The following is a 72,089-nucleotide window of genomic DNA, read 5'->3' on the forward strand; positions in this document are numbered from 1 at the left end:
ATATTAGTTTCTTATGTACAACCCAGTAATTAGATATTATATAATTTATTAAGGTATCCTGATAAGGATGACAGATCTGACACCATATGTGATTATTAGAATAATATTGAATATATTCCTTATGCTGCACTTTACACTTATCCTCATGATTATTCTGTAATAATTAATATGTATTTCTTAATCCCTTCATCTTTATCACCCATTCCTTTAACTCCTCTTCCATTTAGCAGTGATCAAAATGTTCTCTGTATCTATGACTGTGTTTCCATTCTGCTTGTTTGTTTTGTTTTTTAGATTCAATTGTAGGTAGATGTGTATTTATTGCCATTTTATAGTACAGTTTTTTCTTTTTTAAAATTTTATTTAGAAAATTAACTTTAACACAGTGACATTGATCAATAAGAATATATAGGTTTCAGGAGAGCATTACTATAGCATTTGATCTGTTAATTATATTGTATACCCATCACACAAAGTCAAATCATTTTCTGTCACCTAATATCTGTCCCTCTTTACACCCTTCCTCCCACCCCCTCACCCTTCCCAATTTATTCAAGTCTCCTTCCCCCTCCCCTATGTTTCCTTCCCCCTAGTAACCACTTCTCTTTCATCTCTGTCTATAAGTCTCACTTTTATATCCCTATTCTTATCTTTATTTTCTCTTCTTCTTCTTAAAGAAGACTTTTAAAATTTTATATAATACTGTTTTGGTAGTGATTAACTCCTTAATTTTTTTTTCTGGGATGCTCTTTATCTGCCCTTCAATTCTAAATAATAGCTTTGCTGAGTAGAGTGAGAGTAGTAGGTCTTTTCTTTTCATCATTGAGTGTTTTGTGCCAATCTCTTCTAGCCTAAAAAGTTTCTTTTGAGAAATCAGCTGACAGTTTTATCAAAGCTCCCTTTTAGGTAACTCATGGGTTTTCCCTTGCTGCTTTTAAGATTTTTCTTTGTCTTTAACCTTTGCATTTTAATTATAATGTGTCTTAGTGTGGGCCTCTTTGGGTTCACCTTGTTTGGGATTCTATGCTTTCTGGACTTGTGTGTCTATTTCTTTCATCAGATTAGGGAAGTTTTCTGTCATTATTTTTTCAAATAGGTTTTCAATTTCTTGCTCTCTCTTCTCCTTGGACCCCCATGATGCAAAAGTTGGTATACCTGAAGATGTCCCAGAGGTTTTTTATACTATCCTCATATTTTGATTCCCTTTTTTTGTTGTTGTTCAGACTGGTTGTTTTTTGCCTCCTTATATTCCAAATCACTGATTTCATCCTCAGTTAGACGCAATCTATTGATGAGTCCCTGTAAATTATTCTTCATTTCAGTTAGGGTATCTATTCTTTCTGACTGGTTTCTGTGTTCTTTTCTATTTTTATTATTTCTTTGTCAAAGTGCTCACTTAGTTTCTTAAGCATCCTTGTAATGACTGTTTTGAACTGTGAATCTAGTAGTTTGCTTGCATCCATTTTGTTTAGTTATTTTTGTGGAGATTTTTTCTGTTCTTTCAATTGGAACATGTTTCTGTGTCACCATTTTTTTTTCTGATTCCCTGTGTTTATTTCTATGTATTAGGTAGAGCTATTATATCTCCCAGACTTGGAAGGTTTGCCTTGTATAGTAGGTGTCCTCTAGGACCCAGTGGCACAGTCTCCCAGTCACCCGAGTGGGGTGCTCCAGGTGCTCTACTGTGTGGGCTGTGTGCATTGTGCTATTGTAGATGAGCCTTGATTGCTGTTGGCAGCATTGAGAGGGATTGGCCTCCAAAATAATCAGCTGTGAAGACCAGCTGAAGTTACAGTAAAGAAGCTCTTATGGACGAGTCAACCATATGGAGCAGGACTTGCTTCAGTGAGGCTTTGGTGCTCACAGAGTCTACCCCTAGAATGTGTTGTTTGTGTAGATGATAGGGTTGTACTCCAGCATGGTCTAAAGCTCCCCACCAGGTGCACTGGCTCTGAGACCTCCTGGAAGGTGGAAGGTTAGCCACTCCTTGTGTACTGCCTAAGGCCACCCTGCATAATCTACAGAGTAATGTGCAGATGATTGCTAAATGTGCCCAGAAGAGGCAAAATCTGTGAACTTATATCAGGAACTGATAGTGTCAGGCCTGGGGTCACTTAACAAGAGGTATGGGGTACACAAGGGTCAGGTGCTGCTTGCTTTAGATATTTTAGAGAAATTCAAACCACGAGCCAAGACAGACTATTTGTATGAAAAAAACACTGAAAATGGCTTGTGTGGGCCCTTTAATGGAAGTTTCCTGAGACTCCATCATTTCTCCATCTCACTCAGCCACAAACACCATTATGTTTATCAGAAGTTATGGGGAATTTTTTTTCTGGCACTGGAAGTCAAGGCTGGGAGGCCTGAGTGAAGCTGGAATTACTCATTCCTTAGGGAGAATGTCCACAGCAGAGATACACATGAATGTGGGACCAACCCGGTCCACATCTCCACCCTTCTTATCAGTCTCACCATGGCTTCTTCTTTAATTCCCTAGTTATAGGACTTCCATTCAGCCAGATTTCCAGTGATTCTGCATGATGGTTCTTCTGTAGTTTAGTTGTAGTTTTGATGGGGTTGTGGTAGCACACAAGAACTGCATATACCTATATGCCACCATCTTGACCAGAAGTTACCCTGTTATCTTGAAATCAATTTTGTCAGGTATAAATGAGGCTAAGCCTACTTTCCTGTAGATGCCATTTGCTTGTAGAATCATTTTCCAACTTTTCACTGTGAATCTATATTTGGTTTTGCAGCTTAGATGTGTCTCTTGAAGGCAGTTCATGGTTGTATTTTGAGTGTGTTAATCCAATCTGCTACTCTGTGCCTTTTTATTGGTGAATTAAGCTCATTTACATGTAGAGTAATTATTGATAGGTGATCCATTTTATCTTTTTTTTTTCTGGTAGCTCTGAGCTTCTAGTGTTTTTTTATGTTATTGTTGTTCTTTTTTGTTTCTGAATGTTGGTTTTGATGGTATTCCATACTTTTTTCCACTATTTACTCTTCTTTTAAATTTATGAGTGTCAGTTTTGGTATTTTGTATGTGGTTCCCATTAGGTTTATGTAAATAAACTTTTACATACACAGCAGTCTTTCTTTTTTCCCTTCTAATGCATTAAATCTGTATTCTTTTTTGAAAACTTTGAAAATTCAGACCTTTACCTCCTTTTTTTAATGTTTTTGTTGTAAAAAATTGTTCCTGTTTATGCTGTGAGTTTTTTGGTAATCTTACATTGTTTTGTGACCTTTTGTTCTTTGTTGGTTGAATAACCATCTTGACTACTTTCTACAATGAAGGTCTCCTTGTGATAAATGTCTTCAGTATGTCCAGAAAAGTCTTTATTTTTTCTTCATATATAAAGGATAACTTTGCTAGATATACTATAGTGTTCTTAAGGAGTAATTTTTCTCTGTCAGTAGTTAGAGTATTTAATTCCACTCTTTTCTATCATGTAAAGTTTCTGCTGAGAAGTCTAATGATAAACAAATGGGCTTTCCTTTATTGGTTACTTTCTTCTTTTTCCTGGCTGTGCTGAACATTTTTCTCTTTTTTTAAATTTTTGATAGTTTTAATACAATGTGCTTGGAGAAGGCTTTTTTACATTGAGGTAATTAAGTTTTTGGTTTACTTCTGGATTAAAGCAGCTATTTTCAACTAGTGTGTCACAAGAGGCACACTGGTGTGGTGCAGGAATTTTAAAAATATGAGATATCTGACTAGTCAGGATTACTGGTCTCTTTTCTTTGAGTTTGTTAATAAAAAATAACAACAACCCACACAATAACCATCCAGTGTGAATGATGAAAATTATACTTATTTTTTTCAGATTAGCAAAATATTATATAATTTTTGCTTTGCAAGAATTTTAGTAATTACTTTATGTGTGCCATGAGATAAAAATTTTGAAAATCACTAGATTAGAGGGTGTAGCTCTTTCCATATGTGGGGGAAGTTCTTGTCAATCATTTCTTTAAATAAATTCTCCATTCTTTTCTCTCGCTCTTTTTCTTTTGGTATGCCTATTATTTTTTAAAATGCTTTCTGGTTAAATCGGATTGTTCCTACAAAGTTCTTTCACTTTAAAAAAAAACTCAAGTCTATCTCTTGTTCCCTCTGCATCATTTATAGATTTCTATCTTCAATACTACTAATTATTTCCTTCATCCTGTCAGCTCTAATTTCTCTGCTTGTTAGTTTGCTCTTTTTTCTGTTTTATTGAATTCTTTATCTCCAGAATTTTTATTTGGTCTTTTAGAGTTTCAATATCCTTGTTAAAGTTCTCATATTTTTAAGTAATTTTTCTCCTGAATGGGTTAAACTGACTGAGTTTTCTTGCATCTTGTTGAGTTATGTCAGAACTTCAAACTTTAATTCCCTGGCATTTAAATCACAAATATCCATGTCTTTAAGTTTATTATACAGAGATCTTTAATTTTCTACCTAAGCTATTTGTTACCTTGGTTATTCATGGTAGTTGATGGATTCTGACTCTGTCTGGGCATTTATTATGAATGACACTTTTCTGGTACATTGATAGTTCTTCTATTGTTTTCAGTAGTTGGCATTGTTCACAAGATTTATAGCTTTCTTACATGCTCCAACCTTTGAAATCTCTTAGGGGTGATGGAAAATTAGATGTGTTCCCAGTAAATATGTGTGTCTTCTCTATGTCTTTTTACTTCAGACTCAAAAGACAGCCCTAGGGGAGAATGTGGTGGCACTACGTTTTCAAATTTATGAAATTCCAGTGCTTTTCCCTGCAACCAGACACTGTTAGAAGTGCAGCTGTGATAATTGAGGGTGGGGTGAACTGGAAAATCTGGCTGCTTTTTTTATTTTGCTCTGTTCTTCCAACAATGTTGGTTGCATACCTCTGAGGCACCTTCTGTGTGTCTTCACCCAACACTGGCATTAGCTGTAGAGTGCACCCGTTGCTCAGGGAAAATGTGTTTAAAGAGTACTAGTTCTTTCCTTTACAGACAAGGTTCTCTGCAACCTAACACTCACTGCTAAAGCCTCTTCCTGGGCTTCCTTAGGAAAATTGAGGGAAAACAACCAGGCTCCATGGCTTTGTTTCTCTGTCTGGAAATCCATTTGCCAGACAGTTGTGGCTGCACCACTGTGCTTCATTTCTGACCAGGTCTTGGGACTCAGCTGTAGCTCGTACTGTCACTCCTGCAAGAATGCTCTCTGAATATTGTTTCTTCTCCTGGCTAGAGGGACTGTCATAGGAACCCTGATTCTCTTCTCTATGGGCTGAACCCTACAGTGAGCTTGGCATTGTGAACTCCCAGCTTCAGGCTAGTCTCAGCTCTTCTCTCTTCCCACATATCCAGTTCATATTCACTTGCCCATCTTCAGATGTTTCAATGTGCATATTTCTCAAACATGTTTGTGCATTGATCAGGGAATGCTTTGTTGAATTATGGACGTTCAAATTGTTAAAACTTCTAGAGGAGAATTAAGTGGATCTCTCATGCTGTCATTCTTCTAATGTCACAAAATAATCTGGATTAGGGGTTTCCAACCTTGGCTTACTCAGAACTGCTTGATAAGCACTTAGAACTTAGTGATCTGGTGTTGGCCAGTTTGTGGATATCCTGGGTTTTATTCCTGGTCAGAGCACACAAGAGAAACAACCATCTGCTTCTCCACCCTTCCCCATCCACTTCTCTCTCTCTCTCTCTCTCTTCCCCTCTCACAGCCACTCGATTCCAGTGAATAAGCCTCATGCACTGAAGACGGCTCCTCAGCCTTCACTTCAGGTGCTAAAAAAATGACTCTATACTGAGCAACTGAGCAATGGCCCCCAATGGGCAGAATAATGCCCCCTAGTGGGCTTGCCCGGTGGTCCCAGTCTGAGCATATGCAGGAGTCTGTCTGTCTGCCTACGCTCCTCTCACTAAAATTAAAAAAAAAACAGTAAAAAAAAAACAAAAGAACATAGTAATCTGTAAGTTTTACTACAGAGCACATGAGTAAGAATCTCTGTTAGCTGTGGGTCTCAGCTTTATATTAAAGGGTTGACATAAATAAAGACAGAGTAATTATCTTCGTTGTAGAGACATTTGTCTCACATGATTGGTACAAAAACAGACTAAGAAGTAGAAATCCCAGGAGGCTCACCCAGTTAAACTGCACAGAAACTTCATTTATTTAATATAATGTTTTCTTTTTTTTTGATCCAAATTGACCTCATCCAACAACCTGACACCTATCTCCTTCTCCCTTACACATCCACTCAATCATCAAATTCTCAAGGTGATGAGATTCTGGTAAGCATGAAGTAATTTTAAGTACAAAGCTCTGGGTCTGTTGACCATAGGGACAATGTTTCAGTCAACTAAAGATACAATCTAAGCCTCAGTTGTGTTTTAGATAAAAAGTGAACTATTCCACCAACCACATCCTTATACAACCAGAAAGAGCAACTATGTGGCTGATTGATGTCAGGACCAGATGTAAGAATCAACTAATTCATACCCTAGTGCCCACCAATTAATAGACACTACAATCTTAATTCTACTATCATTAATGATTTTCTCCCTTTTTAACCTATACTTTAGAAGCCATCTGGGAGACATGTCTTTGAGCATGAGCATGGTGTCCGTGACTCCTGACATGGTGCTATTTCTTTTATTAATAACATTTATTTGCCTTCAAATTGTTCTTTGCATTTGATTGGGCTTTGATTCATGCATGTGAATGAACCCCTTTAGTTCAGTAACACCAGAGTGATGTCAGAGAAATGGTGCCGTAAGGAGTGATACCGATAAATCTCCCCCAATATTCAACAAGATCTTCAAACAGAGACAGAAAAATCTATCCTTGGAGCCTCCAGAAGTTCCACACTAAACACGAAGGTATAATTGAGCAAAAAATTGACTAAATATATAAGCAACCCCGAAGGAAATAAGGAGGAAGAAATACTCTGCCTTCCTCACTGACCTAAATAAAGGCTGCTTTCACTAGGAACTAAGAGTATAGGAACTAAGTCGGGCATCGGGTGTGAATAGAACCAGACTGCAGCACAAACGTCTGAACCAGGCTGTGGCACAGACATCTAAGCCCAGGAAAAACTGTGCTGTGGCAACCCAGTCAACACCAGCTAATGCTCGCCAAATACAGACAAAGAAAGGCACTTGGGACAGCCATCTGCCCTGATCTCCTGGTCGGCGCATGCAGATAGTGGGCAAGAGATTCCTCCTAGAGCCCCGGGAGTGGGCGTCTGTGTTACTGGACAGAGGGGCAGGGTCAGAGGCCTTTGTGTGGGCCAAAACCGGAATCTCGGGGTCACCCCTGTGCCCCAAAAAGCAGCACGTGGGGAGGGAGTGGGATCGAAATTCCATATGCTCAAACTTTTCTGTGTGGGTGGGGTGCCTCACCTCAAGTGAGAGGCAGCCAGCTTGATATCCTGGTCAGCGAGTGCAGAGAGTGGGCGAGAGATTCCCCCAGGAGTGGGCGCCCATGTTCCCGGACAGAGGGGCAGAGTCAGAGGTCTTTGTGTGGGCTGAAGCCCCACCTGATTATGCTAGGGGCTCTGAAAATTGAGCCTTACCCAGAGCCCTGCGCTGAGTGGGAATAGAGTGGGGATTTGCCAGCTCTTTGAGCCTCTTACTCTCCAGGCAGAGGCAGCAGCAACCCCATAGCTGGATCATCAGGCTTCTAATTCAGTAAGGAAAGACTAGGAGAGAGGCTCCGGGAACATGGACTCTCTCATTGGTGGAGTCTGCAAATGCTAACTATCCTTGACTGCCAACGAGACTGAAGCCCAATATATGACATCGCCATAGAGACTTATCAACTGCAAACCTCTACCTAAGCATGCCATAGGGGCAGAACCCGGGGTACAGAGTCACCACCAGGAAGAGGGAGAGAAAAGAAAAAGCAAGAAGATAATCTCTCAAAATCAAGAATAATCCACAGACTTTATAACCTATCCCATTTTATTATATTTGTTCATTTGTTTCTCTTATCTTCTTGTCTTGATTATTTTCTTCCTCTTTCAATTTGGTTGTTTAATTTTCTGCTGGTCTTACTCTCTCCTTTCCTTGAACTATACTTCCCATAAGTGTTACATCTCCCATTATATTTTCTTTCTTCTTCCTTTCTCTCTATGAGGGTTACACTCCAAAACCCTTAACTCTCTCTCTCGCTCTCTCCTTTAATTCTTTTTTACTCTTTTTGTGTTTTCCTCTTTCTTTTTCTTTTTCTCTCCCTTTATATTAGTTTCTTTTTTTCTCCTTTACTTTTCCTCTCATTCAATCCTCAATCATGAACAAATTATTTTATCTGGGACTCAAATTTTTCTTTGTGGTGCTTTGGGGTTTTTTTACTTCGCTTTTTTATTTGGTTGTATTCCATACATCTTTCCTCTGTTGCTATCTTTTTTATTTCATGTGCTTCTGTGGTGGTTTTTTCAATAGTGGTTACCTTTAAGTAATGAAAAGGGTTCCTACCCTGTTCATTGTAGCAAACTATTTTGTGAGTACTTTTGCACTCCATCGTCCTTTGCTACTGTTAATCTACATCTTATCCCCCCCTTTCTTTTTGTTGTTGTCACAGTTTAAATTTGGTTTTATTGTGTTCTTCTTGGAGCTTTTACTTATGGCTCTGTTTTTTTTGTTCTTTGTATCTGATTGGAGAACTCCCTTTAGTAATTCCTGGAGTGGGGGTTTTCTGATGATAAATTCCCTCATCTTTTCTGTATCTGTGAATGTTTTTATTTCTCCTTCATATTTGAAGGATAGCTTTGATGGGTATAGTATTCGTGGCTGAAAGTTCCTCTCTTTCAGGACTTTAAATATTGGGGTCCACTCTCTTCTAGCTTGTAGAGTTTCTGCTGAGAAATCTGATGATAATCTAATGGGCCTTCCTTTATATGTTCTATTCTTCTTTTCCCTGGCTGCCTTGAGAAATTTTTCTTTGCTGTTGGTTTGTGCCAATTTCATTATGATATGCCTTGGAGTAGGTTTGTTGGGGTTAAGAAAACTCGGAGATCTGTTTGCTTCTTGAACTTAAGGCTTTAGTTCTTTCCACAGGCTTGGGAAGTTCTCATCTATTATTTGTTTGAGTATGTTCTCCATTCCATTTTCTCTCTCTTCTCCCTCTGATATACCTATTATTCCTATGTTATTCTTTTTGATGGAGTCAGATAATTCTTGTAGGGCTATCTCATTTTTTTTTTAAATTTTTGAGTCTCTTTCTTCTTCTCTCTGTTGTGCCTCAAGTTGCTTGTCTTCTATTTCACTAATCCTCTCTTCTATCTGACCTGTTCTATTAGCTAAGCTTGTTACTTCGTTTTTCAGCTCGTGAATTGAGTTTTTAATCTCTGTTTGATTTGTTTTTATAGTTTCAATTTCCTTGGACATATATTCTTTGTGTTCATTGAGTTGTTTTCTGAGCTCCCTAAATTGCCTTTCTGTGTTTTCTTGTATATTTCGGAGGATTTTTAGGATTTCTATCTTGAATTCTCTGTCATTTAGCTCCAAGGTTTCCAATATATTTAATTTTTTCTCCATAGATTTTTCCTCATCTAGCTGTATTACCTCTCTTTCTTTTGTATCCATGATATTCGATTTTCTCTTCTTTAATGGCATCTGAGGATGGTTTTGTTGATAGTATTAATGAGATTTAATAAAGAATAAAAAGTTAAAAAAATAAAAAATCGAAAAGAGTTGTTTTTTTTTAAAAAAAAATTAATAATGAAATAAAGAAAAATAAAATAAAATAAAAATTTAAAAAAAAAGGAAATTATTCCCCCCCTCCTTTTTTCCTCTCCTCTCCTCTCCCTTCTTTCTTGAGAAAATTTTGTGGTGAAATGTGAATTATAACAAACAATGCCTGTAATGGAGGGCCTGAATTGGGGAAAAGTAATAAAGGGGCAAGAAAAAAAATAAATAAATAAAAAAAGGGGTGGGGGTATGGACCCACAAAAAGCAAATAATGAAAAAATTTGGATCAAGAATAAAATGATTTGTGTTTAGGTGTTGGTTGACTAAGAGTTATGATGAGAGGAGTAAGAGGGAAACAGGAAAATAGGGGGACAAATTAAAAAATTACTATTGTATTTAGTGGAACAAGAGCTTGATAAAATGGAGAGCCAGGGATGGGAGCACTGCTAGTGAGTTAAAAAGGTGAAGTAAAAACCCCCCAAAATACCACAAACATAAGTTTGAGTCCCAGATAAAATAATTTGTTTGTTATTGAGGTTTGAATGAGAGGAGATGTAAAGGAAAAAGGAAGAAACTAATATAGAGGGAGAAAAGAAGAGAGAGAGAGAAAAAAAAGAGGGAACCACTAAAAGAAGAAAAAAGAAAAAAGAGGAGAGAGAGAGAGAGAGTTAAGGGTTTTGGAGTGCAACCCTCATAGAGAGAAAGGAAGTGGAAAGAAAAGATAATGGGAGATGTAACACTTATGGGTAGAGGAGATAGTAAGACTGGCAGAGAGTTAATCAGCCAAATTGGAGGAGGAAAAAAAATATCAAGAATGGAGATAAGAGAAACAAACGAACAAATATAATAAAATGGGATAGGTTATAAAGTCTGCAGATTATTCTTGATTTTGAGAGGTTATCTTCTTGCTTTTTCTTTTCTCTCCTTCTTCCTGGTCAGTGACTCTGTACCCCGGGTTCTGCCCCTTTGGCACACTCAGGTAGAGGTTTGCAGTTGATAAGTCTCTATGGCGATGTCATGTATTGTGCTTTAGTCTCGTTGGCAGTCGAGGCTCATTAGCATTTATAGGCTCCGACAGTGAGAGAGTCCGAGTTCTTCAAGCCTTTCTCCTAGTCTTTCCTTCCTCAATTAGTAGCCTGATAATCCAGCTATGGGGTTGCTGCTGCCTCTGCCTGGATAGTAAGAGGCTCAAAGAGCTGGCAGCTCCCCACTCTATTTCCACTCAGCACAGGGCTCTGGGTAAGGCTCAGTCAGTCAGAGCTGCTAGCATAATCAGGCGGGGTTTCCGCCCACTCAAAGACCTCTGGCTCTGCCACTCTGTCCGGTAACACAGGTGGGCGCCCACTTCCGGGGCGCTTGGAGGAAACTCTCACTCACTATCTGTGCGCGCAGACTAGGATATCCGGCTGGCAGCCTCACGCTCTGAATGAAACCCCCAGCCGCATGGAAAAGTTTCAGCGTTGGAATTGGCTCTCGCTCCGTCCCCATGCGCGGCTTTTGCAAGGCGCTGGGGCAGCCCGAGATTCCGTTTGGCCCACACAAAGACCCCTGACTCTGCCCCTCTGTGCCATAACACAGGCACGCACTGCTGAGGCACTCGGAGGAATCTCTCGCTATCTGCGCGTGCAGACCAGGATATCAGACTGGCCGTGTTTCCCTCTGAGTGAAACCCCCACCAGCACGGAAAATTTCCACCATTGGAATTAGTTTTTGCTCCCTCCCATCCGTGGCTTTCCCAAGGCGCTGGGGCTGCCAGAGATTCTGCTTTCAGCCCACTCAAAGGCCTCTGACTCTGCCTCTCTATGGGGTAACACGGGCACCCACTCTTCGGGGCGTTGGAAGAAATCTCTCGCCCACTATCTGCACGCGCCGACCAGGAGATCAGGTAAAATGGCTGCCCCGCTTGTCTTTCTTTGTCTGGGTTTGGTGCGAGTGTTAGCTTGTATGGCCCGGGTTGCCACAGGAACAGTTTTTCCTCGGCTTGGATCTCCGTGCCACAGCCTGGTTCGGCCATTTGTGCCGCAGCCTGGATCTATTCACCCACACTGCCCACCTCAGTTTCTATATTCACAAATCCCAGAGAAAGCCGCTCTGTTTAGGTTAGTGAGGAAGGTGGAGCATTTCTTACTCCCTAATTCCTTCAGGGTTTGGTTATATATTTAGCCAATTTTTCGCTCGACCATACCTTCGGGTGTATTGTGAAACATCTGGAGGCTCCAAGGATAGGTTTTTCTGTTTCTGGTTGAAGATCTTGTTGAGTTTTGGGGGAGATTTATCGGTATCGCTTCCTACCCCACCATTACTCTGATGTCATCTCCTCTACTTCGCTTTTTTAACTCACTAGCAGTGCACCCAACACTGGCTCTCCATTTTATCTAGTTCTTGCTCCACTAAATACAATAGTAATTTTTAAATTTTTCCTTTTTTTCTGTTTCCCTCTTATTCCTCTCATCATATCTCTTAGTCAACCATCACCTGAAAGCAAATAATTTTATTCTTGACCCAAATTTTTTCCTTTTTTGCATTTTGTGGGTCCATACCCCCTTTTTGCCCCTTTATCACTTCTCCCCAACTCACACCCTCCATTATAGGTAATTTTTGTTCTATTTAGCATAACATAATTCACAGTTCACCACATGATTTTCTCAAGAAGGAGGGAAGAGGAGAGGAGAGGAAAAAAAAGGGGGGGAATAATAATTATTTTATTCTTTTTTCTTTTTTAACTTTTTATTCTTTATTAATTCTCATTAATACTATCAACAAAACCACCCTTAGATGCCATTAAGGAAAAGGAAATAGAATATCATGGATACAAAAGACAGAGAGGTAGCACAGATAGATGAGGGAAAATCTATGGAGAAAAAATTTAATATATTGGAAACCTTGGAGCTAAATGACAGAGAATTCCAGATAGAAATTCTAAAAATACTCAGAGATATACAAGAAAACACAGGCAATTTAGGTAGCTCAAAAAACAACTCAATGAACACAAAGAACATATTACCAAGGAAATTAAAACTATAAAAACAAATCAAACAGAGATGAAAAACCCAATTCACAAGCTCGAAAAAGAGGTAACAAGCTTAGCTAATAGAACAGGCCAGATAGAAGAGAGAATTAGTGAAATAGAAGACAAGCAACTTGAGGCACAACAGAGAGAAGAAAGAGACTCAAAAATTAGTTCAGTAACACCAATAGCAAATCTGTTTATTTTTTATTATTTTTTATATATATTTTTTATTTTTCTGAAGTTGGAAACGGGGAGGCAGTCAGACAGACTCCCGCATGTGCTCGACCAGGATCCACCCAGCATGCCCATCAGGGGGCAATGCTCTGCCCATCTGGGGTGTCACTCTGTTGCAACCAGAGCCACTCTAGTGCCTGAGGCAAAGGCCATGGAGCCATCCTCAGTGCCCTGGCCAACCTTGCTCCAATGGAGCCTTGGCTGGGAGGGCAAGAGAGAGACAGAGAGGAAGGAGAGGGGGAGGGGTGGAGAAGTAGATGGGTGCCTCTCCTGTGTGCCCTGGCCGGGAATCAAACCTGGGACTCCTGCATGCCAGGCCAACGCTCTACCACTGAGCCAACCAGCCAGGGCTAATAGCAAATCTGTTTAAAGGAGAAATATTGAGAGTATATTTTTTTATTTATTACTTAACCTAATCTAAACAAATAAACTCCTTGGGAACTAATAGGAAAAAAAAGGAGAGTCTCGCTGACTTCAATTGTTTTTTTCTTAATGTATTGATTTGAGAGAGAGAAGTAAGTAGAGAGAGAGAAATATCCATTTGTTGTTCTAGTTATTCTATGCATTCATTGGTTTATTTCTACATGTGTACTTATTGGGGATTGAACCTGCAGCCGGGTGTATTGGGAAAATGCTCTAACCAACTGAGCTAGCCTAATCAGGGAAGACTGCATCATTTTCTTCACATCACTGTCAAGGATCATGAAGGACATAAGATTTTGACCTGACTCACAAGCTAATAAATGAGCATGCATGAATTCATGGGTGCTGGTAGAAGGCAGTTTATGACTCACAAAAATACCTGTAGCAAAGTAATAGCATTTTTTTTTCCAGCTCCGTTGAGATATACGGCAGTTGACATATAACACTTTGTGAGTTTAGAGTTCATGTGATGGTTTGATGTATGCATACTGTGAAATTATTTCCCACAATAAGGTTAGTTGGGCTACTTCCTTGAGCCCCCATTTTTACAAGGGTGAAATGAAAGAGCTCAGAAGATTACTGAAGAGGCAGTGGGTTGAGTTATAGGAGAAAAATCTGGATCCATGAGAGTGAGCATTAAGCATACTACCCTTTTTCTGGGAGGCAGTATTTTCTTCATATTATTGAATAGTGCCTTCCTTTCTCTGAAGAGAGCCATTTGGTTTCTAACCCAAGGCTATACAAACTTCTTGAAAAAAAAGCAGTGTCTCTGCTTATCAAGTGTACAAAACCCTGAGAGCCTATTCAGACTTATCTCCAATGGGCACTCCCCAGTTCAAACAGCCGAACACCTTTTGTCTCCTTTATAGTCTTCTTCCTTCACTGGACTCTAAACTCAAAACATTTCTTATTCGAATTTAATTCTTTCTATTTTACTTATTGATAAAACAATGTCTGGCACATAAAGAACTTTCATTGAAGATATGTTGAATGATAAATAAACAAATGGCAAAATGGGCAAGATAATCACAGTGACAAAATGTAGGCAGATGATTCTTAAAGTGAATATATTAATAAGATGCACTGCTTTACAACACTAAAATATAATACTGAAATTTTTTAACAATAGTTGATTGTTTGGAAAAATATTTATGCTAAGTATTAAAAATGTATAGAACCTATAATTTGAAATTATTTAATTTTGTATATAAAGACACACAAATACAACTTGTATAGAAAAATTATAAAGGAGTATGAACCCAAAATTTCAAAATGTTTAAATAGGCTAAGTATAGGTTATATTTATTCTCTTTCCTTTATATTTTATTGTCCAAATTTTCTGTAATTTGTATGTATTTTATATTTTAATTATCAGGAAAACAACCATCTTTATTTGGAAGTATTTATTATAACATTTAAAAAATATTTCAATAGAAAAATGGCATGGTGCCTGGAACTACAGAACTGCTTTTAATCACTTCCACCAAGTGCAGGAATCCTCTCCACACCCTTAGAAGCAAGAGATGCTGGTGGGACTCATGGTGGATAGCTGACGGTCAATATTCTTCAGAAAATGGGTAATAAGGGTGATCAGCAGCACTGAAAGAGAAAGAGAGATATTCATTTGCTAACTCGGTCCTAGGATGTCAAAGGGAGGTTTCTGTGGATGCAGTCAGGATGGGCCAAAAACTCTTCAGGTTACAACCACAGCCGTCCTTCCACCTCAACATGCACACATGCAGCTCCTGGTATATGTGCCCGATTCCCACACTCGTGTGCAGTAGATCACGGTTAGCCACAGGATGTATATGCTACAGCTAAAAGGTGTTGGTTATTTTGGCCCATGTGTCACTTTTGTCCCTGGATTATCAGAATGCTAATAGTAAAGAGTCTGCTGCTCTTTTCAACAAATTTATTTAATAATTCAGGCTCCCTCCATTAAAGAACTTCTACTCTCTTGAGGAGATGAGATGTGTGCCTACATGAACATACCTGCCAATGTAATTACTGCTTTCAGAAATTAAGTTGGTATATGCTCCTGGAGCACTAGGGTCAATTAATTTCAAGATCCATTTATACTTCAGTTTGGTCAAATTACATAACTGAGAAAGTGGAGTTTCTGATAAGGATGAAAGGCCAGTGGAGAGATACATTTGGAAGACAGGGACGGAGAAGTGGGAAAGGAATGTGCAGTTAAGGAAATATGCCACTGGCCTCTCCAGGAGGAGGTGGAAGTGGGTGCACATTATGACTTTCCCACACTTACCTTCATGGGCCCCTCCTCCATAAAAAATATTAATGTTACATTTTACAATTGTGTTAAGACACAAATAAATAGAGTTCAGGCTGGATTCATTATTACATAGTGATTAACAATATAACCATGTTTTTTTCCTGACTTTAAAGAGAATTTGAGATGAAACATTTTCATAGACTGCTATTAAAATAATATATATGGAGCCACCTTAAAATGAGCCTTGAATGTCTAAGCCTCAAAGTTCTGGAATGGTAAAAAGGGCAAAATGTCCTTGGGTCTAGTCCTAAGCAACATTGGATCCCCACAAACTGTTTTCAAGGACAAGAACAAAGTAGTTACTATGAGTAGTGGGCTGATGACTACTAGACTGAAAATTAAAACCATTGTTTAGAATTAACATCAATTCCTTCCTTCTCTGGATGTAATTATTGTTCCCCTTCCTCATAAACACCCATTGCCTTTGTCTCTCATTCCGAATGTTATTTGGGCTTTTGCCTATATTAATGATTCCCAAATAGCTACTCTTAATGATCTCAATAAATGATGGTTGCTTCTTACTCTGAATGGGCTTTTATTTTTAGATTAGCACACCAGAAAGTATTGTGGTCCCTAGGTACTGTGAATTCTGTGTCAAATGGGTAAGTTACAGCTGGGTGAAGGCATATCAGGCACAGAATTGAAGGCATAAAAGTCAGGAATTCACATGGTACAAACTTTTGCCATTTACTATGGTCTGTCCTGGGCCCCACTCATATTTCTGTTGGGTCAGAAACTAATCCTAGAATAAACTTCTGGTCTCCTGTATCCAGAAAGTTCTTGTTTTTCTACAGCAGAAATCAGGCCTGTCTCCCTGATTTAAAGAAGCTGAGTATCCCTGCTAATCTGCCTGCTACAGAAAACAACCTGGGAAAACAACCTACAAATCACTTACAATGTAAGTTTAATATATCGGTAATTTTTGTTGAGGCCGTCAATGGCTTTCATGTCCTCTGGAGTCAATTCAAAGTCAAAAACCTAAAATGAAAGAAAGAGTCACATTAAACTCTCCCCAAGGCAGCTAGCCTCCACCTGGGAACTGAGGACTTTCTGGCTGGACAGAGACAGGAGAGCACGGGGGAGCATCCCTGTCATCACCTCTGGGTATATCGGCCTGAGAACTCTCTCCTGGATTCTCCACTCCTCCTTTCCCATTCCCTCTCCTTCTTGCCTCCACTTCACAAAAGAAAGACTTTTGTAACACATCGGTCTGAAATCTTTCTAGGAGAATTGCTTGAAACAGAAACAGAAAAAGGAACCTTTTTATTTTTCTAAACACATAGTTAGACAATCTGGACAAAATACCTGCTGACTGGACCAAACTTGAGTCTGGTTTCCGCCTCCCTCACATATCCCCTAAAATTTGATGTGGCCTAGAACTTAAGCAAGTTTCGAAGGAAGAGCAACCCCTGTGAAGGCCTCTCCAAGAAATGTTGACATTTTGAAAAGTATTCGCTGATCAACTATTCAACCATATACCTGCTCATTCCCTCCCCTATCATGTTTACTCCCCTATGAAAAAATCTTTCTGATTCATCTACGAGATACTTATAGATTCAACATTCAGGGAGTTCTCCCTTTTGAATAAAGTCTCTCTTACTTAAATCCAGTTTTTTTTTTTTTTTTTTTTTTATAGAAACAGAGAGAGAGTCAGAGAGAGGGACAGACAGGGACAGACAGACAGGAACAGAGAGATGAGAAGCATCAATCATTAGTTTTTTGTTGCGCATTGCAACACCTTAATTGTTCATTGATTGCCTTCTCATATGTGCCTTGACCGCGGGTCTTCAGCAGACCGAGTAACCCCTTGCTTGAGTCAACGACCTTGGGCTCAAGCTGGTGAGCTTTTGCTCAAACCAGATGAGCGCTTGCTCATACTAGCGACCTTGGGGTCTCGAACCTGGGTCTTCTGCATCCCAGTCCGATGCTCTATCCACTGTGCCACTGCCCGGTCAGGCTAAATCCAGTTTTATTTTTATTTGAAGATACAAATTTACTCTCCTCTAATGGAAAGTCAATAATAGCAAAGCAGACTGATCTTTGATAAAAAAAAAAAATATTAAAGCAGGAAGCACATTACTTCATCCAGGGAACAATTTCATAGAAAACTCAATGCTCTATCTATCTATATCTATCTAATTATCTATCTATCATTTGTTGCTCCATTTTTTATTCATCTTAAAAATATACTCCAGAAGTAACTTGGTTGTCATGGAGATATATATTAATGTGTTGAGTTGAACTAAAAAAAATAATAATAAAATAATATAAAAAGGGATATTTTTTGTTTAGTTTAACAATGAGATTTAGATTTGACTATTAGATATTTCCATAAGTTGAATGAACAAAACCTACAGCTTCAAGATTTTCAAGTATACACATGATAAATAATATGCTTTAAATGTTATCTCTTGCAAATATTATACTTATGATAAAATTGATAACTCTTATTTCAAAATGGGATAAAGTTCACATAGTTTCTCATGAGGTCCACAACAAAATAAGTGAAGATCACTGATTGATCTAAGGGACTAGAAGATACATGAGGGAGAATTTAGGGGAAATTTTTATTCATTGATCAGTTTATAAACTTATATGTAGCTTCCTACCTGTCAGGAGTTTGCTAGGATAAAGATGGTAAAAGATGACCCAGAGGGAGTCAAGGCATTTAGGATCTCACTGTCTAGAGAACACACTGACATAGAAACAAGTTTAGTTTAATAAGGAGAAAACTCCCTAACACAGCCATGCCAAGTACAATGGTGAACCACAACTCTGCTGGTTCACAGGGATTCAGCAAAGCAGCTAATCTTATTCAGGTTTGATACTGAAATACAAATAGGGATTCATTTTGTAAAGAAGAAGAAAGAAAAAAACCAGGGTTTTAAAAATTCTTTTCTGCATGTTAAGACACCTAAAATTGGTGAAAAAACAAAGATAAAATATACTCAGAGTCACACACCAGGATGCCACAAAGCCAGGCTTAGGGGCCATAAAATCTAGGACTGTGAGGCCAGTGCTCTCTCTACCACTCTTCCAAGCTGCCCCGACAGCACAGGGGGAAATGCATGGGAATAAATGAACATGGGTACATGCTGGAAGGTGAGAGACATGGCCCCCAGTACAGCACCCATTCCTCAATCTGGGGAGACGGTATCTAGTCTGTACCTGGAAGTTCTCTTTGATTCTCTTCTCATTGAAGCTCTTGGCCAGAACCACCACTCCCCGCTGCACTTGGTAGCGCAGGGCCACCTGACCTGCACTTCTGTTGTGTTTCTTGGCAATGGCATTCAAGGTTGGGTCCTCCAAGAGAACAGGGCTAGCCTTGTCCACCCTGTGAACAAGATCAGAAAATGGAGATTTGAAGGATGTAGACCTAGAAATGGAGAGTACGCTGTCCCTGTGTTCCCAATTTCCCAGACAATTGAAGAGAAACATTTGTTATGCAATATATCCATTTGTCAACATGTACAACTAAGATTTATGCATGACAAGCTGTATAAATTCTATCATAAAATCACTTTTAAAAATATTTTTGGGGTGGAATTTGAAGTTGATGGATGCATGTGTGAAACAAGAATGAAAGAACATGGATGACTGGAAGTTCAGTGAGGGCACTTGCTACACTATTGTGTTTGCTTTATTTGTTTGATGTTCTCTATAATAAAATGTTAAAAAGTGCCTGACTGGTGGTGGAACAATGGATGGAGCATAGACTTGGGACACTGAGGTCCCAGGTTGGAAACTCCCAGGTCACCAGCTTGAAAATAGGCTCACAGGCTTGAGCATGAGATCACAGATACAATCCCATGGTCTCTGGACTGAGCTTAAAGGTTGGTGGCTTGAGCCCAAGGTCATTGGCATGAGTAAGAGGTCACTGGTTTAGTTAGAGACACTCCGGCAACCCCACCCCGCTGAAGGCATACATGAGAAGCAATCAATGAACAACTACGAGATGATGCTTCTCATCTCTTTTCCTTCCTGTTTGTGTCTCTGTCTCTCTCTCAAGCACACACTTAAAAAATGTTAAAACCTAATTTTATAAAAACTGTTTCATCACCAATAGAGATGCTGACATAGGTTAACTCTGATATTCTCATTACCACTTTGGGTCTCTTTGGGTCCCCAGGGCACTGTAGGCAACAAGAACAATGTCCTTCGACTTGCAGAATTCCAGGAGTTTGCTCTGGTTGAGGTATGGGTGACATTCCACCTGTGAATTGCCGAGACAAGGGGGTATCAGAATACGTGAGTTCCATGTGAATTTGAAAAGCCTTTGAAGGAATAGCCAACATATGCACCATATTTTCCAGATTGGTCATTTTTTCATGCACCCTTTGAAATACCTTCAAATGCTATTGGTTTTCAGAAGTGATAACACAATATTCTTGTTAAATTTTTAGTGTTTATAATAATTAAAGACTGTTATACCCACATTCTGACCTATACATGTGCTTTTCTACATAAAAATACAAGATTCCTTAGAAAAATGCCTGATTTCAGTACTGGGCAAAAGGCTGCAAATTGAGCTGAAACATTTTACATTTTAGAAAACTCAGAAGACAGGAAGGAGGACACTGAGGGATGTGATCTGGAGAGGCATCTTCTGATTATAATGGTGATAATTCGATCATCAAAAGAAAGTAACTTCATTTGTTGAAATTGATGAATTCACAATTACATATATGTGATCCCCAAGTCTTTATTTTTAATTTCAGTTTACAGTAATTAAACAAGACAGTAATGTGTTCAATTGTATCCCAGGGATCCATCAGTGAAGCCAATTGTGAGGAAAAGTTTAAAAGAAAAAAATGTCTAGTTTCTCTCCCAAATGAATTGAGAGAAGGAGAGAGAGAGGAGAAAGGAGTGAGGAATATATTTGAACATATTATGAGTTATTTTATACAAATAGATTCCTAAAAGTAAATTACTAAGAGATGAAGAGTGTAAATATCTGAATGATTTCTTGCATAATTTTCAGAGTTTTACAAAAGGGATATATAACTGTACAACATCATTGTGCTTGAACATTGACAGCATTGTTATTTAAAAATACATATTTTGGCCCTGGCCGGTTGGCTTAGTGGTAGAGCGTCGGCCTGGCGTGCGGAAGTCTCGGGTTCGATTCCCGGCCAGGGCACACAGGAGAGGTGCCCATCCGCTTCTCCACCCCTCCCCCTCTCCTTCCTCTCTGTCTCTTCCCCTCCCGCAGCCAAGGCTCCATTGGAGCAAAAGATGGCCGGGGCGCTGGGGATGGCTCCTTGGCCTCTGTCCCAGGCGCTAGAGTGGCTCTGGTCGCAACAGAGTGACGCCCTGGATGGGCAGAGCATCGCCCCCTGGTGGGCGTGCCGGGTGGATCCCGGTCTGGCGCTTGCGGGAGTCTGTCTTACTGCCTCCCTGTTTCCTGCTTCAGGAAAAAAAAAATACAAAAAAAAAATAAAATAAAAAATAAAAATACATATTTCTTTAAATTATGATTTATCCACTTCCTCACTTTGCACTGCTTTGCTTTTACCCAGCCTTCCTCCTTACCATTCTGAACCTGCTCCTGAGAGGTTTCCCAGGAACTCCACGTCATAAAATCCCACACCCTTTTTATCCCTAGGTCGATTGGCTACTCAGAGCAGGATTCACCCATGACTCTCACACACCTTTTCCATGATCTTCTTTGGCTTTCCTAACACTACATTCTCCTCGTTTTCTTCCTCTCTGTCTGCCAACTTCTACTCAATCCCCTAACCAGAGCCTTAAATGTTGACTTTCCAACCCTTCCCGTTCATTCTATGAACTTCCCTAGGAAAGTGAATACATTTCAATTTTAATTGAAAATTTAATTTTTTTTTATAGAGACAGAGAGATAGAGGGATATATAGGGACAGACAGACAGGAACAGAGAAAGATGAGAAGCATCAATCATTAGCTTTTCATTGCAAAACCTTAGTTGTTCATTGATTGTCCTCTCATATGTGCCTTGACCACAGGGCTATAGCAGACCTAGTAACCCCTTGCTCAAGCCCGCAAGCTTGGGTCCAAGCTGATGAGCTCCGCTCAAACCAGATGAGCTCGCGCTCAAGCTGGCGCCCTCGGGACCCTGAACCTGGGTCCTCTGCATCCCAGTTCAATGCTTTATCCACTGCACCACCACCTGGTCAGTCGAAAACAATTTTTAATTGAGTTTAATTGCCACCCATAAAACAAGGACTCCCAAACATTTACCTCTAGCACTGAATGCCTGTCAGAGCTTCAGAGCAACATTACTACCTGCCAACTTAGCCTCTCTACCTCAATATCTCCTGGGAAGCTCAAACCAGGAGATACTGAATGATGGAAGGCAGGATCTTCCCACTCCACTCAACCTGTTCCTTCTCTGAAATTTCCTACGCAATAAAGGAACATTCATCTATGCAGCTGACATCAAGAAAAAGGATGTAATGAGCAGAAAGCAAAGAAGTTTCCATGGGCACAGGCTCACTTGGTTGCAGACGGGCTTGTACTTGAGCCCTGGCTTGTTCAGGATCATCTCCAGCAGCTTTCGATTGAAATTGGACACCCCGATGGACTTGGTTAAACCTGCATCCTTACACTTCTCCAGGGCCTGGGGAGAAAGGACATGTGTGGCAAACCTTTAGTGAAGTTTAACTTTTCCATTTGACAGTGAACTTTTCAAAAACTGGAAATCTGTCTTAACATACATAACAATTTGGTTGAGCCAAATAGTTTTATCACTTGAATATATTATTTCCTACGGTTCTTTATTGCTATGTACATATAGCTATGTCTTTGAATCTGTGACATACACACCCAGGGCAATAAATAGACATTAAGATAATTTAAAATTCCACTCAGCTGCCTGCCCTCATCCATGGTGCATATTTTGCTGTTAGGCACATAATAGTTCCAGAATAAATGGTGTCATAGGTAAGGGCAAAGAGAAACACTTAGGTTTTCTACTGGTCAGAGGTTTTTCTGCTTCGTCTTTCTTAGAATGGTGAAACAAGTGAATAGCATAGGGTGTAGAAGGGCAGGCTTCAGTCTCCTCCTGCTAAGGGGACAGCAGCTTCCCCTTCTCTGGAGTGTTTATCTGTCTTGGAATAGAGCTCTAATTAATTCCTCTAGAATTTGCTTCTGATAATGCCCTTTTAGGGCTTATAGCAGGGGTCTCAAACTCAACTCAGCATGTGGGCTGCAGAACAAGATCACAGCCATTGGGCGGGCCGCACTAGGTCTACAAAAGGCAACTGTTATGCAACACTTTTCTCACTGCAGTTGAAAACAAAAAAAAATCAGTACAACAAGCACAATCGTACATGCAGTTTACTCAGTGTCACAAAACAACCAGAAACTGTAGTTCGCATCACAACTGCTGTTAACTAAGCTGATATCTAGCTAGGATGCTAGAGAAATGAGAAATACAAGTAGGCCCCTAGGCTTACTTAATTTTATCCAAAATATTTTGAACTTCGTGGATTAGTCTGCGGGCCGCACAAAATTGTTCGGCGGGCCACATGCGGCCCGCAGGCCGCGAGTTTGAGACCCCTGGCTTATAGACTCAACCTGATCCATGGGGCAAGGAAACCCCTTCTTAGAGCCACAGAAGTTTACATTAAAAATAGACCTTAGCTCTTACCCCATTCCACTCCCTGGTTTACAGAAGAGAGAACAGGTACAAAGGCATTCACTGACTTGTCTGAGGGAAGACAGCAGATAGGGCCACAACCCATATTTCTGACTTGGTGCAATGATGTTCACCTTGACACAGTGCTATTCAGTGGCAGTAGAACTTACCTCCCATGTGTCACGCAGGTCCACAGTCTCTAAAATAAAGTTCCCACTGGCATCCATTGGAAAGAGCTCCTCTCCAGGCTATAATACAAAACGGAGAGAGAATGAAGAAGAAGGATATTTTGAAAGAATGGTTTTCCTGGTGCCTAAGTAGCTTGGACCAAACTTCAAGAGGCTGTTATTACTAAGCAGAGAGAGAATGAGAGAGATGTGTAAGAAAAGACAGTGGGAGAAAGGAAGATCAGAATCACCTGAAAGATTATAGCAAAGTACCTTGTCCCCAACCACATCCACCCTTTTACCCACCCCCCACAAAAAATAACAAAAACTTCACTAAGAATGAGTTCTCCTAGAGTCAGAATTGATTTTGTTTCACAAGGACAGGCTGGTTTGCAGGATGGGACTTTCCACTACTAGTAAGAATGCGTTTTAGTTCCAGTTAATGATAACCCAATCCAGACAGTGAGAACACCAGATGTGCTCAGCAAATATCCACTGTAATGGGAGGCTGGACCAGCAATGTCCAGAGGAGCCCAGTTGTGCAATATGGTTCACCAAAAAGTGCTTCCCTTTTGACTGAACGGAAGTATCATATACAAGAGACCCTCTCCTTAAAGACATGTGGAATGCCCATTGTGTCTCTACTATCTTTTGTAACTCAAGTTTCTTGAGGACCATCATCACAAAAGGCCTACAGACAGAAGCACATGACCTAGACATAAGGGCAGTGTTCTCAATGCTTTGAGTAGAGGCAGTAAGACAATGAATTTCCATCTTTCTGTAGACTATAGGATAAGAATAAAATGTCTTGATAGTGAGGTGACACAACTGTCAAGGAGAGTTGTAAATCTTTTAGCAGTTCTATCCAACACACTCACATCTACCTCTCTCAGGAAGATCCCCTCAAAACTAGGTGGAGTGAGATAATAAAAGTGCAACAGCAGTGATGAATATTCTTGAGCATAACAAGGAAATCAAAAACTGACTTTCAGTCAGAGCAGGTGGTCACGCAGTGGATAAAGTCTAGGACTGGGATGCGGAGAACTCCTGTTCGAGACCTCAAGGTCACCAGCGGAGCACGGGCTCGTATTGTTTGAGCAAACCTCACCAGCTTGGACCCAAGTTTACTGGCTTGAGCAAAGGGTTACTCGGTTTGTTGTAGCTCACAGTCAAGGCACATATGAGAAAGCAATCAATGAACAACTAAGGTGTCCCAAAGAATAGCTAATGATTGATGCTTCTCATCTCTGTCCATTCCTGTCTGTCTGTTCCTCTGTTCCTATCTATTCCTCTCTCTGACTCTCTCTCTGTCTCTGAAAAAAAAAAAGGAAAATAAAAAAAGCTGACCTTCATAGCTATTGGCAGATGAATTATGAAGAGATCTACATAGTCCAGTTGAAGTTTCTTCAGTGATCTTTCCAGGGCCTGTCGAACCAATTCTGGTCGAAAGAAAGTAGTCCAAAGCTGCAGTAACCAAAAGAAACAAACAAACAAAATGGCTTATGATTCACACAATTGGAAAACAAATTAACATCATAGTTAAGAGACAGTGGCAATCTAAAAATAAGTTCTGGGGCTAACTTTATGTTACTTAGTATAAATGAGGTTCTTATTATAAATGAGAACACTGAGATTTATTTGAGTGATTGTAAGAATACTGTGAAGGAAACTTCACTGGGCCGGGAAAAGCAACCTAATTGTTTCAAGGATTAGAAAACTCATGTCCGAAAGGAGAGTCAAGGAATGTCAGGCAAGGGGAAGTAGAATCTACTGCCCTACATAATAAATGCCTGGAAACAGGGCTGCTGAAAGGTCCACATCCTGGAAATGAGTCATCAGTGACATAGACACACACAGGACCATTCAACAATCTCTATGTTGGAAGCAGGGTTTTCCACAGAGGAAATTGTTACAAACTTTGGTAAATCAGTGCTGCTTTGGGAGCAGTATTTCTTAGGCCAAAGTTTGTCTTTTTTTTTTCCAAAATAACACATCTGGTTTGACAGTGACTTCTCATCACTCGCCCACAGCACCTTGGTTGTGTAGAATATGTCCTCTCTCTTCACTGTGCCATCCGCAATCTTCTCTCGGATAGCCTTGCCGACCTCCTCTTCATTTTCATAGACGTATGCTGCGTCGATGTGACGGAAACCTACATCAATTGCCACTTTGGTGGCCTCAGTAACCTTGCTCTTAGGAACCTGTAACATATGAATAAGGAGGGTTGGCAGTTGGCCTGATTCAAAGAGAAGCAATTTATTTCCTTAAAAGCATGTTCACCTACTGTTTCTACATGTATCTTGTTCCTTGTTTGATGGGGCAAGACTTGGTAACAAACCTATACTCTGGGGCATGGATTAAACTCCAGTATAACCTCTAATTTAAAATGAATTATTGAAAATGGTTTCTCCATGCAACCTGGACAACCAAACCATTCAATACAGAATTGTTCAACAGGCCCAGAAATGGAATAACACCCAGCACACCCTCTCATCCTCACTCTCAGTTTGCCACTTGGGGGATTTATGTTGCCTATTTGCTCAATTTTAGGATCTTCCAGCTTTAGAGATCTGGTTCCAGTGGGGAAAATTTTCTTAGATGACACAGAAAAGATTCTGCGTAAAGCAATGCCATGGCTTCTCCCCAGTCCTTCAGAGTTCATGTGCCAGGAGACCCTGAGTTTGAAAGGGAATGACTATATGAACAGTGGTCATTGATCCTGCTTTTCAGAAGAAGAGTGGCCCCTATAAAATGGTGGTAGGGAGGAGCATGTCTAGAGTTCAGGAAAGTCACTAGGGAAGCTCTTGGTGCTTCCATGACTGGCAATAACCATAAAAGAATAATGTTAACATTTAACACCAGGCGTGGTAACCAGGTGCTCAGACCTGGTAGTGATTATCCCATTAGACAAGCAGTTTAGGCCAACAGAGCATGACTGGGATCTAGAATGGCTGGCACAGGGGGCAAGGAAACTTGTAATGGCCTTGGACCCAACTGGAGGAAGTCTTGGTTTTGTTGTTGTTATTGTATACATACACAGATAAATTATTTAATGACAAGATCATGAATATTTTTAATATTATCCAACCTTTTAAATTAATTTCCCATTTTCCACAGCAAAACATTAGAACTCCTCTGCCTGAAGTTCATATTATTTACATCGGGCAATGTTTTGTCCTCTGTCTTCAGTCCTCTGTGCCTTCTGTTTCACTATGGGCGGTGGTCAGGGGCGAAACAGGCTACGTGAGGCCGCCCCTTGATCAGCATCAGACCTTTTCTGAGCACACTGAAGTAGAAGCATGCCTCTTCTACTTGAATGAAGCCAATCCCAGCGTTCATTAGAATGCCTGTGTCTGACATCAGCTTTGCTTAAGCTCAGCTCACCTCCTCCTTGAGGCCTCCCCAGATAACCCCAAGTCACATCACCCTTCCCCATTCTAAATATCTCCACTTCCCCTGGCATTTAGAGATGTAATATCGAGCATTGTTAGGTAGCTTTTCACTTTGCATCAAGTGTCTTTATCTAGTTGTCAAAATGCCAGAGAAGCAGAAATAACTTCGGGGCCAACTCCCTTCCTGCTAGGATAGATTTTCATATCAAGTAGAAGTTTACTCTTGACTGTGAAATTGGTTAATAATTGATTTAGTAATTAATAATTACATATTCTACCTGGATTGTATTGACAGTCATACACATGAAATTCAAAATATTGTTCTTGTCAGACCACCAAGCCAAACACTGGTTTATTAACTTTAATATTTATTTTAGCCTCTAACATCACTAAAATCAACATGTTTTTGCACATTCGGGGTTACATGAGGTTGTCCTCTGGTTAGCATGGGATGTTCTGTGAAAAGACTGAGAAGATAGGACACCTGAGCCAAATCCAGGAAAACCTAAAGCAAGAGCGGGTAGACATGGAAGGAGATGCCCAGAGAACTGGCTGCTGCTTCTCACCTCAACACAAAGGCACTGCCGGTGGGCAGCGTCAGCCAGACATTTACACAGCCTGCCTCAATTTCTAATGGTAGATGCCTAACTGACTAAATCTGAGACACTGAGTTTGCACGTTTCCCAGAAAACACACCTGACAAAACAAAAGAAGACACATGCAGGATCCCTAGACCATGCTTCCTGTTCCTGCCAACACTCACAGTAAATAGTTGATGAGTCGGGAGAGTAGCAATTAGATAAAAATCTGATGAGAGTGTGAAAGAAGCTTCTTTTTTACCTTTATACCTTTGTACTGTACTAAATAGATGTACATGTTACTTTTATTCTTCTGAGGGGGTTATGAGATGTTTTATTCTATTCTCTGTCTTTAACAACAGTGGTAAAAGTTGACTGTAACAATTATAAGACATAACTTGTGCTTAAGTTATAACAGTGGATACATGGACAATTATGTCATTGAAAATCAACTAGCCCTGTCTGACAGCCCTAACTATTGATATTTTATGTCATAGCTCTACCAAGACGGAATGGAATGGTCTCTGTCACTTATGGAATAATCTCACTTATGCAACCCCAAATCTGCCTCTCCCCAACCTTGACCAGAGTGTGACACTTTAAGTGTGTTGCAATTAACCATGGGGATGCATGAATAATAAATCTGATGAGAAGCACGATTTCGTCTACATTGTAACTAATGCCTCCTCTGGTTTCCTTTCTAAACGCCTAACACTTCAGGGCCTGGGCAGCTTGCTCTGTGGGTAAAGCATAGACCCTTTATAGCAGAGGCTGCAGGTACAACCTTTGGTCGAAATACATGCAAGAAGCAATCAATGAGTACACAACTAAATTTAACAACCATGAGAAATAAGTTTAATCTTTTCTCTCTCTCTCACCCTTCTCCCTCTTTTTCTCAAATCAATAGAAAAATTAAACAAGTCAGTAAATAAGTAAATAAATGTCTAACTCTTGGAATAATAGTGGCTTCTTATACAATAGAGATTTTAATGACAAATACTCTGGCAAATACTTCCAGCCCCACAATCCCACTAGTAATCATTCTATGTACATTAAGTAACCAAAAAGTAACAGTAATATTGGTAATAATAGAGATAATCCATCTGCAGAAATACCATGTCTGACTCCTCAGAGTCAACAGCTCATCATTCCATTTATTTTATTTTTTTTTACAGAGACAGAGAGAGAGAGAGAGAGAGACAGACAGGGACAGACAAGCAGAAACAGAGAGAGAGATGAGAAGCATCAATTCTTTGTTGCAGCTCCTTAGGTGGCTACAGCAGAGCGAGTGATCCCTTGCTCTAGCCAGTGACCTTTGAGCTCAAGCCAGCAACCATGAGGCTATAATTCAACGCTCAAGAAAGTGACCCCCCACTCAAACCGGAGGATCCTGTGCTCAAGCCAGAAACCTCAGGGTTTTGAAACTAGGTCCTCTATGTCCCAGTACAGTGCTCTATCCACTGCGCCACTGCCTGGTCAGGCTCATCATTTCATTTAGAACAAAATCAGAGGTAGTAAAATAGAAGCCACACGAGTCCTTCCAAATCACACACTGTGTACTAGGCCCTTGTAGGGCTGTTTGCATTAAACCCTCTGTTCCCCTGCGTTTGACTTACACCTTCAGAAGCAATAGTGCCAAGTCCAAGGACTGGCATGAAGTGCCCGTCATGCAGTTTCACAAAACGGCTACGTTTGGGGTCCATCACTGTTTACAGTCCCGGTGAAGCTGACTCTGTCTTTCCTTCCTTTTCTGGACTGCAACCGAAACAGAAGACAAGGCTTTAGTAATTTTATTCATACCAATCACAAGCAAGGCGGGGCTGGGATGGCAGCTGGCCAGGGTTACATAATGAAAGGAACAGATACACTGACTTCCTTGTTCTTCTAGCTCCCTGCAGGCACAGCACGCACAGCTCCCAGAAACAGTGTACAGAAATATAATACATATTTCAGGAGCTAACATGTTCTCTCTAGCATCGCTCTCCCTGGATTCCTAAGTTAAAAAAGAAGTTCTGGCCAGAGCAATCAGACAAGACAAAGAAATAAAAGGCATCCATATTGGAAAAGAAGAAGTAAAGGTATCACTTTTTGCTGATGATATGATCCTATACATCGAAAACCCGAAGGACTCCACAAAAAGATTATTAGAAACAATAAACCAATACAGTAAGGTCGCAGGATACAAAATTAACATACAGAAGTCCATAGCCTTTCTCTATGCCAACAATGAAATATTAGAAAACGAACTCAAAAAAATAATCCCCTTCACGATTGCAACAAAAAAAATAAAATACCTAGGAATAAACATAACAAAGAATGTAAAGGACCTATATAATGAAAATTACAAAGCATTGTTAAGGGAAATCGAAAAAGATACAATGAGATGGAAAAATATTCCTTGCTCTTGGATAGGAAGAATAAATATAATCAAAATGGCCATATTACCCAAAGCAATATACAAATTTAATGCAATTCCCATCAAAATCCCTATGAGATTTTTTAAAGAAATGGAACAAAAAATCATCAGATTTATATGGAACTATAAAAAACCCCGAATAGCCAAAACAATCCTAAGGAAAAAGAATGAAGCTGGGGGCATTACAATACCTGACTTTAAACTATATTATAGGGCCACAATAATCAAAACAGCATGGTATTGGCAGAAAAATAGACACTCAGACCAATGGAACAGAATAGAAAGCCCAGAAATAAAACCACATATATATGGTCAAATAATCTTTGATAAAGGGGCCAACAACACACAATGGAGAAAAGAAAGCCTCTTCAACAAATGGTGTTGGGAAAACTGGAAAGCCACATGCAAAAGAATGAAACTCGACTACAGCCTGTCCCCGTGTACTAAAATTAATTCAAAATGGATCAAAGACCTAAATATAAGACCTGAAACAATAAAGTACATAGAAGAAGACATAGGTACTAAACTCATGGACCTAGGTTTTAAAGAACATTTTATGAACTTGACTCCAATGGCAAGAGAAGTGAAGGCAAAGATAAATGAATGGGACTACATCAGAATAAAAAGTTTTTGCTCAGCAAGAGAAACTGATATAAAAATAAACAGACAGCCAACTAAATGGGAAATGATATTTTCAAACAACAGCTCAGATAAGGGCCTAATTTCCAAGATTTACAAAGAACTCATAAAACTCAACAACAAACAAACAAACAATCCAATAAAAAAATGGGAAGAAGACATGAATAGACACTTCTCCCAGGAAGAGATACAAATGGCCAACAGATATATGAAAAAATGCTCAGCTTCATTAGTTATTAGGGAAATGCAAATCAAAACTACAATGAGATACCACCTCACCCCTGTTAGATTAGCTATGATCAACAAGACGGGTAATAGCAAATGTTGGAGAGGCTGTGGAGAAAAAGGAACCCTCATTCACTGTTGGTGGGACTGTAAGGTAGTACAACCATTATGGAGGAAAGTATGGTGGTTCCTCAAAAAACTGCAAATAGAACTACCTTATGACCCAGCAATCCCTCTACTGGTTATATACCCCCAAAACTCAGAAACATTGATACGTGAAGACACATGTAGCCCCATGTTCATTGCAGCACTGTTCACAGTGGCCAAGACATGGAAACAACCAAAAAGCCCTTCAATAGAAGACTGGATAAAGAAGATGTGGCACATATACACTATGGAATACTACTCAGCCATAAGAAACGATGACATCAGATCATTTACAGCAAAATGGTGGGATCTTGATAACATTATAAGGAGTGAAATAAGTAAATCGGAAAAAAAAAAACAAGAACTACATGATTCCATACATTGGTGGAACATAAAAATGAGACTAAGAGACATGGACAAGAGTGTGGTGGTTACCAGGGGTGGGGGGAGGGAGGACAGGGGGAGAGTTAGGGGGAGGGGGAGGGGCACAGAGAACTAGATAGAGGGTGGCGAAGGACAATCTGACTTTGGGCGAGGGGTATGCAACATAATTTAATGACAAAATAACCTAGACATGTTTTCTTTGAATATATGTACCCTGATTTATTAATGTCATCCCATTACCATTAATAAAAATTTATTTAAAAAAAAAAAAAAAAAAAAAAAAAAAGAAATAAGTAAATAACCATGTCAATTTGTCTGTGATAATCACAGCAGACTTACTCCACAAGATGCAAAATAGTCATTAGGTTAGTCATTTTTATTTTTATTTCTTTTATTGATTTTAAATTGTGTTTACATAGATTCTAGTGTACCCCCCAAGTACATCTCCCCTCCCCCGTGTTCCCCTCAACATCCCCCTTGTCCCCTCCTTCAGTGCCCTTCTCCCTTCTTCCAGATTGCTTTTCTGCTCTCTGTAATGCTGTGTTATGTGTAACACCAATCTCTTTTCCTTCTCTAATTCCATCCTCTCATCCTCTTTCCCTCTGTATGCTTTCCCTCTGGTTCCATGGATCCTGCCTCTGCCTCTATTACATTCCTCACTTCACATTGTTCATTGGATTCCTCAAATGAGTGAGGTCATATGATATTTTTCTTTCTCTGCCTGGCTTATTTCACTTAGCATGATAGTTTCAAGGTCAATCCATGTTGTCGCAAAAGGTAATATATCCTTTTTCATGGTCCTATAGCATTCCATTGTGTATATAGTGGTAGTCAACCTGGTCCCTACTGCCCACTAGTGGGCTTTCCAGCTTTCATGGTGGGTGGTAGTGGAGCAACCAAAGTATAAATAAAAAGATTTAACTATAGTAAGTTATTTTATAAAGACTTATTCTGCTATACTTAGTGAAAATCTGACATAAAGTACTTGGTAAATAATTATTATTATATGCTTTAACTTGCTGTAACTCTGCTATATAAATTTTATACTTCCCTACTTTATAAATCACCATTACTGTGGAACCTGTGGGTGGTTAGAAAATTTTATTACTAACAGAGATACAAAAGTGGGCAGTAGGTATAAAAAAATTGACTTTCCCTGGTGTATATGTACCACAGCTTTTTACTCCACTTGTCCACTGATGGACATTTGAGCTGTTTCCAGATCTTGAAACTCGAGTTGTTTCTCATCCTTCATTTGGTCAAAAATACCATTAAAAAAAATTATTCAGAATTTCCTGAACAGACCTCCATGCCTGGTCCCAAGCACACACGTAAGAAAATTTCCTAGCAACACCCAACACTTAGTTCCATTATCTTTTTCCACTGTATCAAGACCTCCTTCCACCCTCTGATTCTGTATCTTGTTTCTTTGAATCATTTTGACAAGAAAAAATAGCCTGAGATCCAGGATGAATTTTTGTAGTTCTGCTTTCTTTCATCTACACCTCCTCCTAAAACAGCCTACTCATGTCATCCCTCCTTCTCATCAGCCTTGTGAATTCTGACTCACCCTAAAAGTTCGTGCTCCTGCCTACATCTTATATGATCTCACTCTAGGGGAAATCACTCTTGTGTGTGCTCACATGGTGACAGCATCAATTAATGTAGTTCAAAAAGACATATTAGAGAAATTATAGTCTCAACCTATCAGGAACTTCTTCTAGATAAAACCCCTAAATGATTCTTTGATTAATGGTAGCTTTAGGCCGTGTTTCCCCATCCTGTATTCATTTGTGCAGTTGGTGTGTTGCAGTCAACCACAAGATATAACATTTCAATTCATCTTATTTTTAACCCATGCCTCTGGCTCGTCAAGATCAGAATTCTGATTCCATTATTCCATGTATTTAGTATTTATCACAACTATAAATGTAATGAGTATCCTTCTTATATTTTCTTTGTAAAATTAGGGCTAAGTCTTGTGTCAGATCATAAGAAAATTCTCACAATTGATGTTAATAGCCATCAGTACATCATTCCACAGGTTACAAATTTGTCTAATACCACCTTCAATAATCACCATATTTTGCCTTGTTTAAGTGCAGAGACAGTATTTTTTTTTCTTACTTCCTGATTCAGTAGCCCAAGAACTTTGTTAGTAAAATGTAATGGGTCTATTTCTTCCTTAGTCAAGTCATACCAGGCTACCAGGCTCTTTGCTTCTCTTACTAAAAGACTCATTAAACTTACATTTAAACATTATCCTAAGACATTCCTAGAGGTTGATATCATGCCTGACAGCATATTGTTTTCAGAATCCATCTTCTCTTTGCAGCTGGAAAGATACTGTGTCTACTTCCAATATTTCTCCTCTTTTCTAAGGGTTCTCAGAGTTTACTAATGAGAGAGGACTCTCTCTTCGAGCTCATGGTCCATTAGGGGAGCTGTGGGCACTTCCAGATGGCCTCAGTGGTTCCTGCCTCCCTGTATTCATGCCTTGCTGTAATACTCCATCCTTGAGTGTGGATAGTACTTGTGACCTGCTTCTAACCAATAAAATAGTATAAAAGCAAGAATATTATTTCTATTATTAGGTTACACAATACTGTGATGTCTACCTTACAAAGGTGGATGAGGGTCTAGAGGGACTCTCAATGCAGGCAGTGTTGCCTGAGAGGTGTGCATGCTCAGCCCCAAGCCTAGAGCCCCAGCCTAGAGCCCCAGAGCCTAGAAGAGGTGCCTACACAGAATGTGGGGATGAAAAGAGCCAAGTTTCTGTCTGTGAGAAAGAGAAGGAGCTCTCGGAGATGCAGATGCTGTTTTAAATTGGCCATGCAGATAATGTTGTTCACAGCCACTTTCCTGAGGCTCCGGTGGAGGGAGAACTGAGAGGAATACAGGTGCATGAAGAGAGTGTAAAGTTGGAGGCCCAGGGAGAGACACGGTGAGGGATGGCCACTGAAACCCCCGAGCCAAGTCATTCGGCAATCACCAACTTTCTTGGGAGGAGCAGCCCCCTCTCAGCAGCATCATTCTGGGAAAAAGCAAATGCTCTGCCCTCAGGAGTCTCTCCTGCCTCATCCTGTAGTGACTGGATAGTTTGGAGAGGCCCGGAAGCAGGGAGCATGTCAGTTACTCAATTTTCTGTGTTGAGACCAAAGCTTTACCCCACATGCCCTTGAGACTAAGACTGATAATTCCACCTCATGGGAAACTCAGTAGAAACTTTCTAGACTGTGGGAAGACCTCATCGCTGTGTCTCAGAGAACACACCCTACTGATATCTGCAAAAAAAGTCTGGACAGACTGCACCTGGGGCTGAGGGGAGGAAACACACCCACCACTCTTCCTATTCCACGTATTGCTGCAGGCTCTAGACTCTACCAGAGGTTTTTTTCAGTTGAGAGCCCAACAAGCCAGCAGATAGAGGCAGTAAGAGGCAAGACTCAAGGCAACTTGGCCTTTTAAGCGGACCTTCCCTCACACCTAGAGTGAGTAAAAGCCAGCCTAGGTGTGCGGCTGATATTTCCATGTGCACCTGGGCCCAGCAGAGGCAGTTACAAAGTCTGGATTGCTTATAGCTCAAAGAAGGTTGCTGAGGGACAGTCACAGGAAGTGTCTTTCAATGGTCTGTGCTGGGTTCCTTCCAGGGAGGCCTTGGGCTGGACACACCCAGTGGCCAGCTGCAGAGAGCATCAGTTCAGGATTTACCAATCCTTGCTATAATGATATCTTAAGGAAGGGATACTCACATCTGGCTCATCTGAGGCAAGTTTCACCCTCGTGATCAGCACCAGCACAGCAGCTCTTGTGCATTAGATAGGATGGAGTTTCACAGTCTGTCTGACTGGGTGCTAGATATGCTCTCCTGTGGGGCTAAATTCTACAGGGGAAAGATAGAGAGGCTTGGAGCATGGACATTTAATATGTGGGTCACTGTGAGCCTACTGTTGGATATGGGTGAGGGGCTTAGTGACTTTCTGGGGGCAGGTCACAGCCACAGGAGAGGACCCTCTCAGTCTTCTTCCCGTGAGCATGGTCTCACAAGCTATAAAGAATTTGGCAGAAGGGATTGTCTGCCATATCTAATCTGAATCTGCTGCTCACCTTGTTGGGGAGAAATAAAATTAGAGTATCCAGCAGTGGCTGAGGGATTATGACCTGGAGTAAGGGCCATGTTCCCCATACTGAACACATGACCAAGACTCCCCTGAAGTAGAGGGTCCCACTAAAGTTGTATTCCCAACCTCAGCTGCCCTAACACACCAAGTGTGCAACCTGTAGAGGGGTTCATGTGTGGGCCAGTGTGAGCCCTCACTACAGTCTTTCTACAGAAGACTCTGTTGGAAGACCAGTCAGCTTCAAGGGAAGAACAAGCAGCTGAAAAGTGGAGAAAAATCTTACAGAGGTTGGGTCTTTTACAAAGATGCAGTCATCTCTAAGCAGGAGGAAGCTGACTCTTTTACAAAGTTGGCACCTCCCACACAACTGAGGCACAGAAAACTCAGACAGAAACAGTAAAAGGAGGATTAGCTTCAGACAGGTAGCTCACAGGATGTTACAAACAAGAGCTGATACCAACCCAAGAAGACCTAGAGCCAACACAACTGGTAGGGGGTGGCAGATAGCACAAACCCTAAACTCAGCTAGCTACACAAGCAGCAAACCCAAAGGAAGAATCTAGCAAGCAACATACACTGTGGAGAATAAATACACCCAACAGGACAGACAATACACATAATGTAATACACATGATCAAGGCTGAACCTTAGAGCTAGCCAGCTGAAAGGATAACTGTACCCACGAAAGGACCAACTGCATTAAATATTCACATACAACAAGGGGAAAACAGTACCCACAAAAAGCATTCGTTGAACAAGGAGAACAGGTGGCCTGGAGATTATTACCAACATGCCCATCTTTTTCAAAAAGACACCAGGAAAACTTCACAGTCAAACAGCACTACATAATACACAGACAAAATGAGCAGATGGAGAAATGTAACCCCAATGTATCAACAAAAGAAGTCTCCAGAAAAGAACTAAATGAAATGGAAGTAACCAAACTACAAGATGCAGAGTTTAAAATAATAATTTTTAGTATGGTCAAAAACCTTAGAGTAAAAATGCACGGAAATAATGAGCAGCAAAACATAGAGCTAGCAAGCATCAAAATGGACATTGAAAGTATAAACAAGAACCAGTCAGAAATGACAAATACTTTAAAAAAAAGAAATGGCCGGGAGTTAGTCTGTTTTCCTGAGATAGGTCTTTGGTGTGGACTTTGGAATGCCAAGTCCTATAGGGGCAGAACGCTGCTCCTGCAAGCACTGATAAAATTATTTAAAGGAAATAGCTGATCCCTATGGCCTTTGTCTACATACCTCAAAGGTATCAGTTAATTACCCTTCTCTGAACCTGAAAGCAGGCTCTGTTAATTTGCTTGATGAGAAAAGAGACCAATAAATACAATGAGGCTTCAGAAATCTGGGCTCTCGGCCCTGGCTGGTTGGCTCAGCGGTAGAGCGTACGCCTGGCGTGTGGGGGACCCGGGTTTGATTCCGGGCCAGGGCACATAGGAGAAGCGCCCATTTGCTTCTCCACCCCCCCCTTCCTCTCTGTCTCTCTCTTCCCCTCCCACAGCCAAGGCTCCATTGGAGCAAAGATGGCCCGGGCGCTGGGGGATGGCTCCTTGGCCTCTGCCCCAGGCGGCAGAGCGACGCCCCGGAGGGGCAGAGCATCTTCCCCTGGTGGGCGTGCCGGATGGATCCCAGGCGGGCGCATGCGGGAGACTGTCTGATTGTCTCTCCCCATTTCCAGCTTCAGAAAAATTAAAAAAAAAAAAAAAAAGAAATCTGGGCTCTCAGTCCTAGAGGCTGGGAGTTCCTGCACCCATCTTTTCTGTATGTTGTGCCTTGTGTGTTTTTCTTAAGTCCTGCAGCACATTCCTTTCATGCACACCCATTGCTGAGCTGGACATGGCAAGTATAGTAATAGAAATGAAGACTGCACTAGTAGAAACCAATAGCAGGCTGAATGAAGCAGAGGATCAAATCAGCGATTTAGAGGACAAGACAAACAAAAGCACTGAAGCAGGACAGCAAAAAGAAAAGAGGCTCAAATAGACTGTGGAAACTCTAAGAGACCTGTGTGACAACAAGAAGAGAAACAGCATCCACATCTTAGGGGTTCCTGAAAGAGAAGAGAACAAACAAGCAATATAGAACCTGTTTGAGGAAATCATAGCTGGACTCATCCAGTGCTGGAGGTGGCCATAGCTGGGGGAGGGGTTGATCCTTCCACACAATATAAGACTAAATTGTTTCCAGGTTACCCATTTCCAGACATCTCTCCAGCTCCAATCAGCCCAACAAGACACAGCTGAAAACAAGAAGTGGGGAGGAGGGGCAGTAACTCTGGTCTCCATGGAGATCTGAGATACACCTCCCCCTTCTGAAGCTGAGAAAATACCCCACCCCCAGAGAGAGTAACTGGCAGATCAGGCCTTCAGAGTCTCAGGTTACACCGGCCACATTTCTGTATACAGTTTCAAATAAGCCCCCTGCTGAGATCAGTAAACAAGACTGCCACCTTGTTAAAAAAAACTGAGAAAAAAACAAACAAATCAACACTTCAAAGCCTCTCTACTAGAAAAGCCAAATCCAACAGTAAATTACAAATAAAATTAATTCTCAGAAATCAGAGGCATTTTTATACACTAAAAATGAACTGTCAGAAAGTAAAATTAAGAAAGCAATCCCCTTCACCATTGCAACCAAAAAAACAAAGTAACTAGGAATACATTTAACCAGGGAGATTAAAGACTTATACTCAGAAAATTATAAAACACTGATAAAAGAAATGAAGGAAGACACAAACAAGTGGAAGCATATACCATGCTCATGGTTAGGAAGAATAAACATCATTAAAATGTATATATTACCCAAAGCAATTTATAAATTCAATGCAATACCAATTAAAATACCAATGAATTACTTCAAAGATATAGAACACATATTCCAAAAATTTATATGGAACCAAAAGAAAAAACGAATAGCCTCAGCAATCTTGAAAAGGAAAAATAATTGAGTGGTATTACACTTCCAGATATGAAGTTATACTACAAGGCCTTTGTACTCAAAACAGCCTGGTACAGGCATAAGAACAGGTTTATAGATCAATGGAACAGAACAGATAACCCAGAAATAAACCCACACCTTTATGGACAACTAATATTTGCCGAAGGAGGTAAGAGCATACAATGGAGTAAAGACAGCCTCTTCAACAAATGGTGTTGGGAAAACTGGACAGCTACCTATAAAAAAATGAAACTATACCACCAGCTTACACCATTCACAAAAATAAACTCAAAATGGATAAAAGACTTAAATGTAAGCCATAAAACTATAAGCATCTTAGAAGAAAACATAGGCAGTATGCTCTCTGACATCTCTCGCAACAATATATTTGCCGATTTATCTCCACAGCAAGTGAAATAGAAGACAGGATAAACAAATGGGACCATATCAAACTAAAAGCTTTTACACAGCTCAAGACAATAAGAACAGAATACAAAGGCAAACTACACAATGGGAGAACATATTTGACAAAACGTCTGACAAGAGGTTAATAACCAAAATTTATAAAAATCTTGTAAAACTCAATACCAGAAAGACAAACAATTCAATCAAAAAATGGGAGAAAGAAATAAATAGACACTTCTCCAAAGAAGACATACAGATGGCCAATAGGCATATGATAAAATGCTCAACATCACTAATCAGAGAAATGCAAATTAATACCACAATGAGATATCACCTCACACCAGTCAGAATGGTGCTCATCAACAAAACAACACAGAATAAGTGCTGGCGAGGATGTGGAGAGAGGGGAACCCTCCTGCACTGCTGGTGGGAATACAGACTGGTGCAACCACTGTGGAAAACAGTATGGAGATTCCTCAAAACATTAAAAATCAAACTGCCTTTTGTCCCAGCTATCCCACTTTTAGGAATATACCCCAAGAACACCATAGCACTGTTTCAAAAGAAATGCACCCCTATGTTTACGGCAGCATTGTTCACAATAGTGAAGATCTGGAAAAAGCTCAAGTGTCCATCAGTGGACGAAGGGATTAAAAAGCTTTGGTACATATATACTATGGAATTCTACTCAGCTATAAGAAATGATGACATCGAATCATTTACAACAACATGGATGGGCCTTGATAACATTATACTGAATGAAATAAGTAAATCAGAAAAAACTATGAACTATATGATTCCATACATAGGTGAGACATAAAAATGAGAGTCAGACATGGGCAAGAGTGTGGTGGTTATGGGGTGGGGGGGAAGACAGGGAGGGAGTTGGGGGAGGGGATGGGCACAAAGGAAACCAGTTAGAAGGTGACAGAAGACAACTGGACTTTGGGTAATGGAAATGCAGTATAATCAAATGTCAAAATGTACCCTGATTTAGCAATGTCACCCCATTAAAATTATTTTCAAAAAGATTTTAAAAAGGGTGGAAAAGGGTTAGTCCTAAAACCAAGCCCCAGGCTGGCCCACAAGCATCCTGCCTGCCCACAGCCCACCCCCAACACACATTAATATCACCTGGGTGAAGGGCTTCCACGTGGGCAGAGCCATCTTTAACAAAGTGAGCATAATATATTTTATCGGCCCAACAATCCACCCCTATGCTCACTTTACTACCCACAATCTACATCACTGGCATCCCTGTGTAAGTTAGTTAGGCACATTACACAAATTACAACAACATGACAAATCATACAATTTCAACAATTACAAAGGTATACTTCACCAGACTCTGAGCACTTTGCCAAAGGCGCAAAATGTCCTCAGCCTTTTTCCTAGCCATGGGCAAAGCTTCCTGGGTCAGGGGAATGGCCTCTATCAAAGCCGCCCCCCACCCCCATCAGGGTATTTGACATTGTACAAAATCTGTAAGTCCATCCAACAAAGGAGGCAGTGCCCACTCTGGTCGTAGTCCAGGAAATCAGCCCACGCACATGGGGCGTCAGCCAGCCCCCTTATTTCTGCCATCTGGCAGGTCTCACATTGTCCCAGGGAGGAGCACATGGCAATGGCAGGCAGCATTTCCATCTCTGCTCCAGAGAGCATGATGGCAACCACCCCTATGTCCCAAAATTGCAGACCTACCAGGGCCATAGTAAGAACTTCTTGCTGCTGGGCTCTCATCTTCTGGAGACTGCAGATTGCAATTCCAGGGGATTCTCCTCATCATCCAAAGAAAAACTGAAAACACCATCTACTGCCCGTGGGCTCGAGCCCCAGGCCGCCAACGCTATCTTTTCCATACCTTGCAGCTTCAGCTCCTGCCTCAGCCACGGCCTCCCACCGCTGCTGGCTCTTCACAATGTCCAGGAAAATCTGCAGCTCATGAACCCATTATTCCTCTTCCAGCAATTGCTGTATTTCCAACCAAATCTCACAAACCTGTCAACCTCCTTCTCTGGTACTTGCTCCATCCAGCTCCAGGGTCAGCATCTCTTTCTCCCGCATTTGCTCCCGCTCCTTCCACTGCTCAGTTTGCAGGTCCCAGGCAGCCTCTTCCCTGAGCTCTTGGTTTCCTCATGTATGGCTGTAAAAGTCAGCCAGCCTATGGTCCCCAAAAAGACAGCCATTGGGAACCATAACAGCAGCCAGTCCTCTACTTCACTGCTCAAAGGTGGTGGTGGCTCCATGCCGATCTGTAGTGAATCCTGCCACAGACCACGCTAAATGTGAAGCCAGTATCCACGGCCACCATCACAGGTTCTCATTAGATTCGGACAGATGGTAATGAAACAGTGGAGTCAAGAACTGGTGGGCCATTAGCTTTAATCCTAGTTTGCATGCGGCAGGCAAGTAAAAACACACACTGGGCTCTAAAATCCACTCATTTAGTGCTCACAAAGCTACTGATTTATCTGAGTTTCCTAGAATCAAAGGTTTCTAACCTCACCAATCTCATTCACCTCTGTTCCCCATCTCCTTCTCTCTGCACAAACTGGCTTCTCCCTCAGCACTCCGCCATCTTGACTGCCTCTCCTATCATTCATGTGGCCTTTCTCTGCTCTCCAACTTGCTCTCTGATCTAATGATAATTGCAGGAACCAAGAGAGCAAGCTCCCGGTCTGCCCCACTTTATGGTACAGAAATAAAAAACTTTAATCCAATATACAAAATAGGGAAGTCTCTAATACAAAGTCATTTATCTGAGGCATGATGGGATTGTACCACCCCACATCAAAAAGGGTGGGAATGGCTTAGTCATAAAAACCAAGCCCTAGGTTACAAGGATCCTGCCTACCCACAGCCTGCCCCCAACACACATTAATATCACCTGGGCAACAGGCTTCCACGTGGGCAGCGCCAGCTTTAACAAAGTGAGCATAATATATTTTATCTGCCCAACAACCAGTCAAGCTGGAGTTTTGAACTGGCGACCTCAGCATTTCAGTCAATGCTCTATGCACTATGCTATCACAGGTCAAGCAAGACAGCGTTCTTCACTTGGCAGTCCATGTACAGGTCCACTAGAAATTCTGTGTGGGTCGAAGAAAGAGTTAACGCCTGTGATGTTGTATGAAGATTATAGACCCAATGATCTTAGTCAAAATCACTTATGTTATTTCTGCAGGTAGTCCCCAACATAATTCTCCTATTTTCATCTGTCCCCAAGTATAAACAGTTTATAAATCACTTGCTTAAAAAAACAAAGGAAAACCTGATTTGTGGTGGCGTAGTAGATAAAGTGTCAACCTGGAAAACTGAGTTCTCTGGTTCAAAATCCTGAACTTGCCTGGTGTAAAACCAGTATCCAGAGCCACCATTACAGCTGCCCGGCCCATGCAGGTTCGCATTGGATTTGGACAGTCGGTAAAGAAACAACAGAGCCAGAAACTGGTGGGCCATCATCTTTAATCCTAGCTTGCACCTGGAAGGCAAGTAAAAACACACAATGGGCTCCAAAACCCACTCATTCAGTGCTCACAAAGCTACTGACTTATCCGAGTTTCCTAGAATCAAAGGTTTCTAGCTCACCAGACTTATTCACCTGTTTCCCATCTCCTTCCTTCTCCCTGCACAAACTCTGCACAAACTGGCTTCTCCTTTAACAATCCTCCATTTTGGCTGCTTCTCCTGGGCTCCTCCACGTGGCCTTTCTCTGCTTTTCTATCTAATGCTAATCTCAGGAACCGAGAGAGCAAGCTCTCAGTCTGCCTCCATTTTATAGTATAGAAATCAAAACCTTAAATCCAATATACAAATAAGGAAGTCTCTGATACAAAGTCACTTATCTGAGGCATAAATGGGATTCCTCATGAGAGTGCACCACCCTACATCAAAAAGGGTGGGAAAGGCTTAGTCCTAAAACCAAGCCACAGGCTACAAGGATCCTGCCTGCCCACAGCCCGCCCCAACACACATTAATATAATCATGCCCATCCCAAGCAACCACCTGGGCATGGGCTTCCATGTGGGCAGCGCCATCTTTAACAAAGTGAGCATAATATATTTTATCTGCCCAAAACCTGGTGAAGGCCCATATGGGAGTTGATGGTTTCTGCTTCTCTCCCCTTCTCTCTCTCATTTTCTGTCTCTTTTATACAAAAAAAAAAGTTAGAAAAAATAAAGAGAAAGAATAGTTACAAAGCCTAGAGCTAGTGGAGGTCCCCTGACAGGGGATGCAGGCACACTGCACTCACTGGGGAGGAGCCAGAACAACTCACCAGATGGAAGCTGCTGTTGCATTCCTCTAAAAGGAAGAGTAAACACCACCCCCTTTCCATTTGCAGTCTCTCCTCAGTGCCTCCCAATACTGAAACCCAGCTGGAAACCAGCAGACAGGGAAGCCAGGACACAGCCAGCAGTGGGCAGCCCTCCCAGCTACTGCTGCAAGGAGGGGTTACAAATGGGCTGAGGGCGCAGTGTCCTAAATTGACTATCGATAAAATACAGCCTTCTTTTGTACTCTATGCAGATTGGGCAGAACCCTGGGTTTCATAAGTGTAAGGTTGTGAACTGTGTGGAGTAACTGAATATGTTAAAACTTGCTCCTGGGGAACTGCTGTGATTCTTTAACATTCACAAGAGTGAGGTCACTTTTTCTGAAGTTGGGATTAGCATAGGTGGGGCTCTATAACCTCATGTCTTAACTGATTCAGTTCAGCAAAATTTACTGAATTTCTCTTGCACGTAGAACACTGTTCCCAGTTTTATTTTAATGTCATGCACTAGGAACAACTCTGAGTTCTAAAATTTGCTTTAGCAGGGCTGTATCCCTAAATCTTTCCCTGATACTAAAATGGCAGCAACTTTCTTTGAAACAAGGATATAAGTGCTGGACCTTAAAACACCTAGCCCCAGGGGTGAACTTTTTCTCAAACCCAGCCTAGGAGTCCAAGGATTATGCTCTCGCTTACTCCGCAGCAAACATCAGAGATATGAGTGCCAATGATTCTGCATCTGTGGGTTATAACACATATGGCCAGGGGAGCCCAACAGAAGGAATATCTGGCTTCTCTAAAGTCCAAGGAGGGGAAACCAAGCAGAGCATGACAGTCTTGTTGAGTTAAACAGATTGAAATCTAGCACAAGAAGGCTGCAGCGACTAGATATAAGGCTCAGTTTTGCACCAGCTCCTCCAGGAAGCCCACCTGACTTCCCCTTGTTTATGTTTCCTCCATAGCCCTTGTTACTCTTTTGTCATTATTTTCTTTTCAGTCTCTCCTACTTGTCAGAGCTATATGACTTGTGAGGACTGCATCTAAATCATGACTCTCGGCCCAGCCCCGTAGCTCAGTACCTGGGACATATTAGTGACCTAGGAAAGGCTGATATTATTTGACTGTTATTATCTGGGTGTTTCCCATGTGAAATGGGCACATGTGTGTGAACTTGATAGCAGTCAGGGCGTTCCTGAAGGCTGGGTCATACTCATAGCTGAGCGTGGGGTGGAAGAGCCCAGTGAGAGAGTGGTGGGGGAGCCTTGTGAGAGGAGGAGGAGGCTGGTGGCCTGGACCCAGGCCATGTGGAGTGGGCTCTGTTTGGTCCCTTCATAGACACTGAGAGCTGTTTCTATCCCAGTGTTTGAAACACAGTAACTGCTTAGTAAATATTTGCTGGGGGGGAAAAAGTAGCTCCCCAAAGTGCTTCAGGCCTGGCCACTGCTGGACAGATGTTGAGGGTCAGACCCACAGGTAGTCTTCATAGTCTCTGCATAAAGCTCTCCATAAATGGCCCCAGGTACAAGTTCTTTGGCCTTTGAAGTGAACTTTCTGAGATTACAACAAACAATTGTCTATTCAAGCTGTCATAGGCACTACTCTACATTCTACAAGAAGAGGTCAGAAGTCCAAGGGGCACACCATGGCCAGGAGCCCTTGCCTTAGACACTCTGATGTTGCTGCCTGGGTCTCCAGACAAACACCAAATACAAGTGAAAGCCATGTGTCCAGCCTTCTGCTCCGAAATGTCAGGCATGCTTATTTCTAGATGATGGATTTGTGATAAACTTTTCTGCACCATTTAGATTTCCCACACTGAGCAAGTAACATGATCAGACAAAAGTAAATCTAGAGTTTCCATTTTGGAGAAAGTTTTGGGTTTTTTTTAAAGAAGGAAGTGCACATACTTGGTCTCACGTACCCTGTGCTATTTATCCTCTCCAGCGAGGATGAGGACCTGTGATCCAGACCATCCCACTGAAGCACAGAAGTCCTCAGCTCAGGTAGGTGTGGCACCCACTGGGCTGGGAGGCACCTCTCTGCTCACTTCTGGAGCCACGGGGTGGTCAGGGGTTGGGGAGCACTCCCTGTGGCCCAGCTGGTGACTCACTAGAACTGTCCAGTGTTCACCAGGTGCTTGGGGCCACCATGGCCCCGTAAACTCAGGCCCCACGGGCAATTCTCTGTTTCCCAAGATCCCAGGCCACCTCCCTCAGCCCCCGAGCTCAGTGGACCACAAAAGGAGTTTGTTATTCTCTTCCTGGCTCTAATGTCCAGCAGTTCGGGGACTGGACATGTTAATGAATTCTCGTTAAGGTATCAGCAGGTCCTCTGAGCTCCTCTCGCCAGCTGCTGTCCTTCAGACATGCTGGAGGGACAGTGCTGAAGTGCATTTGGTTCCTGAGGACTCTGGAAGGGAATGTCTGTGGTGGTAGTGCCTGCTGCCCCTGACTGTGGACTTGACTGCACAGTGAAAAACGAACCGTCCGGGAAGCGGCTGGTCTCTGACTCCACGTGTTCGCCTTTGTCTCATATGAGACTTTTTTCCCGGTAGGATTTGATCTGGTTTCAGATCCAGAGGAATGTGATCGTCATCCCCAACGCGGATTTTCGAGAATTTCCAGGAAGGTGTTTTCCTTCTCTGACGGCAGTGGGTTTGGGGTCATGTGTGTGCCAGACAGCTATGCACCGCGACAAACAAGCTCAGCCTGTGCGGTTCTGACACAGCAGAGGGCAGAGAAGCTAATCCACACCCACCCCGGGAGCTGCAGACAGGAATAAACTGGGGGAGGAGACATAATGAGGGGCCAGGGAGCCGTAGGGGCCACCCGCCACCCAGACGCCTGCTCTGTGCTCAGCACCACTCATTAACGCTGCCCCTGGTACTGCCCACTCTAACAGGAGGGATGCTTCCAGGCTGCCAGCTTCTCCCTTCAATGCCAACCGCCCAAGCACAGCTCCTACTCCAGGCAGAACTGCTGACTAGGCGTCACGTGGATGACCCTGTGGGTAGATTCTGGCTACGGCCTGTCCACTCCTGGACAAAGATGAACTCATGCCCTGCACCCTCCTGCCCGCTACTCAGCGGGGGGTTAGGGTTGACTCTCCCATGTGAAGAGCTGTGATTGTAGGAAGAGCTCACAGTCCTTGGGCATGTTAGAGACCAAGTAAGGAATAGCTTAGAATGTCTTAGAAGAAACAGATAGTGAGTACTCATAAATTACAATATATGACAGCTATTGTTAGAGTTAATGGTCCTGAGGCAATAACTGCCGGAATGTGTAGAAGAAATGTGTAAGTTCTTTTGGGTTTGGGTTTTTTGTTTTTTTGTTTGTGTTTTTGAACAGTGGGAAAAATACTTTACTACACCCTGTGACAATTCTGTATTGTCCTCACTCCTATGGGACCAACACAGTACACACCTCATCTTTCCCAGGGCCCCTGCTTAGCCAAGGCCAGGCAGATGGCCACATCTCCGTGGGTCTGGGAACTGAGGCTGAGGGTCAGGGAGCAGGCCAGGTGTCACATGACCAGTTTCCTTTACATCTCTGTGTCCCCACACAACCAGCCCAGTGCTCTGCTGGTAGCATGTGCTGCTTAAGTGTTCACTGGACTTAGTTCCCATGAACATTTTCTTCTGGTTCCAGGTGTTTGGTTTTGAATTAACAGAACAAAATGTGAGTGATCTCCTCCCCCTGGACAGGAACTGCGGAATGACCACATTCTCGTGGGAGTACAGCCCTCTCAGTGTTTTCAAAATGGAGGAAGCAATACTCAGATTGACGGGTTGGTTCCTGGATGGTATTTGTCATATACATCCTAGGTTAATGAAATCTCAGAACTCTTTCCTGTTTGAGAATGGGCCAGTGAGTGAACCCACAGATGAATTTCATACATTAGGGAGTATAAAAATATGTGATTGTCATTTATAATGTTTTTTTTTTTTTAAAAATACTAATCCCTTTTTGTTCCTGTTTTTGACTTTTTCTTTGGTTTCCAGAACTGAAAATCACAGGGACTATCTTTTCAACATAGAGTACTGGGCTAACTCCCACCCCTCCTCCCGCGCGGCCCAGACAGATCCAGGGCTCTAAAGAGCTCACTGCCCGGCACTGGGCATGACCTGTCCACAGATGGGAGGGACAGAGGCGAGCTCCGCCAGACTTCTTCTAAATCAGTGTGGTCTGTGACTAGAGCACGTGTCCCGAGCACATGCTTGCCCCGCAGACACCCACACAGGCGTACAAATCCCACAGGCACAGTGTGGTGGGATTCTCACAAGTACTGAGAGTCCAGCGTGAAGAAGCTCTGCAGCCACAGCTCAGCCTCAGCAGTGAGTCCCCGCTGGCCTCTCTGCTCCCCACTGGGTGCAGACCCCCAGTGATTTCCGGAGAATCACTTACCTTCACACCTGGAAACAGGCTGGGTGAAAGTGGTGAGCTGTCTTAGCTCAACACAGAGGCATTTTTTCTTACTCAAAATCTAAATTTTAATTTTAAAATGATATTGTTAAAGAAAGTGTTCCAGGAAATCAGATTATACCTGTGAAAACACCAAATCGGAGATGCGAATGCTCATTCCCCATTTTGCACTCATCGTTCAGTCCAAGACAGGGACCAGCATCCTGTCCTCTGAGGGGAAAACAGGCTGGGTGTGCACGCAGGTTTGTTCAGGACAATGTGTGATTCCTGCCTCCCTGCACATCACCTCCCGCTCAGCCCAGCTGGCCCAGTCCCCTGGGAGCTGCTGTGGGCTCCCAGCACCTCCTGCCAAGCTAAACACTGCAGCTCACACACACATCTCCAAGGATGAGAACTGCCCTTGGGTCATGTCCATGGCCTGCCTCAAGGACGGTGTTCCTGTCCACAGGGGTTAGTCGCTCCTGGCTGTCACTCTCCTGGCCCAGCACTGGGCTTCATCACCCAGTGGAGAAGGGGTGTGGAGGCCGGCCTGGCACAGTCCTGACCTGTCTTCCTCCTGTTCCTCACCAGGTGCTCCCATCTGCCTTCATTCATGAGGCTGTCCTTCCTGCTACCTTTGGTGCTTTCACCTCAGTGCACCCTTGCGTCATACTCAAGCTTTGGTGCCCTGCCAGGGAGGTGACATGTGGGAGCTCCCGAACCCCCAGGTTGTTAACAGGAGCAGCAGAATGAAATGCTTTTCTGTGTCTGCTCCTGAAGCTGACAGCCAGCGAGGATCCCGGGCTGGAGTCAAGTCTCTCCCACCCATATAGCCTGGGTGTGCTGAGCATGGCGAGGTGAAGACCACACTTCCTACCACAGTCAGAGGGGTGGTCTAATAGCAGTGGTTTTCAGCCTTTTTACCCTTGGGGACTGGGGAAAGTAGAATTATTTCAGGGACAGCTAAAACATCATCCTGAGCATAAGTGAATTTGAATAAGATCATTGGATCTATAAATTTCATACAACAGCAGGGTGGTTGTCTCTTTCACGGACAGGCATGAAATTTTTTTGGCGGAGTGGTCTGTAAACTGACACTTGAAAAACACCAGATGGTCTTCACATGGAACTGGCTCATTACCATTGTTTCAATAGCTACCCTTTTATAATCACTTTATATTTTATGGAAAGGTTTTTACTAAAAAAAAAAATTTTTTTTGTATTTTTCTGAAGTGAAAAGCCAGGAGGCAGAAAAACATACTCCCGCATTCGCCCGACCAGGATGCACCTGGCATGCCCAATAGGGGACGATGCTCTGTCCATATGGGCTGTTGCTCCTTTGCAACTGGAGCCATTCTAGTGCCTGAGGCAGAGGCTATGAAGCCATTGTCAGTGCCTGGGCCAACTTTGCTTTAATGGAGCTGTGGCTTTGAGAGGGGAAGAGAGAGATCGAAAGGAGAGGAGGAAGGGTGGGGAAGCAGATGGGCGCTTCTCCTGTGTGTCCTGGCCGGGAATCAAACCTGGGACTTCCACATGCCCAGCCATTGCTCTACCACTGAGCCAACCAGCAAAGACTTTTACAAATTAAAAAAAAACTCTATTTACGAGGGCCATTTTAAATAGCAAAATCACCAAAAAGAGTCATACAGATGAGAATCCCTTGGCACTAATTAGACCGTATAAGGGACACGAGTACGCAGTGAGAGTTGCAAGAAGGCACAACAGTGCCCTCTTCCCCCTTAGTAGAAACCAGCCCGGGTGGCCCCAATTGTTGTTGCTCTCTGCAAGTCTGAGAATAAGCAGGAAAGTCCGGACAGTGTTAAATTTTGTATTACAAGTAAATTTAAGACTAGAAGCAAATACTCAAACATGGGATCCTGAATGATGAATGTTTAGCCTATTTTTGCATTTATCCTTCATTCCCGAGCCTTCATCAGAGCTGTTAACCAAATATGCCACTAGGTGGCGAAAGAGACTAACTAACTCAAGCTCATTGAGTGCTAGCTGAAGGCACCTTTATGTCTGTGTGCTTTTAAGGGTTTTTGTTTTTAGTTTTAAACACTGTTGGACCATTGTGAGAATAGAAACAACAGGTAGCAAAAACAAACACTATAGAATTATAAAGCTTAGGATGTGGTGAATTCATAGAACAAAAGAGTGAAAATAAAACAAGAACTACTGCCACGTGATAAAGTAGAATTTGAAAATTTGAAAGTGCGGTCAATGGTTAGCCTTTCTTGAGAGCACATGTTCGCCATGATCACTTCCTGGGAGGTCAGAATTTTCATCTCGGTGAGGCAGGGAAAGAAGCAAACAAGCCAAAGAGGCAGCAGGTTGTTTGAACTGTATCATTATTTATTTGGGGGGAAAGACTAGGCTTAGAGATTTTTATTTCCTGATCCAGGCATTCTAGTCATATTATGACTGATTAAGCAAAGGGGCATGGAATAACCAGAAACTTTCTCATCCTTGACATGTTTGCTAATTGTCACTCTAAAAAAACAAAACAAAACACTTGAGCAGCCACCAAATTTAATAGTAATCAGAAAATGGATCATCTGGGTATCCAGCAAAAGTGCAAGATAAAAGAAGAGCTTTAGTCAACTCTTTCAGGGCTGGGTAAACAGAGGATTGCTTGTTTGTTTGTTTTAACTGGTTAAGTGTAAAATTAATCTTTTTTGGAGATGGACAAATGCAACTAGTTTTATAATAACCATGTGCAATTGCATTACACTGTAATAAACACATTGAAAAAAATAAATATACTTAACTTTCACTTGAGCACCTGCACAAAAATAAACAAATATATTCTATTTTTGCAGTTATGTTATTCTACAACTTAAGGATATAAAACTATTGGTGTTGCTGCTTTAAAATCCCAAAGGGTAGAATTGAATTCTGCCGTCTTTTTTTTAATGCCCATCTGTATTCTTACATAAAGTTAACAAATATTTCAAGGCAATGATGAGGAAGTTGATAAAAATATCCTTGTTGAGCAATTTCTTCCCAGCACTCAGAAATAATTTATCTATGATTTTACTGGGTGTAAAGTTATATATTAGACTTAAAAGTGGATACAGTGATTACAATCTAAGTCACTTCAACAGAAGACTTCCAATTTAGCAAGGGAAGTGAACTCACTTTATATACATGATTATTTTGAGATGGGAAATACTAAATCACTGAATAAGTGTTGAATAAACTTATCAATATTGTGAATGATTACAATATGCTCCTCTACGTTTCCTTCCTCTTACCCTTTTTGTCATTTTCTTATATTGCTCATTCAACCAATATTTATAGATTGATCAGGGGAAGAGTAGCTTTGTATAAAATCCTACCCTAGGAATCTAACAGTCTGTGGTCAACAAAAAATAACCAAGTCATTTAGTGAACCATATGGTGTATGAATTAAGGATAGTTACCAGGAGAGAAGTCAGGGCAGAGGGAAAGGAAATGCCGGGTAGGGGCGCATTGTCAGATAAAGTGAACGAGAAGGTTTTACAGAAGTGACATCTGAGTTCAGACATAAGGAGGTGGAGGAGTGAACATCTAGCTACCTACCTGGAGGAGGAGCATTCTAACAGAACAGCAAGTGCAAAGGGCCTGAGACAGGCCAGGTATATGTGGAAAGCTGCCAAGGGGCCAGGGGAGCTGTGCTGGAGAGTCAGAGAGGAGAACCAGTAGGACATGGAGCAGAGTTGCAGGGAGGGAGCACCCTGTTGACTCTTGTGGGTTGTGTTAGGAATTTGGCTCTGGCTACTGTGTGTGGGGATGAAGTAGAAAAGCAGAAAAGCAAAGAGCAGTCAGTGACTTGACATTAACATGAGCATGTCTGGCATGTGTGTTGAGGGGAAGCCCTGTAGACACCATTATGGGAGATAAGTTGAGATGCTTATTAGACATCCAGGTGGAACTGAGTAAAGGGATCTAAAACACTGAGCTGGAAGTGATTTTGGAGAGTCTCTATTTAGATGGTGTTAATGCGTGGGCCTAGATGAAATCACAAGGACATGGGTATAGATAGAAAAGAGAAAAAGTCTATGATTGAGCTTTAGGTCACTCTGAAGTTAAGAGGTCAAGTTAAGAGGTCAAGCTGAGGAGGAGCAACCTGCAAAGGAGGAAGACCCTGAGACAGAATGGCAAGGGAGGGCAAGGGAAACCAGAGCAGCCACAAGGGAAGCAAGCTCAAGAGAAGGTTTGTTATTGTGCTGTTTGTTTGTTCTTTTAGAACAATTTAAAAGTGTTTTATTTAATTTTTTTTATTAATTTGTTGTGTTTACATAAATTCTAATGTCACCCGTGTTCCCCAGTACATCCCCCTGTCTCCCTCCCCATTACACCCTCCCCACTTCCTTCCGGGCTTTGCTTTTCTGCTCTTGTCCCATCTTATCACCCAATCTTCCCCTTTCACTCTGTCTGCTTTCCTTCTGGATCCTTTGATCCTGCCTCTGTGTCTATTATGCTCCTCAGTTAATATTGTTTGTCAGATTCCTCATATGATATTTTTCTTTCTCTGCCTGGCTTATTTCACTTAACATAAGAGTTTCCAGATCCATCCATGTTGTCATAAAAAATAATATTTCCTTCTTTATCATAGCACCATAGTATTCCATTGTGTATAAGTACCACTTTTTTAATCCAGTCGTCCACTGACAGACACTTGGGCTGTTTCCAGATCTTGGCTATTGTAAACAGTGCTGCCATAAACATGGAGGTGCATTTCTCCTTTTCAAACTGTGCTATGGTATTCTTGGGGTATATTCCTAAAAGTTGGATGGCTGGGTCAAAAGGCAGTTCGATTTTTAATTTTTTGAAAAATCTCCACACTTTTCCACAGTGGCTACACCAGTCTAAATTCCCACCATCAGCACAGGAGGGTTCCCTTTTTTCCACATCCTCGCTAGCACTTATTCTGTGCTGGTTTGTTGATGAGCGCCATTCTGACTGGTGTGAGGTGATATCCCATTGTGGTTTTAATTTGCATTTCTCTAATGATTAGTGATGTTGAGCATTTTTTCATATGCCTGTTGGCCATCTGTATGTTCTCTTTGAAAAAGTGTCTATTCATTTCTTTTGCCCATTTTTGATTGGACTGTTTATCTTCCTGGTATTTTTACAAGTTCTTTATAAATTTTGGTTATTAACCCCTTATCAGATGTATTTTCTAATATGTTCTCCCATTGTTTGGTTTGCCTTTTTATTTTGTTCATATTGTCTTTAGCCGTGCAAAAGCTTTTTAGTTTGATTTAGCCCCATTTGTTTATCCTGACCTTTATTTCCCTTGCGTGTGGAGATAAATCAGCAAATATATTGCTGCGAGTGATGTCAGAAAGCTTATGCCTATGTTTTCATCTAGTATGCTTCTGGTTTCATGACTTACATTTAAGTCTTTTATCTATTTTAAGTTTACTTTTGTAAAGGGTGTGTTTGTGGTCTAGTTTCATTTTTTTTTTTTGAAGGTAGATGACCAATTTTCCCAACACCATTTGTTAAACAGACTGTCTTTACTCCATTGTATGCTATCACCACCCTTGTCAAATATCAATTATTCATAAAGGTATGGGTTTATTTCTGGGTTCTCTGTTTTGTTCCATTGATCTATATACCTGTTCTTATGCCAGTGCCAAGCTGTTTTGAGGACAATGGCCTTGTAGTATAACTTGATGTCCAAAAGTGTAATACTACCCACTTTATTCTTCTTTTTCAAGATTGCTGAGGCTATTCCTGTTCTCTTTTGGTTCCATATAAATTTTTGGAATATTTGTTTTATATTTTTGAAGTATGTCAGTGGTATTTTAATTGGCATTGCATTAAATTTATAAATAGCTTTGGGTAATATGGACATTTTAATAATGTTTATTCTTTCTATCTAGAACACAATATTTGCCTCCACTTGTTTGTATCTTCCTTGATTTTTTTTTATCAGTGTTTTATAATTTTAGAAGTACAAGTCTTTAACCTCCTTTGTTAAATTTACAACCAGGAACTTTATTTTTTTGGTTTCAATAGTGAAGGAGATTGTTTTCTTAATTTCTCTTTCAGACAGATTATTGTTGGTGTATCAAAATGCCTCTGATTTCTGAGTATTAACTTTGTATCCAGCCACCTTGCTGAATTCATTTATGAGGTGAGTAGTTTTTTTACTGTGACTTTAAGGTTTTCTAGGTACAGTATCATATCATCAGCAAATAATGATAGTTTTACATCTTCTTTTCCAATTTGGATGCCTTTTATTTCTTTTTCTTGTCTGATTGCTGTGGCTGAGACTTCCGGAACTATATTAAATAAGTGTGGTGAAAGTGGGCACCCCGGTATTATTTCTGATCTTAAGGGGATTGCTTTTAACTTTTGTCCATTGAGTATGATGTTGGCTGTGGGTCTGTCATAGATGGCCCTTATCATGTTGAGGTATGTTCCCTGTAATCCCACTTTGCTGAGATTTTTTATCATAAACGGGTGCTGGATTTTATCGAATATTTTTTCTGCATCTATTGATATTATCATGTGGTTTTTGTCCTTCCTTTGTTTATGTGTTGAATCACATTGATTGATTTCCTAATATTGTACTAGCCTTTCCTCCCCAAAATAAATCCCACTTGATCATGGTGTAGGATTTGTTTTCATGTATTGCTGAATCTGGTATGCTAATATTTGTTGAGAATTTTAGCATCTAAATTCATCAGGGATATTGGCCTATAGTTTTCTTTTTTTGTGTTTTCTTTGTCTGTTTTTGGAATTAGAATTATGCTTGCCTCATAAAATAAGCTTGGAAATTTTCCCTCCTCTTGAATTTTTTGAAATAGTTTGAGAAGGATAGGAGTTAATTTTTATTAGAGGGTTTGGTAGATTTCACCTGTGAAGCTATCTGTCCCAGGGATTTTGTTTGATTTGAGTTTATTGATAACTATTTCTATCTCATTTGTTATAATTGGTCTATTTAGGTGTTCTGATTTTTCCAGATTAATTTTTGAAAGATTACATTTCTCAAGGAATTTATCCATTTCACCTAGGTTTTCTAATATTTTGGCATACATTTCTTCCTAGTATTTTCTTACAATCCTTTGTATTTCTGCTGTGTCCGTTGTTACTTCTCCATCCTCATTTTTAATTTTATTAATTTGAGTTCTTTCTCTTTTTTTGTTGGTGAGTCTGTCTAAGGGTCATCAGTCTTATTTACCTTTTCAAAGAAACAGCTCTTGGTTTCATTGATCCTCTGTATTTTTTTTTAGTCTCTATGTCATTTATTTCTCCTCTTGTCTTTATTATTTCCTTCATTCTACTTCCTCTAGGCTTTACTTGCTATCTTTTTCTAGTTCATTTATTTATTTATTTTATTATTATTTTTCTGTATTTTTCTGAAGCCGGAAATAGGGAGAGACAGTCAGACAGACTCCTGCATGCACCCGACCGGGATCCACCCGGCACGTCCACCAGGAAGTGATGCTCTGCCCCTCCAGGGCGTCGCTCTGTTGCGACCAGCGCCACTCTAGCGCCTGGGGCAGAGGCAAAGGAGCCATCCCCAGTGCCCAGGCCATCTTTGCTCCAGTGGAGCCTCTGCTGCAGGAGGGGAAGAGAGAGACAGAGAGGAAGGAGAAGGGGAGGGGTGGAGAAGCAGATGGGCACTTCTCCTGTGTGCCCTGGCTGGGAATCGAACCTGGGACTTCTGCACACCAGGCCGACGCTCTACCACTGAGCTAACCTGTCAGGGCTCTATTTCTTTTAGATGCAGGATTAAGTTAGGTTTTTTTTTTTATCTTTTTCTAGCTTCTTTAGGTATGCCTGTAATGCTATGAACTTCCCTCTCAAGACTACTTTTGCTGTGTCCCAAAGATTTTGAGTTGTTGTCCACTCATTTTCATTTGTTTCAAGAAAATTTTTTATTTCTTTCTTGATCTCATTGTTGACCCAGTTGTTGTTTAATAACATGCTGTTTAGTTTCCAAGTGTTTGAGTGTTTTTCAGTTTTCCTATTGTAGTTGAATTCTAGTTTCGTGCCATTGTGGTCAGAGAAGATGCTTGATATGGTTTTAATCTTCTCAAATATTTTGAGACTCGCTTTATGCCCTAATATGTGGTCTATCCTAGAGAAGGTACCATGAGCACTTGAAAAGAATGTATATTCTGCTGCTTTAGTATAGAAGGTTCTGAAGATATCTATTAAATCCAGTTGATTTAGTGTACCCCTTAATTCTGTTGTTTCTTTATTAATTTTCTTTCTTAAGGATGTATCCATTGATGTTAGTGTGGTATTGAAATCCTCTACTATTATAGTATTGCTGTTGATCTCTCCCTTTATGTCCATCAAAATCTGCTTTATATATTTAGGTGCTCTCATATTAGGAGCATACATATTTATAATGGTTATCTCTTCCTCTTGGATTTCTCCCTTTTTCATTATGTAGTGACCTTCTTTATCCCTTACTATAGCCTTTGTTTTAAAGTCTATTTTATCAGCCTGACCAGGCAGTGGCACAGTGAATAGAGCATCTGACTGGGATGCAGAGGATCCAAGTTCAAGACCCTGAGGTTGCTAGGTTGAGTGCGGGCTCATCTGTCTTGAGCAGAAAGCTCACCATCTTGTACCCAAGGTCTCTGGCTCAAGGAAGGGGTTACTCGGTCTGCTGAAGTCCCATGGTCAAGGCACATATGAGAAAGCAATTAATAAACAACTAAGATGTCACAACAAAAAACTGATGATTGATGCTCCTCATCTCTCTTCATTGATGTCTGTCTGTCCCTATCTATCCATCTTTCTGACACTCTCTCTGTCTCTGTAAAAAAACAAACAAACAAACAAAAAACTAACAAATAAAGTCTATTTTGTCAGATATAAGTATTGTTACTCCAGCTTTTTTTAAATTTCCATTTGCATAAAATAGGTTTTTCCATCCTTTTACCTTCAGTCTATATGTATCTTTTGTTTTGAGGTATGTCTTCTGTAGAGAGCATATGTATGGATACTGTTTTCTTATCCATTGAGCTACCCTATGTCTTTTGATTGGAGCATTTAATCAATTTACATTTAAGGTTATTTTTGATACATAGTTGTTTATTGCCATTTTATTTATTAAAGTTATATTCCTCTTTTTCTATATTCTTTTTACCTTTGTTCTGTTTACAACAGGCCCCTCAACATTTCTTGCAGCATTGGTTTGTTTGTAATGAATTCCTTTAGTTTATTTTGTCTGAGAAGCTTTTTATTTCTTCTATTTTAAACATAGCCTTGCTGGATAAAGTATTCTTGGTTGTAGGCTCTTGTTCTGCATTACTTTGAATATTTCTTGCCATTCTCTTCTGGCCTGAAGTGTTTCTGTTGAGAAGTCAGATCTCATCCTTATGGGGGCTCCTTTGTAGATGATAGCCTTATTTTCCTCTAGCAGCTTTTAATATTTTCTCTTTATCTCTTAGCTTTTCTTGTTTTAATTATAATGTGTCTTGGTGTAGATTTTTTTGGGATTTCTCTTTAATTGAATTCTCTGTACATCTTGAAGTTGTGTGACATTTTCCTGCATCAATTTAAGGAAGGTTTTAGCTATGATTTTATTGAATGAGGTTTCTAACACTTGTGCTTTCTCTTCTTCTTCAGGAACCCCGTATGATGCAGATGTTGTTTCTCTTTAGGTTTTCACTAAGCTCTCTTAAAGTTTCCTCAGATTTTTTCAGTCTCTTTTCTTTTTGCTGCTCCACTAACATGCTTTCACTTGTCATGTCCTCTAAGTCACTGATTTGATCCTCTGTTTTATCCAGCCTGCTTTTAATTCCTTTCAGTGTAGTCTTCATTTCTAATATTGTGTTTGTCATTTCTGTCTGGTTCTTCTTTATGATTTCCATGTCTTTTTTGATGCTTTCAATTTCCTTATTGAAGTGTTCATTAAGTCTATCCATTGTAGCTTTCAGATCTTTAAGCATCCTAAAAATTATTATTTTATACTCTGCATCCAGTAATTTGATTACTTCTCATTGTCCAAGACTTTATCAGAGGATTTATCTTGTTGAAGCATATGACTTATGCTTCTCTTCCTACCCATTATGCTCTATGACTTGTAGGCTTCTTCTAGCTGTGATCTCCTTACCTAGTAGAGCCTCTTTGAAGCCTTGATTTGTTTGTTTTCTTCTCAGTTTTCTTAACTCGGTGGTAGTCTTGTTTACTGATGTTAGCAGAGGGCTTATTTGAAGCTGTATCCAGGAATGCGGTGGGTGTAACCTGAGACTCTGAAGGCAGGTTGTGCCAGCTTCTCTCCAGGGATGGGGACCTTTCTCTGTATTAGTGGTGGGGGGTGTATCTCAGATCTCCATGGTGTCCTGAGTTACTGCCCCTCCTCCCCACTTCCTTAATTCAGCTGTGTCTTGTTGCTCTGATTGGAACTGGAGAGCTTTTTGAAATGGGTCACATGGAACCACTTTAGGCTTGTGCTTTGTTGAGGGTTCAAACCCTACCCCAGCTATGGCTGCCTCTGCACTGCATGAGTCAGCTTCTCAGGTCATCCCATGCATTTCTCTGCTGGTCACCATCTGTCCCTCTCTCCACACTTATCTTTTGGAAGACAAGCCAGCCCTCTTAGCACACCTCATTCTCAGGTCCCAAGGCAAGTGGCTGTGAGAAATATTTTCTGCTCTTCTCCTTGTAATGAGAGCCCTTCTGGGCTCTCAGTCTCACTCCACCTTCACTCCTGGAAACAGGGGAGCCCACCCTACCACAGCTTGGAGTTCCCAACCTGGCTCAGTGTGTGGCTTCTTCTTTGCTCCTAATGTTTTTGAGACCTGTTCTTTTAATCCAAAGTTGTTTTTTCATCCTGATTGTTTCTAAATTAATTTGTATCATGAAAAACAGAAATTTAAATTCCAAATAATTTTAATACAGTTTTTTCTATATTAATTTATTATTTTAATTTAGTGTGATCCTTGCGCTTGATGCTTGCTGCACAGAGATTTTATATTTGGTTCTAATTTGGTTAGCTTTAGTCTCAAGTCTCCACGTTTTGTTTTATCCAGCCGATTTCTTCTTTTTACCAGTAAATCATTACAGCACTAAATCCACATTCAGCTAAAAATGAAGATGGAAACTGTAGCAATAGTTTTCTTGCACATTTGGTTGAATTTGGGTATTTGATTTGTTTCCTCACAAAGCCATGCCATCGCTCCTTTGATATTAAATAAAGCTTTAACTGATCATCATTTTGCAATTCTGCGAGTTCTTCTTGATACTGCATATTTGATATATCAGACAAATCCACTAACATTGGCTGCATCATCCATGTTGGGAAATCAATTTGTTTTAAATCAGAAAATCTTTCTTTTAAATCAGCCGATAGAATATTCAAATGATTGACAATAACAAGTAAAGCGGTATCAGTTACTTCACATTTTTGGAGCCAATGAAACTGTTTAAAGTTTTTGTTGTTAATATGTTTCTGACATAACTCAATATTGGTAATGAAACCAAATATCTTTGCTTTTGCATCGACAAGAGTTTTATTTGTTCCTTGAAGTTGCTTATTTAATATATTTAGTTTTTCAAAGATATCGGCTAAATAACTCACAAATGCTTTACCATCTATTGTTAACAGATACTTCATTTCAGGTTTGTCGCTTAAAAAATCACTAAGAGTATCAAACAGTTCCATAAATCTTTTCAAACAGTTTCCTTTAGATAGCCATCTTACTTCAGTATGAAGTAAAAGTCTCACATGGTCTTCATTTTGTTCTTCACAAAATAGCTTGAAAAGACGCTCACATTTGGCACTAGATTTAATAGCATTAACACACTTTATTACTGTATGTAATACTTCATTCAGAACAGGCGAGATGTTTTTAGCTACCAAGTTTTCCTTATGAATAACACAATGCACAAGAATCATTTCTGGATTCGCATCTTTCATCAATTTTAAGCAGCCATTTTTCTTGCCCATCATATTGGGAGCACCATCTGCAGCACAAGATGTTATATTTTTCATTGGTATATCATTGACATCTAAGTAGTTTTTTAGCTTATTATATATATCTTTGGAGGTAGTGGTGCTTTCTAATCCTTTACAGAACAACATTTCTTCAGCAAAATGTCCTTTATCAATATATCTTACGTAAGTTATCAATACTGCCTCACTGTCTCTCAAAGTTGATTCATCCATTTGCAAGGATGAATTTTCTTGTTTTCAGCTTTTCAATACGTTGTTTTTCAATATCCTCACTCATTTCATCTATTCTTCTGCTAACAGTATTGTCACTGAGTGGCATAGCTTTTACATCTTTGTCATCTTTTTCAAGAACTGTTTTAAGAAATGCTGATATTGACAGTTTTATTAAATTCACTCCGATAGTGTGATTTTTCTCCAGTTTTAGCGATGAATAAAGAAATTTGATAACTAGCCTCAAGAACACGATTATTAGTTGAAGTATGAGCAGTAAATAGAGACTTTAATGTTGTTCTTTTTTCAAAATTTTTCTTTAAAGTTTTAAAGTAACTCAACTCTGAATTAATATGAGCACTATGTTTCACCATCAAATGCGCCTCAAGACAACCTCGTTTCATTGATTCGTTGGTCAAGCATTGCTGGCATAAAAGACAAAAAAGAATTCGCTCATCGTGAACAGCGGGTATGAACCCAAATTTTAAATATTCCTCCGAATATTGACGAGTTTTTTTCTTGCTTGTACCACTCATTTTACTATGGGCTATAAGAAATAAAAATAAGATCAATTAAAAACTAATATTAAAATATGTGTTAAAATATATTCAATGTGACATAGAGTAAACGTATACTAAAAATTCATATTTATTTAAATGTACATAACACATTTACTACACTACCACCGCAAATCAAAAGGTATCTATATTTTTTCCACTTGACAAAATTTTCTGGAAAGTTATGCTTCTAAAATTAAAATTGTCATGCATGCACTATTATAGCCCCAATAATATTTATAAAATATTATTGCTTTCTAGCCCCGATTCAAGAAGTACTTAATAAAGAGTTTAATATTGATAAAAATAAAATCAAATACTTACCAATTATATCTATACAATATATATATATGTATATTTATTAAATCAATGAGCTTTTACAACAGTTTTGACTGACACTTATTTCAAATTAACACCAACTGAATGATGTGAAACACTACAGAAGTTGCAATGGGCCAATTAGGTGAGAATAAGTGCGTTGTTTAGCGAGTTTTTAAAATGTCCGGGGTTCCCTGCGGCTCCGCGGTGAACCCAGGACGAAGTTTACTTGACGACACCAATCACCCAGTTGATATTTTGGTCTCGTCAAGCGAAATTATACTTAATAATTATTTACTGCAATTATTTAAGAATTGCATTTTTTGTTAAATTTGGCACCGATATCTAGCATTGCATTTAAATGGCCCCAGGGCGAAAGAGTTAAAGTCGTGTCGAGTCCATTTTTAAATTGCCCCCTTAACTATTGAATTGCCCCCCTGTGGGGTGTGGGCCCCATGTTGGGAAACACCGCTCCAGACAGATATACAAATTAAAGTAGTAATTTATGTAGGTTTTATGATATAGTTGTCATAAACCTGGGGCTCATTCCCTGGCAAAAATCATGGGGATTTTCCACTCAGATGGTTGAGGCTGGCAATTCAGGCTACCCACATAGACTTCTATGGAGTGGCTGTGGTTGTAGAAATGGAATCCCAGAAATTTTTGAACCCAAGCCTCTTCTCATCTAATGCCTTCATTTTGAAGTTAAAGAAATTAAGAGATGATTTGATCAGGGTCATGCAATTAGGATAAACACCAGGATTGAGACCAAACCTGACCCTGTTTAGTGTTCTTTCCAACCCCCCACCTTGCAAGAGTTAGAGGACAGGAGAGTTATATAAGAGCACTTCTACACACAGAGTACAAGGAGACAAGCTTTGCCCCAATATACATGAAAAGCCTCACCAATAACCCACACCAAGGGAAATGCTGTGTCCATCAGTCCCTGCTGCCCACAGCCCTACTGGGTACCTGGGAGTTCTCTTGGATTCTCTTCTCAGTGAAGCTCTTGGCCAGGCCCGCCCTCCCCGTGCTGTAGCTGGTATCGCAGGGCCACCTGTGCTGGGGTTTGCTGGAGTTTTGCAGCAATGGCATTAAGTACTGGATCTTCAAGGAGAACTGGGTTGTTCTACTTCACCCTGGTGAGGAGGCAGAGATACTGTTTGTTTGAGTCTGTTTACCCATTTCACTAGGGGCTACTCATTCAGGCTGGGGGTGGCTAGTCCTTTAGAATCTTCCTCATTATCTCAGGTTATCACAAGGTCTGTTTTTGCTTCTCTTGGAAAATGCAAAGAAGAATGCAAGAGAAAGTAAGGCAGAAAGAGAAACTTGGATTCCTTTTTATCTTTAAAACATTTCTGAGAAACTTCATAAAAATTTTGAATAAGTCAAAAAGACAAAATTGCTGTTCAAACTGAAACCTGATAATCACCATCATAAAAAGAAAAACTACCGACCTTGACCAGTTGGCTCAATGGTAGAGCATTGGCCCAGCGTGTGGAATTCCTGGGTTTGATTCCCAGCCAGGACACACAGGAGAAGCCACCCTTCCCCATTTCCTTTTTCTCTGTCTCTTTCTCCTCCTCCCATAGCCAAGGCTTTATTGGAACAAAGTTGGCCTGGGTGCTGAGGACGGCTCCATGGCTTCAATCTCTGACACTAAAATGGCTACTGGGAAAACAGAGGAACACCCCAGATTAGCAGAGCATCACCCCCTGGTGGGCATGCCAGGTGGATCCTGGTTGAGCACATAGCGGAGTCTGTCTGACTCCCAGCTTCTAATTTTGGAAAAATACAAAAAAAAAAAAAGAAACCAAAAAAAACTTGACCTATTTTATAAGACTTTGCTGTTTCAAAAAAATGCTTTATATTCTCTCAGTTTTATCATTTGTTAAAAAGTGCATGACTTATATTCCTCTTGAAGAGATAAGGAAAATAAAACAGAAGTAGTTATTTATCCCACATCACTCAACCATTAAGTGTCAGAACAGAATCAAGAGTTCAATGCTATGGAAATATTTACTTGAAATCTATGTACTTTTATTGATCAATGTCACCCCAGTAAATTTAATTTTCTAAATAAAATTACTTTTTAGAAGTGTCAGAATCATGGCTTGGAATGGCTTTGTCACTCTTCAAAGCCAAACCTTCTGAATTTTATGAACTTTTTATCTATAATGTTATATTTGGTTTTTTATTGAGTCTTTACAACATAGGCAAGGGAAAGTGGTGACAAAGATGAATTATTTCTACTATCTATCCTAAATTTTCTCCGGACAGTTGAGAGAGAACTCTAGAGTTTACAGCATCTCTGGTGAGAATAACTCTCTTGAGATCATTACCAATCCTTCTCTGGGTCAGAGCCCAGGGCAGCGTATGCAATGAGGACAATGTTCTTAGCAAAAGTCCAGCAATTCGCTCTGGTTGAGGTATGGGTAGCATGCTACCTGTGGAACGCCAAGCAGAAGTGTGGGATTATAGAACCACCGACACAAAATTAACAAGGAATATACAGTGCTGTATTTCATGGTGTCAAATCATTTAGGAATACCAGCAACATAGGCAACCACATGATTGTCACCCACAGCTGTGCCACAGGAACTTCTAGAGACTTAACTCTGGCTAACAGCCCTGAGACAGCATCTCATTATTGCTTAATGAGCTTGGTGCTCGTGGAGACAAGACCAGAAGTTGAGATCAGCAGACCTCTCAGACTCTCAGGCTGGAAACATGATGGGTCCTTGGGTCTTCCCCTTGGCTGTGTAAACTCCCTCCAACCAATAAGCCTCAAGTTGGCCAAATTCTATCCCTCCCTTTAGAGCTCAAATAATGTCCAGCTCCTCTCTTTATTCTTTAACAACTACTGCAGACAAAACCAGTGTCCTTTCCTTTCTTTTAATTGGTGATCTTCAAGTGAAGGTAAATTTTCCAAGGGACAAAAGTGTAACTTTCTAGGACCCTTATTTGTATTTTTCATCTAAAAATAAGAAAAATAATAAGCCTTACTAATATTTAATATGTGGATTGACTATTATCTTCTGAGTTTGCAAAGAAGAAATTTAAAAGTAGTTGGGCTATTTCAGGGAGTGCGGGCCCTCTGCAGTGTAGAAGTGTTACCAGTCACTTCTACACTCCTGGTATCTTTCATTATCCTCCAAGGCAGGTGTATATGTATTGTTCATTGATGTGGATTTATCTTAACAAATTGCCTTCTTAATTAAAAATAATTATGGTGGTAAAATGTAGATAACATAAACTTACCACTTAAACCACTATTAAGTGTACATACAATTCGGTGTTATTAAGCACATTTACATTGTTTGGGAGTAATTTAGTGCTATCAAGAGGATCAGTAGTTCTCATGGTACAGAATACAAGAGCTGTTAGACTTAGACTGACCAGTGGTGACACTGTGGATTGAGCATCAACCTAGGATGCTGAGGGCCCCAGTTCAAAACCTTGTGGTCTCTGGTTAGAATGCAGGCTTGCCGGCTTGAGCACAGGGTCTCCAGCTTGAGTACAGGATCATCAACATCATTCCAATATCACTGGCTAGAAGCACACGGTTATTGGCTTGAGTGTAAAGGTTGCTGGCTTGAAGCAAAAGGTCCCTGGTTTGAACCCAAGGTTGTTGGCTTGAGCAAGACGTTACTAGCTTGGCTTGAGCTCCCCACCCCCATCAAGACACATATTAGAAGCCATCAATAAATTGATGCTTCTCACCTCTCACCCCTCCTCTCTCTCCCTTTTTCTCTCTCTCTCAAAAAAGCTGTTAGTTTCATAGTTCCCACTTTCCAAATTTACTGACCTTTTATGAGATAAGGACAGTCAGTAATCTACTAGCTCTAAATTTGTAGAACCAATCATCATAACACCTTAGTAGATTATATTCCAATATGGCCCTTAGACATTTCTTTAGTAAAGTGACATGGCCTAGAGCAGTGATTTTCAACCTTTTTTGAGCCGTGGCACATTTTTTACATTTACAAAATCCTGGGGCACACCACCTACCAAAATGACACAAAATGACACTCTAACACAGTACATATTATACATATAGTTAATAATATAGTTTCTAAATGTATTTATACTCACTTAAAGTGAAACCTGGGCCTGATTCAATGAACACAAAAGGGATATCCTGGCAGGAACGGTAGAAAGACACACAGGAAGCTCTTCCTCAACAGTTCTCAGTCTCTCTCTGTTTTTAGTTTTTATTGCAATCAAGCTTGAGAAGATCAGCTCACATAGATATGTGGTTGAAAATGGGAGCAATGTCAAAATAGCTTTGTTGGCCAGAATGGGGAACTCCTTGGCAACAGATAACCAAAAACTGTCCAAAGGAAGATCAGCAAACTTTAGCTTTAAAGTTAGATAACATTGTGATGCATTGTGATGCATTGTATATCACCCTCTGTGGGGGCCTCTTTTAAAAATAAAAAGGTCAAATATCTATATACACCATCAGGATAGACATAACCAGCTGAGGCTGAGGCTTCATCTAGTGGTGGAAACATTTACCTTCAGTCCTGACCAGGATTAGAAATCGGGACCATGGGTAGGAATAACATCTTCAACTACTCGCCAAGGCCACACAATGACAAGTCGTGGCAGCCCGAGAAGGGACATTCTGGGGTGTAGATGAGAGGCGGCCTACTATTGGTTCATTGCTAGTGGTTGGGATAAACCCTAGAAGGTGATTGGTCAGTGAGCGTTCCCTGTGCCTCCACTCTTCCTGTCACTGATAGCTGGAGGGATTGTGAGGGGAATGTTTATGTTCGAATGGAGGTGGCTGGAGGCGGGCTGGATAAATAGCCTCCACAGGCCATATCTGGCACGTGGGCCATAGTTTGGGGACCCATGTTTAATTTCCCCATGGCACACCTGACCATGTCTCACGGCACACTAGTGTGCCGCGGCACACTGGTTCAAAAACACTGACCTAGAGAACTTCCTTCAACAACGGGAAATATATTCAGTTCTCTTGAAGCAGATGATGTCTGAAAGCACAAAATATTGATATATATCTCACTGAAATTAGGAAATATTTCAAAATGAATATGAAGTAATATAATATCCCTAATTTTTGTGAGCAGTATATGAGATGTAGTGCCATTAGAGACTTGTGGAAATGAGAAAAAATTAAGCTGAAGAGGAGGGAGAAGAAATCAGAGATGTATTGATGGGGCTCACCTGGTTGCATACAGGCTTGTATTTTAGTCCTGGTTTGTTCAAGATCATCTCTAGCTGCTTGATGTTAATTAAGTTGGCCACACCACTGGACTTGGCCAATCCTGTCTCCTTACACTTCTCCAGGGCCTGGGGAGGAAAAATTTGTGAGAGGTCAATGGTGTCACTGGCTGACAAGATGTCATAATGGGAGCACACTCAGGGCGTAGCCTGAGGATAGGAGTGAATATGAGCCAGAGCTAAAGAGGAAAGGCCTGAAAGGTTTAGGTGTCAATAAACAAAACAGGAATTGGCCAAATGAGGAGAAGAAAAAATAAGAGAGAAAGTGTGCAAGAAGATAAGAGCAAGAAAAAATGCAGGGGAAAGAACAGAGCTAAAGGAGCCAGCACAATCTGTAGCTGAACACCTAGAAAAATGTGATTGAGTGACAACAAAACAAGCACCAGGAGGGCAGGACTGGGGCAGCTGCAGCATGGGAAGTAGGGTGGTGGCCCTTGTTTTCTCTCTGACCTTGTTTCTTATCACTGGCCACTAAACTCCCTCTGTTCTAAGAACACATGCCCTTTAGTTGTTTCTTGAATGTGGTAGGTTCCCTCCTATCTAAAACCCACCTTGACCTTCTTTCGGCTTCTATTACTCTTTGTCCAGATATGCAGATAATCAATTTCCTCATTCTTTGCAAGACTTTGCTCATATGTCATCTTCTCAAGGAGGCCCAACCTGCCCATTCTGTTGTTAATTACCAATCTGTGTTCCAAGTCCCCCTCCACACACACCCTTAGTTCCCATGGGACCAAAGACCTAGGTTCTATTCACTGATGTCACCTGAGTACTTAGAAGTACTAAGTACTGAGTAAATCATAGTCACTCAGTAAGTATGTATTGAATTATTAAATGGGTAAATTTTGAAAACTGAGGCAAAGGTGCATTCTGGGATTTGCCTGAATCTACACAGGTTGTAGAACTAGACCCACCTTTACAGATATCCATTCTGTCTGTCCTCTCTTTCCCAAGCAACAGAGGTGGTACTCATCTCCCATGTGGTACAGAAAGGCACTGAGTCAAAAATGAGTTTTCCATGTGTGTCTTTTGGTACAATCTCCTCCCCAGGCTGGAACACAGGAAAGAAGAGGTTGTATTAAGCTATGTCTGGTTTCAGCCAAGCTGTTTGGCTTGAGACTAATGGAACAATCAATCCTTATTTTTAATAACATTTCAAGATTAGGATAAAGAAAAAGAAAGTACATTTAGGGCACACATCTCCTAGAAATGTTTTTCACTGCTAAAGGTTTAGTAAATATTATTTATATCAAAGACAACTGGAGGCACCCTGGACCCCATTCTAGAGAAAGCGTAGAGCAGAGCCATGACTCAGCAAGCTCCTCAGCTCAGTCCTGGCCCTTCTCCCATTCCACTTTCTACCTGAAGGTGGTCTATGAGAGAGTAACCTGTCAGCATCTCAAAGGCTGAGTCTCATCCTCTTTGAATTTCCTGGACCTCCACTGACCCCCACATCAGGACACTTCCCAGACACGGTGGGCATGGGGTTCAGATGGAGGAGCACAGGGTTTCCACAAGATTGACAGAAATCCATTGAAAAAGTGAACTTTTGTCATTCTGGGGCTGAAGTGAACTGAAATGGAGATATTTGAAGTGAAAAAAAAAAGGAGGGATCTTAATGTATTTTGTACATTTTGTCTCATTTTTACAAGCTATTTCTACCCTTGCATTCAGCTACAATTTTTATATTGATAACAAAAGTAAAATTACTAACCTTCAAAGCTACTGGGGAATGAATAAGTATAAGATTCACATAGCTCTGCTGAAGTTTCTTCAGTGACAAGTCCAGGCCAGTTTGGACCAATTTAGGACAGAAAAAGGTGCCCTACAGCTGCAATGGTTAAAAGAGATGTAGTGTGGGATTATTTATTTAAGACTCTTTAGGAGAGATTTATAAAATAGCAAAAAAAAAAAAAATAAAAATCAATACCATAATCCACTTATAGTGGACGGAAGTGACGAGTCACTCAGTGACTCTCTGAATTCTTGATCATGATAACTTATTTTATACAGAATTAAGACAATAATGCAGCAAACTGAAAATATGGTCTTCCAAAGATGTTCTCAAATTTTATAATATAAAAGCATTATTTGGATAGCTCATTCAAATCATATTTCTGAGTGCTACCTTAAAACATCATAAATTATGGTATCTGCAGACTGGGCTGGGAAATTGCATTTTAAATATGAATTTTATTTTGGGGACACTTTAGTCGCCTCATTTTAAGAAGTAATATTCTAAGGAAAAATAATTAAAATTATTAATGATATAGAAACAAACACATTCTATGAAAGAAAGATTAGTAGGTCAGAGTAAGAAGGCTCGTACTGTTGTGAGACCACATCTAAACAGAGTCACAGAGAGAGATTCAAATTTCGGGGCTTGAAGATATATCCAGTCACAGAAGATAGAGCATTCACTTGCATGGACAGCAACTCTCTTCAGAGTTACTTCCCCTCAAATATAAATGTCTTTCTTCTAGCAGCAGTCAGTTCAATGAACACAACGGGAAAAGTCCTCTTGGGTTTCCTGTCTATTCTGGAATAAATACCTAAATTCTTTCATTTTTGCTTCAGATATGATGTCAGTGGTTATGGAGAATAGTTAGGAGAAAATGGCTCAAGAGTTTTGTTTTTTTAAGTACTTAAGTACTTTTATAAACATTAATTTTATCGTATCAATTTTCAGAGATTATTTCTATTTCATGAGAAAGAGAAATAAATGTTTGTTGACCCTGTAACAAGTTGAAACATGATGGCTAAGGCTCAGAAAGGTTAAAAAGCACTTTTTTTGGTTAAAATATTTCACAGTAAAAACTACAGAATGTTAAAGAACTAAAACTTATTAGTTTCCAAAACCTCTACTTTCTGACGAAATTGCATCACCTCATATTATAGCTAAGAAAGACTAAGTTGCTTCGTAAAAATGTGAATATATCTGAGTTGGAAAAGCCAAATCCATGCCTAAATTTACCATATATATATATGTATATATATATATGCTTAAACATTATTTTTAGAATTTAAAATATGGTAAAAGCTTTTCTAAAAGCTTTATATGTACTTTTTATGTAGTATTCATGAAAATTCTGTTAAGTAAATAATATTAACTTTATTTTACAGCTTGAGGAACTGAGTCAAAGAGTTGAAGTAAGTTTATGTCCAAGGAAACACATTTAGTAAGAATCAAATATAGAAAGTCTGACCAGAACCCACATTCCCAACCAGGATGTTTCCAACCACTCTTCTACAGACCTAGGTTTGAGAGCAAATCAAAATTAAACCAAGGAGAGGAGAAATTTTCCAAGAAATAATTAAACTCCGCAGGTACATGGGCAACTCTATAGAGCACCTTTGAAGTGTAGAATATGTCATCTCTCTTCACAGTGTCATCAACAATCTTTTCCAGGATGGCTTTTCCAATCTCTTCTTCATTTAGGTAGACATAGGCTGAATCAATATGGCGATAGCCTACATCTGTTGCTGTCTTGATGGCCTCTTCTACCTTACTCTTAGCAACATACAAATGCATAAAAAATAAAAAGCCACTTGATTCAGGAACACATGACTAATTCCATAAGCAGAGCTGGTTGACAGAACTTATTGCTTTGCTAAGGGTTGGCAGCCAGAGGTGACAAATGATTAACAACTGACTCTGAAGAAAAGACCCAATCTATAGTATTTACCAGTTTGTATGGTGCAAATACTTTCCTCATGGCTAATTTCAAACTACCAACTTGGGGAATAGATGCTCACAATTGAGTCTTGTGAACCCACAAACCAGCCCCACAGTACATTGTTGGGTTTAACATTCTGCCTCTGGATTTTTATTCTCTCTGTGATCTAAAGGTTAACACAACCTTTAAATATACATTCCTAAATTAATTTAATTTATAAGAGATTATTCATCTGGTTTTAACCAGAAATCCAATGCTAAAAATTATTTATCTATGCAATGAATATGGAACTTTAGATGGAATGCATTAGTCATTAACCTATGTACACTTAGAGAAACACTTCAAATATCTGAGGAAGGACAAGAATTTATAAGAATAAACTAGCTTTTCACTCAAAGATGTCTCATAATCATTTTTTGGTCATTAAGTTGTTCATTAGGTGATAATTTCTGCTTTACAGCTTTGTTATTTTTCTCAGCTGCGAAATTTTCTCTGGCCCACCAGACTGAGCATTTTTAATTTAACCATAATTATTCCCTCCAATAACCCCTTCTACCTCACTCTGTAATTAAATGGTCTCAAATACAGTTTTAACTCTGGATAAATTCACTAATGCCATAGAGATTAATTGTCCACCGATTGAAGAGCTAAATCAAAGGAAAAGCTACACTTTCTTCCAATGTCCTTGCTATGGTCCTCAACATTCATACAATGTGACTCTCAAGCCAGAGAACCAATCCTATAGCTTCCATTCAAGAACCATAAACACCACTGAAAGAACACTGTGCTCTTGGAAGGTTACAGTGCTTGAACAAGAAACGTGCCTGGAGTTCAGTCTTCCAGAAAGAGAGAATTTCCAAGTGTCACTTGGCCCCCTTTTTGGCACAGTGCTGGCTACCTGCCTCCAAGAGACAATTTCCACCTCAGACCACCAAGACTCTACCATTATTCTGTCTCTCTCCAGGTCCTTTTGCTACAGAGATTTCTCTCAATATTCTGAGTAGAGATGGACAGGGACAATTTGGACATTAGACATTACAGAGAAACTTCATCACAAGCATGCTTGCTGCAAAGTGCCTTGCCTATGGTTACATGATAACTGGGTTCCATTTATCCTAATATACTGTGAAATGGCTACAACTGGACAGCAGGTGAGAATAACAGAAACCAACATACCCACCCCTTCCATCTCCCTTGATACAGTGCTACTCCAGGTGTGATCCTTGGACAAGCAGCACAAGGATCTTTGGTAGCTCATCAGAAATGTGGACTTCTGAGCCTTCTCCCAAATCTAGTGAATCAGAAACTTTGTGATTTGAACTCTTCGATCTGTATTTCTAACAAGATCCTCCGGTATTTTATGCCTATTGAAATTTGAAAAGCATTGGCTTTCTGCACAAAACAACCTAACTGGAGAGAAAGCATCCTACCAATGAAGAAACAGAGGCCCATCTAAATTTCCCACAGTCACACAGGGACTAGTTCTGATCAGGACCCTATCTACTACCCCTCCCTCTCCAATGCCACAATAGTTACCTTACTAGCAGCCGAGGAGCCAAATCCCAATCTAGCCATGAAGTGTCCATCATTCAACTTCACAGAAATGCAACTCATTGCACTCATCTCCCTTCACTCTTTTAATTAAGCAAACTGATTTTCTTTATTAAAAGAAATTTGCAAAGGGAGGAAAACAATATAATTGTTATTTTTAATGGCTTTCATGAGGTATCAGTCACATATCATAAGATCACCCCTTTTAAATTATATAATTCAGCAACATTCAGTACATTCATGGAATTGTTACTACCTATACAACTTTAGAGCATTTTCATCTTCCCCTAAGAAGCCTCATAATCCTTAGAAACAACTCCCCAGTTCTCCTTCCCTCCAGCCCCTGGCCACAACTTCCTGTCTCCATTTATTTGTCTATTCTCAAAATTTTATGTAAATGAATTCATACATTATGTGGCATTTTGTAACTGCCTTTTTTTACTTAGCATGATGCTTTTAAGGCCCATCCATGGTGCAGCATCTATCACTGCTTCATCCCTTTCTGCAGCTGAATATCATTCCTGTGTGATATACTACCTTTTATTTATCCATTCATCAGTTGAAGAACATTTGGCTTTTTTATCTGTTTCTTCCTTATTATTATGAATAATGCTTCTATAAACATTCATGTGCAAGTTTTTGTGTGGAATACATTTCCAGTTCTTTCAAGACATGAACATAAGATAGTTTTCCATCTACTTGTGTCTTCAATTTCTTTAATCATTTTGTAGTTTTTAGTATATAGGATTTTCACCTAGTTAGTTGAGTTTATTCCTAAGCAATTTATTCTTTTTGGAGCTATTACAAATAAGATTGTTTTCCTAATTTATTTTTCAGATAGTTTGTTGCTAGTGTATAAAAACACAAATGATTTTTGTATATTATTTTGAATGCTTTTTTTTCTTGCCTAACTTCTCTAAGACTTCCATTACTATGTCGAATAGATTGGTAAGAATCCTTGTCTTGTTCCAGATCCAAATACTGCTATGTCTCCCCTCAGTTCTGCTAATAGTTGCTCTTTATACTTATGTGTTCTAATCCTGAGTTGGTATATATTTATAACTGTTATACCTTCCTGGTGTATGACCCTTTCATTGTTTTATAATGTTCTTTGTCTCTTGGGACAGTTTTGACTTAAGTCAATTTAGTCAGATCTAAGTTTAGCTACCTTGCTCTCTTTTGGTTATTTACACACTTTTTCTCTCCTTTCACTTTCAGCTTATGTTGCTCTGTGCTCAAAATCTAAAC

General features: G+C 40.4%; 1 protein-coding gene and 1 pseudogene across 1 annotated transcript; both read right to left on the minus strand.

The window, feature by feature from the left end:
- Positions 1–14,401: 14,401 nt before the first annotated feature.
- LOC136405689 (aldo-keto reductase family 1 member C15-like) lies at positions 14,402–37,540 on the minus strand. Its single transcript, XM_066385171.1, has 10 exons — positions 37,431–37,540; positions 29,010–29,148; positions 25,457–25,624; positions 24,771–24,887; positions 23,427–23,504; positions 22,114–22,236; positions 19,745–19,854; positions 18,810–18,975; positions 16,537–16,619; positions 14,402–14,947 (listed from the first exon to the last, which is right to left on the minus strand). Exons 2-10 carry the CDS (start codon positions 29,094–29,096, stop codon positions 14,905–14,907), a joined length of 975 nt encoding a protein of 324 aa, XP_066241268.1. The 5' UTR covers positions 29,097–29,148; positions 37,431–37,540; the 3' UTR covers positions 14,402–14,904.
- Positions 37,541–61,302: 23,762 nt separating this feature from the next.
- LOC136405593 (prostaglandin-E(2) 9-reductase-like) overlaps positions 61,303–72,089 on the minus strand; it is a 14,021-nt pseudogene continuing 3,234 nt past the window's right edge.

The sequence above is a fragment of the Saccopteryx leptura genome, chromosome 5 (genome assembly GCF_036850995.1).
Source record: "Saccopteryx leptura isolate mSacLep1 chromosome 5, mSacLep1_pri_phased_curated, whole genome shotgun sequence".
Classification (NCBI taxonomy): Eukaryota; Metazoa; Chordata; class Mammalia; order Chiroptera; family Emballonuridae; genus Saccopteryx; species Saccopteryx leptura.

What these genes read in the sequence shown, in the direction of transcription:
- LOC136405689 (XM_066385171.1), bottom strand. Translation starts at nt 29,096, where the DNA reads ATGGACCCCAAACGTAGCCGTTTTGTGAAACTGCATGACGGGCACTTC. An exon ending in ATCTGCCAATAGCTATGAAG is followed by an intron (nt 23,505 to 24,770) that starts GTCAGCTTTTTT and finishes TTTGTATTATAG; the next exon opens with CCTGGAGAGGAGCTCTTTCC. An exon ending in ACCTGCGTGACACATGGGAG is followed by an intron (nt 22,237 to 23,426) that starts GTAAGTTCTACT and finishes CTTTCTCCCCAG; the next exon opens with GCCCTGGAGAAGTGTAAGGA.